This window comes from Motacilla alba, chromosome 22 (assembly GCF_015832195.1).
Source record: "Motacilla alba alba isolate MOTALB_02 chromosome 22, Motacilla_alba_V1.0_pri, whole genome shotgun sequence".
Classification (NCBI taxonomy): Eukaryota; Metazoa; Chordata; class Aves; order Passeriformes; family Motacillidae; genus Motacilla; species Motacilla alba.
Genome location: NC_052037.1, coordinates 4,065,353 through 4,130,779, shown reverse-complemented (window position 1 = coordinate 4,130,779; position 65,427 = coordinate 4,065,353). Strand labels below are relative to the sequence as shown.

General features: G+C 61.8%; 6 protein-coding genes across 13 annotated transcripts in view; 3 read left to right on the top strand and 3 right to left on the bottom strand.

Moving 5' to 3' along the window:
* The first annotated feature begins 372 nt into the window (after positions 1–372).
* LOC119710871 (pyridoxal phosphate binding protein) lies at positions 373–6,459 on the top strand. Its single transcript, XM_038160360.1, has 8 exons — positions 373–512; positions 1,498–1,605; positions 2,762–2,797; positions 3,345–3,420; positions 3,796–3,930; positions 4,041–4,183; positions 4,618–4,716; positions 4,976–6,459. Exons 1-8 carry the CDS (start codon positions 417–419, stop codon positions 5,111–5,113), a joined length of 831 nt encoding a protein of 276 aa, XP_038016288.1. The 5' UTR covers positions 373–416; the 3' UTR covers positions 5,114–6,459.
* A 4,631-nt stretch (positions 6,460–11,090) lies between these two features.
* LOC119710897 (adhesion G protein-coupled receptor A2-like) lies at positions 11,091–28,448 on the top strand. Of its 2 annotated transcripts, XM_038160420.1 has the most exons (19): positions 11,124–11,344; positions 18,096–18,167; positions 20,909–20,980; positions 21,087–21,158; positions 21,283–21,354; positions 21,896–22,059; positions 22,130–22,343; positions 22,607–22,771; positions 23,292–23,493; positions 23,579–23,728; positions 23,859–24,020; positions 24,136–24,351; positions 24,423–24,624; positions 24,830–25,038; positions 25,173–25,300; positions 25,679–25,802; positions 25,899–26,044; positions 26,181–26,270; positions 26,520–28,448. In XM_038160420.1, exons 1-19 carry the CDS (start codon positions 11,124–11,126, stop codon positions 27,709–27,711), a joined length of 3,873 nt encoding a protein of 1,290 aa, XP_038016348.1. In that variant the 3' UTR covers positions 27,712–28,448. The 2 variants fall into 2 exon arrangements, with proteins under 2 accessions (XP_038016349.1, XP_038016348.1); XM_038160421.1 differs by lacking the exons at positions 25,173–25,300; positions 25,679–25,802 and having other exon boundaries at positions 11,091–11,344.
* Positions 28,449–29,864: 1,416 nt separating this feature from the next.
* Positions 29,865–50,510, bottom strand: LOC119710798 (rab11 family-interacting protein 1-like). 5 transcript variants are annotated; one of them, XM_038160210.1, is made up of 7 exons: positions 50,069–50,510; positions 46,301–46,743; positions 45,330–46,122; positions 42,153–44,414; positions 41,005–41,110; positions 38,781–40,103; positions 29,865–30,022 (listed from the first exon to the last, which is right to left on the bottom strand). In XM_038160210.1, the coding sequence occupies exons 1-6, from the start codon at positions 50,395–50,397 to the stop codon at positions 39,885–39,887; spliced, it is 4,152 nt and encodes a 1,383-aa protein (XP_038016138.1). In that variant the 5' UTR covers positions 50,398–50,510; the 3' UTR covers positions 29,865–30,022; positions 38,781–39,884. The 5 variants fall into 5 exon arrangements, with proteins under 5 accessions (XP_038016138.1, XP_038016139.1, XP_038016137.1 ...); XM_038160211.1 differs by having other exon boundaries at positions 39,180–40,103; XM_038160209.1 differs by lacking the exon at positions 29,865–30,022 and adding an exon at positions 37,915–38,580.
* On the bottom strand, positions 30,037–35,728 carry LOC119710802 (transcription factor IIIB 50 kDa subunit-like). The gene is made up of 4 exons (XM_038160217.1): positions 35,561–35,728; positions 34,980–35,039; positions 33,165–33,486; positions 30,037–31,414 (listed from the first exon to the last, which is right to left on the bottom strand). The coding sequence occupies exons 1-4, from the start codon at positions 35,712–35,714 to the stop codon at positions 30,232–30,234; spliced, it is 1,719 nt and encodes a 572-aa protein (XP_038016145.1). The 5' UTR covers positions 35,715–35,728; the 3' UTR covers positions 30,037–30,231.
* Positions 50,511–51,638: 1,128 nt separating the features above from the next.
* LOC119710803 (beta-4C adrenergic receptor-like) lies at positions 51,639–55,365 on the bottom strand. Of its 2 annotated transcripts, XM_038160218.1 has the most exons (3): positions 53,798–55,365; positions 52,595–52,780; positions 51,639–52,410 (listed from the first exon to the last, which is right to left on the bottom strand). In XM_038160218.1, the coding sequence occupies exons 1-2, from the start codon at positions 55,348–55,350 to the stop codon at positions 52,741–52,743; spliced, it is 1,593 nt and encodes a 530-aa protein (XP_038016146.1). In that variant the 5' UTR covers positions 55,351–55,365; the 3' UTR covers positions 51,639–52,410; positions 52,595–52,740. The 2 variants fall into 2 exon arrangements, with proteins under 2 accessions (XP_038016146.1, XP_038016147.1); XM_038160219.1 differs by lacking the exon at positions 51,639–52,410 and having other exon boundaries at positions 52,644–52,780; positions 53,794–55,365.
* An 8,691-nt stretch (positions 55,366–64,056) lies between these two features.
* Positions 64,057–65,427, top strand: part of LOC119710806 (eukaryotic translation initiation factor 4E-binding protein 1-like) — a 5,220-nt gene continuing 3,849 nt past the window's right edge. The window contains exon 1 of one of the 2 annotated variants that reach the window (XM_038160221.1): positions 64,057–64,334. In XM_038160221.1, the coding sequence (XP_038016149.1) occupies positions 64,187–64,334 (148 nt within the window). In that variant the 5' untranslated portion in view covers positions 64,057–64,186. The remainder of the gene's footprint in view (positions 64,335–65,427) is intronic. The other variant, XM_038160222.1, reaches the window with a different exon arrangement.

Below are 65,427 nucleotides of genomic sequence, written 5' to 3'. Positions count from 1 at the left end.
CGCTGCCCACACCGGCTGTTCCTGCAGGACAAGGAATTGTCACTTGTCCCCGTCCCCGCCTTGCTCTGCCTTTTCCCGCAGTCACCGAAAGTCACCCGTTGGCAGGCGGCTCCTGCACGGATAACAGCATCGTTTCTGAGGGTGCCCGGGACAGGAACTGTCGGGGGGGCTGGCGGCAGCGCTCGCTGCCGTTACTGAGGGCACGGAATGATTTGGATTTGTCACCGAAACCCAGCGGAGGGGACGAGCGGGGAGCCGCGGCCCGGCGCCGCCATGGCGCCCGCGACCTTCCCAACATGGCGGTCCTCGCCCCGCCCCGCCGCTCCCATTGGCTGGCGGCGCCGCTCGGAGCGATCCGATTGGCGGAGAGCGGGGGCGGGGCAGGTGTGTGGCGGAAGTGGCGGCGGCGGGCGGGGATGTGGAGAGCGGGCATGGCCGCCGGGGACGGGCTGGGCCCGGCGCTCCGCGCCGTCACCGAGCAGGTGCAGCAAGCGGCGGCGCGGCGGCCGCAGGTGAGCCCCGGTGGAACGGGGGGCAACCCGGCGGGACCCGCGGGGCGGGGGCGCTGCCGCGACAACAGGCCTCCGTCACCATAGGGACGGGCCCGCGCCGTGGGGACGGGTCACTGGCGAGCGTGGGGACGGGCCTGCAGTGCCACCGGGACTGGTCCCACCGTGGGCACAGGAGGTCACCGTGGGCACAGGCCCGCCGTGCCACCGGGATGGCTCCCACCGTGGGTACAGGCCGCTGGTCACCGTGGGCACAGACCCGCAGTGCCAGCAGGACGGGTCCCACTATGGGCACAGACCCGCAGTGCCACCGGGACAGGTCCCACTATGGGCACAGGTCACTGGTGACCGTGGGGACAGACCCACAGTGCCAGCGGTATGGGTCCCACTGTGGGCACAGACCCGCAGTGCCACTGGGACAGGTCCCACTATGGGCACAGACCCACAGTGCCAGCAGGACGGGTCCCACTATGGGCACAGGTCACTGGTGACCGTGGGCACAGACCCGCAGTGCCACCGGGATGGCTTCCACCACAGGGCCAGGTCACTGGAAACCATGGGCACAGACCCGCAGTGCCACCAGGACAGGTCCCACTATGGGCACAGGTCACTGGTGACCGTGGGGACAGACCCACAGTGCCAGCAGGACGGGTCCCACTATGGGCACAGGTCACTGGTGACCGTAGGGACAGAGCCGCAGTGTCACCAGCACAGGTCCCACCGTGGGCACAGGTCACTGGTGACCGTGGGGACAGAGCTGCAGTGTCACCAGCACAGGTCCCACCGTGGGCACGGGCGGTCCCCGCGGGCACAGACCCGCCGTGCCCCAGGGCCAGCACGCCAGGGTGGTGCGTGCAAACCCCCAGGCGGACCCGCTGCGGTGACAGCGCTGCCTCCTGCTCGGGCTGGCCCTGCCCGGTTCCCCTCGGTTCCCCCGGCTGCCCGGGGCTGGGCTGGGCTCCCCTGCTCACCCCCCGTGCTCCCGCAGGGGCTCCCGGCCGTGCAGCCACGCCTCGTGGCCGTCAGCAAGACCAAGCCAGCAGAGATGGTGATGGAGGCCTACAGCCACGGGCAGCGCAGCTTTGGGGAGAACTACGTGAGCCGGGGGGCTGGGGAGGGTCAGGGGGCTGGGACAGGGTCAGCAGGGGTGGGACAGGGTCGGGGCTGGGGAGGGTCAGGGGGCTGGGACAGGGTCAGTGGGGCTGGGGAGGGTCAGTGAGCTGGGGAGGGTCAGCGGGACTGGGACGGGGTCAGCGGGGCTAGGACAGGGTCGGGGCTGGGGACAGGGTCAGGGCTGGGGAGGGTCAGGGGGCTGGGGAGGGTCAGCGGGGCTGGGACAGGGTCAGCAGGGGTGGGACAGGGTCAGGGGGGCTGGGGAGGGTCAGGGGGCTGGGACAGGGTCAGTAGGGGTGGGACAGGGTCGGGGCTGGGGAGGGTCAGCGGGGCTGGGGAGGGTCAGCGGGGCTGGGGAGGGTCAGCAGGGCTGGGACAGGGTCAGTGGGGCTGGGGAGGGTCAGCAGGACTGGGGAGGGTCAGGGGGCTGGGGAGGGTCAGCAGAGGTGGGACAGGGTCAGCAGGGGTGGGACAGGGTCAGGGGGCTGGGACAGGGTCAGGGGGCTGGGGAGGGTCAGCAGGGCTGGGACAGGGTCAAGGGGCTGGGACAGGGTCAGCGGGGCTGGGACAGGGTCAGGGGGCTGGGGAGGGTCAGCAGGGCTGGGACAGGGTCAGCAGGGGTGGGACAGGGTCAGGGGTCTGGGGAGGGTCAGGGGGCTGGGACAGGGTCAGGGGGCTGGACAGGGTCAGCGGGGCTGGGGAGGGTCAGCGGGGCTGGGACAGGGTCAGGGGGCTGGGGAGGGTCAGGGGGCTGGGACAGGGCCCCTGCAGAAGGCACAGAATCCCAGAATCATTCCAAGCCCTCCAAGGGCAGAGTCCAAGCTGTGCCCGATCCCCATCTTGTCACCCAGCCCAGAGCACTGAGTGCCACCTCCTGAGTCCCTCCTTGGACACCTCCAGGGATGGGGACTGCAGCACCTCCCGGGACAGCCCTTTCCAATGTTCAAGAGCCCTTTCTGTGAAGAAATTCCTCCTGAAGGCTTGGGCCAGCCCAGTTTGGGAGGCTCTGTGGGCGACACATCATTCCCTGGCCTCCTGGTTTTGAGGCTCAGGTTGGCCCCAAGAACACACATCCCAAGGACACCAATCCTGTGCCTGCTGTGGGTTTAACAGAATTTAATTCTCCTTCATTCTCCCAGGTTCAGGAGCTGCTGGAAAAGGCATCAGACTCCAGGGTAAGCACACAGTTCCCTTCATGCTTCCTTACCATGTATAGCTGTGTCCTGGGAGCTGCTCAGTCAGAGTCCTGGGCTTTGTTAGGGATTTGGTTGGATCCTTATCTGTGCAGATAAATGGTGGGTTATTCTTGGCTCTCTGCCCTGTTCCCCCTCCTCCTGCCTTGCTGGCTCCAGAGGAGTCTGGGAATACATCTGCCTTAGTCATGATTTGTCTGCACAGTGCTCTGCCTTTTGTGCTCTCTTTAGGAGAGGCACAGTCCTTGTTGAAAAAAAAACCATGGTAGCACTCAGTTTGGGGGAAATATCATTTTATGACTGTTGCACAAGAGCTTTGCCTTTGCTGTTCCCATGGACAGCATTCCCTGGAGCCACAAACCCAGCCCTCTCCAGGCTCAACCTCAGCACAGCCACAGGCTGAGTCCTCAGGGTCAGCAAACAAAGAAATTGGGTGTCTGGTATTTGCTTGTGGGCAAACGAAGACTGGAGGGCTGCGTGGGGGAAGAGGGAATTGTTGTTCCAACCTGAGCGTTCCCTCTGCTTTCAGATTCTCTCATCCTGTCCAGACATCAAGTGGCATTTCATCGGCCACCTGCAGAAGAACAATGTCAACAAGCTGATTGGTAAGTCCTGCTTGGTTTGGTGTGGGCAGTGCTCTTCCAGTGCTCAGATGTGTCAGGGAGGGTCAGGATTTCAGAGAAAGGTTCTTCCCCCAGAGGGTGCTGGCACTGCCCAGGGTCCCCAGGGGATGGGCACAGCCCCAAGGCTGCCAGAGCTCCAGGAGGGTTTGGACAATGCCCCCAGGGATGCCCAGGGTGGGGTTGTTGGGGTGTCTGGGCAGGAGCAGTAGTTGGACTCAGCCATCCCTGGGGATCCCTTCCAGCTCAGGATGTTTCCTGGTTCCCTGAAACAATCCCCATGAACTCCCAAATGCCTGTTGGAGGTACAAACAATCCTGTTTGCCAGCAGAGTTCCCTCAGCCCGTGTTCTCTCCCCAGCCGTCCCAAACCTGTTCATGCTGGAGACAGTGGATTCTGTGAAACTGGCAGACAGAGTCAACAGCTCGTGGCAGAAAAAAGGATCAGCCCAGAAGCTGAAGGTCATGGTGCAAGTTAACACCAGCGGGGAGGACAGTGAGTGGCTCTTTGTGACAAGGGCATGGCTGGGCACGGAGCTGGGACAGGCTGGGCTGGTGTGTGCTCTGAAAGCAGAGCTGGGCACTGATCTCCCTGTGCCCTTGCAGGCAAGCACGGCCTTGCCCCCGGGGACACCACGGCTGCTGTGGAGCACGTCATCAACAAGTGCCCCAGCCTGGAATTCGTGGGGCTGATGACCATCGGCAGCATCGGGCATGACCTCAGTAAGGGGCCAAATCCTGACTTCCAGGTAAGGCTGTCTCAGAGCAAATGTCACTGTGGGCTGGTTTCCTGGCGCCGTTTGTCTGTCCCAGTCAGACCAGGGCGAGCGAGGCTGTCAGGAGGTAGGAGCACCTTGTGCAGAGCCCTCAGTAGCAGTGGCAGTGCAGGTGGGAGCCTTCTTTCTCCAGGGCGTTGCTCCCACCCATCCTCGGAAGCTGCAGCCAGGATTTTGGCAGGGCAGCATTGCTGTGCTGGAGCTCCAGGTGAGGTTTGAGCCTCCTGCGTGTTGTCAGTAAACCTGGGGAACCTCCAGACACCATCGCAGTGCTTCCATGGGAAGTGTGGGAATTGCAGGTCCTGCGTGGAGGAGACGCCAGGGACAGGCAGGAAGCAGGATCAGTGGGAGGGAGCTGGCGTGGCTGTCCAGGTGTGTGACCTCTCCTGTCCCCTGGTGCCCTGCAGGTGCTGCTGTCCCTGCGGCAGGAGGTGTGCGAGAAGCTGAACCTGCCCCTGGACAAGGTGGAGCTGAGCATGGGCATGTCCACGGACTTCCAGCACGCAGTAAGTGTGTTCCCGCCCCTTCCCTGGGGGAACAAACGAGCCTGCACCCCAAACTCCAGCCCAGGTGCCAACCAGACAGGCCTCTGAGGCTTCCCCTTGGGGGAAGATCCCAGTGCAGCTCTCCTGGTCCTGGGGGAGATTCCTGGGATCAAATCAGCCCCTGGGTGTAGCTGTGGGTGCTGAGTCCCCGGGGAGCCATCCCGTGGGCCGTGGGGTGGTGGCAGTCCTGCCCTGAGCTGCTCCTCTCCGTCTCTTCCAGATTGAGGTTGGATCCACCAACGTCAGGATCGGGAGCACTATTTTTGGAGAGCGGGATTATTCCAACAAAGCCATGGGGGGCAAGGCCCCTGCTGGGGGTGGAGGCCAAACAGAGGCTGTGACAGTGCAGGGCCACTAAAGGGAGGACAGGTGGCCTCAGCAGAAGAGAGACCTCGCCGTGGGAGACCTCACTATGCATTTTACCTCCCTCCGTGTGGGCACCCATCCTGATGGTGAGAGGCAATTCCTCAGAGCAGAGGCCAGACTGCCTGGTGATCATTGTGATTATAGAGTACCCCTAGAAACTGGAGATCTGCATAACCATCAGGCAAATTGAGGGTTGGAAGTGGCTGTGGTGTCTTGTTTCCTCAGGGTCATCAAGGACAGAGACTTTGGGGTAACTGGGCTGCACACACAGGTGTTTGTCAGGCTGGAGTTGCTGCTGAGCAAGGTGGGGGTCACTGCAGCAGTGCTGGTGGTTGTTTTTGCTGAGGACTAAATGCTTCATTCAACACGTTATGATCTTGCCAGAAACCTGTAAATGTTTCCCCAAATACAAGTTTTGCCCGCGGGGTGGTTCCACAGGAGCCGGGCTGGGGCTGTGCCGTGGCACAGGAGAGGCCATGGCCGTGGGAAAGGGCTGAGTGACAGGCACAGGGGACTCTGAGGAGCTCAGCTGCCACTGTGAGTTCGTGGTGTGAGGCTTTGGCTGCACATCACAAGTGTGGGAGTGTCTTTCAGCTCAATTTTGTCCTTTTCAGGCTGACGCTAACTTTTCCCATGGCTGCCCAAATGTGGAATGCTTTCCCCCCTTCCCTTCCTTTCCCCTCCTCTGTTGCTGGGAATTATTTTCATCCTGCCTAGTTTTGCTGCTGTTTTTTGGTCAGAATGGGGGTTTTCTGCCAGGCCTCTGCTCTGCCACCAGCTCGCTGCTGCTTTCCAAGGTGAGCCCCTCATGGTTTGGTGCCCGTGCCATCCCCTTTACACCTGTGTGAGGATAACAGTGCTTGGCTCAGGGCAGCAGGGAGCTTTCCTTGGGGAAATGCTTCAGAAAAGGAAGTTTTATTGTTCCTGGGAAAAAAAAAAAAATCATTTGGCCACTGAGAGAGCTTCTAGGCTGTGTCTTAACATCCTCTGCTGCTTTTGGAAGAGGGAGATGGGACTGTCACTGCAGTAACTTTCCTTCAGGTGTGAGCAGAAGCTCCTGCCATGTCCTGTCCCCATGTCACAGCTGATTTTTGGGCTTCTGTGTCTGCTGAGAGGAGGAGAGCTCGGCTGCCAGCAGGAACATCCTCCCCAGGCTTTGCTCTGTGTGCGTGTGGTTCAACCTCGCTGTTGGTTTCACTCTCCAAAAGCTGAATGTAAATGAAAAGAGAACTCCGCCACCCACCTGTCGTAGCTCCGTGGTTTAGAGTCTAGTAATAAACAGTGCTCGGTTCAATGCCATCTGTGCCAGCTCAAAAGCTATTAAAGATGTTATTTTTATGTCCCGGCGTGGTGAATAAATGCCCTGAGCTGCCCTTGGAGCTGTTTCCCCAGCCGGGGCCGCTGCTGGGGCTGGGGCGGGGGGAGGAGGGCGGTTGAAAGGGCTGAGACGGGGCTGGCAAAGAAAGCCGAGCGGGTTTTGGTCAGGAAGGTCCGGGAGCCGCTGTCACCAGCTGTCCCCGCAGGAGCCCCTGGGTGGCGCTGCCAGCCCGGCCACGGGGCCCGGGCCCCAAAGTCGCCCTGTGCCCACCTTGCCCAGGTGCAGAGCCCCTGCGGGGGCCGTCAGGAGGCTTGGGGGGCTCCCTGCGCGGGGCTGGGGCAGAGCAGAAGGAGATTTGGGCTGAATTTGATGTAGTGTTGCACTGGGGGAAGTGTTGCATGTTGGGATAATCACATTTCATTCTGGCTTCAGCAGTTCTTACAGATATATTTCTATATATATAGCATTGAAACAAAATGCTTTTTGAAATGGAAAAAAAAAAAACCCTATGCCATTTAATTCCTGAAAGGTCACACTCAAATGCTTTGGCCTTATCGAAATGATTTTCTCCTTTGATTTTTCTTTCCAAATGCAATTTCATCAAAATCAGCACATTTCCTCAAATGCTTCACCTTTGGTGAATGGCATCTCCTGACAGGGAAGTGTTTTGGGGAGAAATTTCTGCCCAGCCCTGGCCGGGCACGACCCCCTGGCTGCTGTGGCTGCCAGGGCAGGGGATGGTGCCACATTTGTCACACCAGCGCAGGGTTGGGAGGGCCTGTGGATGCTTCCAGTGTGAAAAATGCAGGGAGATTCGCTCGGGCCACCTCTCTCTGGGCTGCTCCACGTGGCCATCGGGGAGAGAGCCCGAGCTGGGCTGTGGCAAAGCTCTGGAGAGGAGTGGGGATCTGCGACAGCTTCTGCTCCTTCCTCTGCAGCTGCTTCTCCCACCCGCGGAGCCTCCAGCTGACTTTTCTCACCGTGCGCGGAAGGTTTGCCCCGCTTCCCACGGGTGTGAGCCTCCCCGAGGCCGGAGCGGAGGGCGCTGCCCGCGGGCACCTCCCGAGGCACCCGGGAGCCCGAGGCGGGAGGATGCGGGCAGGCGACACCGGTGGCACCGACGGGGACACGTGTCGGGGGGCGCGGGGCGCAGACCACCCACTCCCTCGGCAGAGGTCACCCGGCAGATGGGAGCTGCCGGTCAGTGGAGTGCAGCCAGCGGGCCGAGGATGAAAGAGCCCTGAAAAAGTCCTGGAAGAGTCCCCGGCCTCCGAATGAACCGCGCCGAGCCTCGGCCCCCGCCCCCGGCCGGGTTTGCGTCCAGCCGAGCCCCGGCCGGGTTTTTGTCCCCCCGAGCCCCGGCCGGGTTTGCATCCAGCCGAGCCCCGGCCGGGTTTGAGTCCACCCGAGCCCCGGCTGCGTTTGAGTCCAGCCGAGCCCCGGCCGGGTTTGCGTCCAGCCGAGCCCCGGCCGGGTTTGAGTCCAGCCGAGCCCCGGCTGCGTTTGAGTCCAGCCGAGCCCCGGCTGCGTTTGAGTCCAGCCGAGCCCCGGCCGGGTTTGCGTCCAGCCGAGCCCCGGCCGGGTTTGAGTCCAGCCGAGCCCCGGCCGGGTTTGAGTCCAGCCGAGCCCCGGCCGGGTTTGAGTCCAGCCGAGCCCCGGCTGCGTTTGAGTCCAGCCGAACCCTGGCCGGGTTTGCATCCAGCCGAGCCCCGGCCGGGTTTGCATCCAGCCGAGCCCCGGCCGGGTTTGCATCCAGCCGAGCCCCGGCCGGGTTTGCATCCAGCCGAGCCCCGGCCGGGTTTTTGTCCCCCCGAGCCCCGGCCGGGTTTGCATCCAGCCGAGCCCCGGCCGGGTTTGCATCCAGCCGAGCCCCGGCCGGGTTTTTGTCCCCCCGAGCCCCGGCCGGGTTTGCGTCCAGCCGAGCCCCGGCAGCGGCAGCTCGGGCTCCCCGCGCCCTGCACGGCCCTGCCAGTGCCACTCCTCGCCCTCGTGGCTCCCAGTGGCCGGTGGTGCTGGCGCCGTCCCCTCCGGGGCGAAGGCACGGCCGCAGCATTCCCTGAGGTCACCCTTGTTCCCGCGTGTCCCTTGGGTGGAGGCTGGAGCAGGCTGACCCCCCCAGAGCCTCAGCACTTCACGTGCTCCGTGGAGGAAAACTTCCTGGGGGCTCGGAGCACCCCCATGGGCAGACTCGGCTGATTCTGGGAAGAACAATCCCGTTGGTGCTGCTGGACAGGGCGATTTGCTGCTGCTCCTGGGAAATGAGTCAGCCGCACCCTCGGGGAAGCAGCAGGGCCCGAAGAGCAGAGATGGGGAGCTGGGGGTCAGCTCACCTGCCCAGGTGGGAGCTGGGACACCCAGAGCAGCTCGGATCCCCCTGCAGCCCTTCAAAGCGGGAAGCGTGTTTATTTCTGGGATATCGCCTTTCCGGCAGGAAGGACAGCCACTGCCAAGGTTTTTATTGGATCCCAGTGAAAGGAACTGAGAGAATCTCGTGCTTGTTGTCTTTCCTGCAGTTAAGGGGGTTTTTTACCTTCCAGAGGGAGGGAGGGAGGGAGGGACACGGGGATTTGGCATCCGGCACCGTGGCGATGGAGTTTCAAACGGGCTGCCTTGTCTCCTGGGCCAGAGGCATCAGGAGGGGTCGGGGCTGGAAAAGCAGGGACAGGGGCTTGGAAGCAGTTGAAAGAACCTGAACTCTCAGGCTCAAAGCATGTGGAAAGTGTTGCTTGAGCTCCTCTCCTCCGGCGGGGCTGGGGCAGGGTATTCCACACGTCGCAGTTTGGACAAGGTCCTCACTGTTCTTGGAGGGAGCGTAGAGGCTGAAATCCAGCACTTTGATTGCTTCAGAGGGGCACGGACACAATTCCAGCGCTGGTTCTGGAGCTCCTGGAGAGGCAGATTTCTTCATTTCGGGTTCATGCAGTGAAAGGAGGTGGCTGAGGAGCCCGGTACCCTGAGGGGTTTTGGGGTGTCCCGTGTGGTGCTGTGCTGGGTGTGACGTGAGTGCCTGAGACAAGGAGTCTCCTCTCCCTTGTGAGAATGCCCGGAGAGCAGCAGGCTCCAGCTGGAGGCTCATGCCCCCCACGAGAGAGAGGGAAGCCCACTCCTGCTCTGTGCACTGCTGGAAGGGGGGGCCCCGCTCACCGTGGGGGTTTTGGGAGGGCTCCCCGCTGGGCTGATGCTTGCAGGGTCTCTGAGCGGATGCTGGACACAAGCAGCTTCCTGTTGCTCTTCCAGCTTCAGCTGCAGGATTTGGGACAGAAATAAAGAACGTTTGGAGTTGGAAGGGACCCACAAGGATCATCTTGGTGCTGCACAGGATGACCCCAGAACATTCCCACCCTGCCCCTGAGACCCTTCTCCAGAGGCTCCTTGAGCCTGTGCCAGGACTCACTCCGGGGACAGCGTCATTCCCCAGGCAGGGAAAATTCTGCTCAGTGGAAAAAACGGGAAGGAAAAAAAAAAAAAAAAAAGACAAGACGGAAATACGTGGGACACCTCATTGTCTCTCTCACCAGCAGGATGATGCTGGCCCCAGGGCTCTGGGGTCCCACAGCTGATCCCCGCTGCCAAGGTGGGAGGTCTGTGGGAGGTGGGACTGGCCACGGAAGAGCCCTTGGGGCCACAGTCCTTGTCCCTGCCTGGGTGCCCGGGCCGGGAGCTCTGCGGGCACCGGGCTCTTGTGCTCCCGACCGAGAGCACGGGTGGAGCAGCCTGGGCTGTGAGCTGCGCAGCTCTCTGCTCGCCGGCCACGCCGGGTCGTATTTATTTGGAGAGAGGAGTAAATTTCGTTTTCCCTCCAGGAACTGTTGGTCCTGGAGACAAACCGCATTCCCAGCGTCGTCTCGTCGTCCTTCCATGACCCTTTTCCTCCGCTCCCTGGCACGGGGTCCTGCAGACTTCACTGGCGGCTTTTGATCCCCTTTGATTCGGCGCTGCAGCGAGCCGTGGCCTCGGAGAAGCCGAGCCCCGGGCGGCCGAGAGGGCTGGAGTCAGGCGAGGGGACGTGGGAGGGGGAAGCGGGAAGGAAAATATTGAACTTAGTGAGAAAAGCGGTGAAGCAAACAGGGGAGCCGAGGGGGACGAGCGGTAACGGCAGAGCGGAGGCTGGGAGGGGACAGGGCAGCGTGACCACGGGGTGAACTGCGAGAGCTGCGGGAGCTCCTCCGGGCGCGGGGTGCCGCAGGCCGTGGGACGCCACAGAACTCCCAAAAAACTCCCAAAAACATCTGCCGGGCCCACGCGTGCGTCACCACCCTCGACACGGCGCCCTGTGCCTGTCACAGCCGGGATGTCGCAGCCAGGGACCGCAGGGTGGCCACAGGGCCCGCGTGGGCTCTGACCCACGCAGGGCTCAGCTCGGCCCCGGGCTGGGAGCAGCCGGAGCCCTCCGGGGCTGCCGTGGCACCTGGGCACCGTCGCTCTCGGTGCTGCGGCTCCTGCCCGCGGGGGTCCCGCTCTGCTCCGTGCGGGTCTCCCCCGCTCCTCCACGCCGGTGCCGTCGAGGGGGCCGAGCCGCTGCCCTCGGCGGGGCCGGGGCGGGCCGGGGCGGGCCGGGGGAGGCGCCAGGGCCGGCGGCGGAGCGCGGCGAGCGGGGGAGGCGGCGCCGCCGGAGCCGCCCCGGGGAGCGGGGCGGCGGCGGGCGCGGAGCCGGAGCCCGTAGCCGTGGCCCGGGGCCGGGGCCATGCGGCGGGCGGCGGCGTTGGTGCTGCTGGCGGCGGCGCTGAGCGGCCCCGGGGCCGGGGCGCGGAGCTGCCCCGCGCTCAGCCTGGGCTGCAAGTGCGCGGCCGAGCGGGCCAAGGCGGGCGGCGGCCCCGGCGCGCCCCGGAGGAGGGTGGTCTGCAGCGGCGGGGGGCTCCCCGCGCCTCCCGAGCCGCGCCTGCTGCCCGAGGGCACCGTCACGCTGTGAGTACCGCGAGCGGCAGCGATCGGGCGTCCCCCCCTGCTCCGGGCATCTTCCCCGGGCATCTCCCTCCGGGCCGGCCGCGCTGCCCCGGGGCACCCCGAGCGGGACGGGAGCCCACGCGTGGGGGGCGCTGAGCCCTCTCCGTGCGGGAGCTGCGGGCCGGGGAGCCCCCGCATCGCCCCGTGCCGGGCGGATGCTCCGGGGACCGGGGACCGGGGACCGGGGACGGGCGTGCAGCCCCGCGGGGTCCGGAGCGCAGTGAAGTTACTCTTTCCTCTCAGAGAGCGACTCCGCACCCGCGGAATGTGGCGGGGTGCTGCGCAGCGTGGTTTAAATCGCGTCAAAGGGGTGTCGCGGCTCTGGGCTGTCCCCACGGCGCGGCGGCAGAGCGGGGCTGCTGTGGACGTGAGCTGGAAATGCAGGAAACTCCTGCAGAGGCTCCTTCTCCCGCTCCCTCCGCAGCGTTCCTGCGTGCTGGCGAACATGTTTTTTGTTTGAAAGTGACTGCTGTCCCTGGAAATATTTACTGAGAGGCCATCGGGAGCGCAGAATGAGTTTGGGGTTTGTGCAGAGGTTCGAACGCCGCTGCTTGCTCCCTAAAGGCTCCTCTTCCTCGCCGTGCCGGGGGTTGGGGTTCGGCTGGAGCTGGCAGCCGTGTGCTGCTCGCTGCAGGGTTTATTTATAACTCCAGAGGAGATGTTTGAATTAAAATCTGGATTGGAGGCTGGGCTGGCAGCTCTGCAGCTGGGGGGAGCGTGGCTTTTCCCCAGAGCGTGGTCGTCAGCGTGGCTGTGCTGCCCGCCCGGGGTCAGGCTCCCACCCTGCCCTCCTGCCTGGGGTGGGTGGGAGCTGCAGAGGCTGGGTCTGGGGGCTGCCTCATCCTGTCTGCTCTCACCACCCGAACCCGTGGGCCGTGTTGCCGCTGCTCTGGTTTCTCGGGTGCTGCTTGCTGCTTTGGGGTGATGGTGGCAGTGAAAGTGACCCCACGGGCACCACTGTCCCCACTGGAGCGTGGCCATGAAGGCAGCAGTGCTACAGACGGTGCCACGAGCAGGGCCTGAGTGCAACAGCCACTCTAAAAGCATAGATTGTCCCAGAACAGCAGCGCTGATGGGTGTCTGGGGCTTCCCTTGGTGGGGGACAGTGGGGGCCTCAGGCAGGTGACAGCTGGGCTCTCCATCACCCTCGTGAGCTCTGCTCTTCGTGTCTTTGCTCTTAGGGCCCTTCCTCGTGTGTCAGCCCCTCGCAAACACCCATGGGGACGTTCAGTCCTTTGTCAGTTTGCATTTGGGGAAAGCATCCCATCCCACAGCCCAGGCCTGCTCCGGTGCCTGCCCAGCTGCTCCCAGCGGGGCAGGGGGTGGTGCTGCCTGTGCTGAGGGCTCCCTTGGAGGGGCTGGGATGACCGTGCAGAAGCATTAGGGCATTACACGATCCCACTAAAACGTGACATGAAACCTACAGGCGTAGGCAGAAACCTACAAATATGCGGTGACCCTGGCTCTGCTCTCGTGCAGTAAACATGATTTATTCCAAACCCTTTCCAGATGGAACAATCAAAACCAGAGGCTCCGACTTTGGGAGCGTCTCCTGGAGCCACTGGGGTGCGGGCAGGGAGTGGAGGGGCCCAGGCATGCGGCAAGGGCTGCACGTGCCTTGGAGACATCCTGCTGGGGACAGCCAAATCTTGAATTCTGCGGATGAGCAGGGTGTGAGCAGGGCTCCTACGCATGCTCCAGGGTGCCAGGTCCCCTCTGTCCCCAGGGTGCCAGGTCCCCTCTGTCCCCAGCATGCCAGGTCCCCTCTGTCCCCAGGGTGCTCAGCCCTGCTGTTGTCCCTGCTGCAGGAAATGTGTTTGGGGCAGTGACACTTCAAAGCAGAGACGTGTTCCAGCGCTCATCCGGCCCAGCCTGGAATCGGGATGCTCAGCACGGGGGAGGCTCTTCCCAGCAGCGGCCAGGCGGGAGGGACGCTGGCCCGGCCCAGGTCCAGCTGTCCAGGCTGGGGACAGGCGGGTGGCCAGAGAGGCTCCGGTGGCTGCAGGAGGTCTGTCACCCTGTGGGTCCCTGCTCCCGCCTCCCATTTGGCTTTTCCCACACTCTGGCTTTATTTCTCTTCCATGATCAGCCTGCGCCGCAGCTGCTGCGCGTTTACCCCCCGCGCCTGAGAAACGCGCCCTGGCCGGGCAGGGCAGGGTGGGGCACAAGGACAAGGGGATGCTTGCGGCCCCAGGGACCTGCCCTGCAGCCGCTGCTGGCCTCGGCACGGCCCCGGTGTCCCAGGGGACGTGCTGGTGTCCGGCGGGCAGTGCCTGCTGAGCAGAGCTGCGGCTCCTCTCCTCTCTGACCCCGCAGGGGTCTCCAGGGAAGGCTGTGGGTCTGGGGAGGGCGTGATGCTCACGCATCCCCTCCAGCCCCAGCAGAGGTTTCTCAGTGTGTGCTCTCCAACGCCCACCCCAGTTTATAGCCAGGTTATTCCTGTGCCCATCTCCCCTGCAGGGAGGGAGGGAGGAAGGAGGGGTGCCAGCCTCGGCGCTTTGGGCTGTCACCCCGCTCTGGCTCGTGGCCTCAGAGGGGTCACCTGGCGGTGTTGGCAGGGCTGGCCCCGGCCCCACATCCTGCTCCAGCCAGGACCGGGGGATTTGGCACCTCTCGGGCCATCCCTCCAGCGTGGCGGTGAGGTGCTGGGGTGCTGCAGACAGGGATTAACGAGGCTTTAATCCCCCCCAGCTGACCCCGTGCTAATCGCCCCATGGAAAAAGCGCCACATCCCTAACGAGAGCCGCAGAGGCTGGGCCAGCCCCGCTGTCACACGGGCGGGAGCCCAAACCTCTTCCAGATGTGGAATCCCAGCACAGGCCTCATTTATGTGCACAGCTTGATTGCACTGAAATTACAGATTGTCTGCAGGGAATAGAGGGCTTTGACTTATGACCAATTTCCAGTTCTACTTGAACTCCCTGCTCCAAGGCTGCTCTATCCTGGGCCCTGCAGATGGTTTCTTTCTCAAGCCTTCTTCAGCTTTTTATTTGTTGTTTATTGGGCCGCGGCTCCATCGGGTTTGGGTTTTCCAGGGGCTGCAGGTCTCGGTGCTGCCCGGAGCATCCCGGCCCATGCTGGCTCGGGAGGCTTCGCCCTCTCTCCGGGGCTTATTTTTCCTGTGCTAACAAAAGCCGAGGCTTGGAACAATAATTTTCACCATCCGAAATAGCCCGGCGTGACGTGAGGCTGGAGGAAACGTCTGGGCACGGCACAGGGAGGGGAAGAGCCCCCGAGCACCCAAACAAAGCAGGGAGGGGGAGACCCCCCCAGGGCTGGGGGTCTCCAGCCCCACTGCTTTGGAAGGTGTGGGGTTCCCTCTGGGGGCTGTGGGGTTCCCTCTGCGATGCCAGGTTCCCTCTGGGGGCTGTGGGGTTCCTGCTGGAATGTGGGCTCCCCCTGGCATGTTGAGGGCCCCTCTGGGATGCTGCAGAGTCCCCCTGGGATTCCGTGGGGTCCCTCCAGCTTGTCGCGTGCCCCCCGTGCGATCCTGCCTTTCTCCCAGAGCCTTTCTCATCACCAGAGCCTCCAGCTCCTCTCAGCCGCCCCGGGGCCCCTCTTTTCCCTCGCCGAAACCCCTGCGCAGAGCAGCGAGCCGCGCTCGGGGCGCAGCCTGCGCCGTATCTGCTGCCGGCATCTGCTTTGAATTACCGCACTCGGAGAGCGGAGCCGGGCCGGGTCCCCGCCCCCAGCGCGGCCCCCCAGGATCGCCGCTGCCTTCCCTGCCCGGCCTGGGGAGCCACCGTCTCCCCGCGTCCTTTTTTGGTCGGGTCCAGAGGAAGTTTATTGTTTCAGCAGCCCGGTTTCTGGAGCTGTTATTTATCCAAGTGGATTCCAGCACGCTTGAAAAAACAATCTTGTTTTTTTCACTTTTGGCTCCTCTTTTTGAGATGAAAAAAAAAAAAAAAAAAAAGAGGAGGGGAAGAAGAAGGGATCTGTATCTCTCTGCCGGCAGCCTCGAGGGCTCCAAGCCCCCACAGCCCTGGCGCGGGGGGGTTGGAGCACGGATGCTGCACCCCTTGCAGGATCCCCGGGATGGGAGGATGCTCCCTGGGGCTCCCCCCGCCGTCCCCAGCACGCATCCCCCATCGTTTCCGTTTGACTCCGTGCTCCGGTCCTTAATCCCCGCATTGTGCAGAGGGACTTTTCCAGCCGCCGCTCAATTAGCCGATCATTGTCCCCGTGGCGGGGCTGTCCCCGCCAGGAGCCCCCCGCCCGCCCCGGAGGGTCCCCGGGCACCGGGCAGGGTGCGGGAGGGCTCCGGAGCGCACGGAAACGCTCGGGCACCGAGGCTCGGGGGTGAGAGGGATCCCCAGCCCTCCCTCCAGGACTGGCTGGGGGCTGCTCCTGCTGAGCTGAGGGGTCCCAGCCCGAGCTGGGAGATGAGCGACAGCTCCAAAGGCCACGGCTCTGTTCGCACGGCCTGCCCAGCCTGTGGATGGGTGGGATGGGAGGGCGCCGGGTCCCCTCTGCACCCCCAGCCCTCGGTTGGCGTGGAACCACTGCCAGCCCTGCCTGGATCTCACAGCAGCTCGGCCTCGGTGAGCCCTGCTTGGAGCCCTGCAGCCCCTTCCCCCCAGCGGGTCCCTCCTCCCAGGGGCAGCTCTCAGGGTTTGAAATGCAGTGGGGCGCTCTGGGTCTGTCCCCACAGCTGGGGGGACACTGCTGGCCCGTGACCCCCGTGGGCTGGGTCAGGGTGGCCTCATGGGCCCAGCCACCCCGTTGTATTTTGGGGGTTCTCAGTTAATGTCCTGTAAGGGGACAGTGCCAAGGACCCACACACAGCTCTGCTGCCTGTGGCCATGTGGGAATGGAAAGTGCTGTGGAGCCTGATGAGAACTTCCTGGGGGAAAAAAACCTAAGAAATCCCTAAAAAACCCAAACAGAAAACAATTTGGAACATAATCTCCATGAAACTAGAGAAAACAAAACAAACCCGCGTTGGAGGATGTGGGTTGTAACTGGGGAGTGCGACCCAGATGGCTTCTGTGGGACGGGGAAGAAAAGAGCCAGGATTCTTCCCCAGGAAATCTTTTACTGGAGGGAAAGTTTTGGGCGAACTGTCACTGCCAGCACAGCCTTTTGTGCCGAGCCCTCCTTTTAGCCAAGGATCTCTGCTCCTGGAGAAAGGACAGACCTGGGCGGCACCTGCAGCTCTGGGTGCCCTGAGCCGTGCAGGGGTCCTGGACATTTTCTGGAGGGGCTCCGGGGGTGGCTTTGCCCCCGGCCGGGGTGGCCCCGGGTGGGGCTGCAGATGCCAGGGGCAGCCGATCCTGCTGGAAATCTTTAAGGCGGGAGCTGTGGTGTCATGGCAGAGGCGCGGATGGTCCCGGGGGTCTGAGCGAGCCTCCCCGGGGCTTGACCGGGGGGTGCGGCTCTGGGGCTCCGGGGCACGGCAGCGGCGGCACCCCCGGCACAGCCCGTGCCCTCGGTTGTGAAATCTCCTGCCGCTGGAATGAAAACCTCTCGGAGCCCTCGGGGTACAGCTCGGCCTTGAGCAACAGCCCCCAGCGATGCCGTGGCGGGGAACTGGGGCGCGCCGGGGCTGTCGGGGCCGTGCCGGCAGCGATGGAAACATCCCTGCAAGCTGTCCCCTGCCCGGGGAAGCGTCCTGCGCTGAGCTGGGACGAGCCGAGGCCCGGCGAAGAGTGGTCCCGGCGGGGAGGAGAGGCCAGGCACGGCCCTGGCCGGGCAGCTCCGGCCGCCGGCGTGTGGAAGCAATTTGCGGCTGCCGGGGCCGCCGGACGTTTCCGCTCCCCGCCGGCCGGGTCCGGGGCCCCGCGGACGCGCCGGTGCCCGGTGGCGGCTCCTCATTAGCACAGGATGCGGGGACTGCGCTGCCGGAGCCCGGCCCTTCCCTCCGGCCAGCCCGCGGGGGGCTGCGGCTCCCGGGCCCGCTCCTGCCCCGAGCCGAGCGCGGCGGCGGCTCCGCGGGCAGCGCGTCCGGAGGGGCCGGGCGGGAGGCAGCACACAGCACACAGCGGCCATTCAGCCGGGCCCGCCCGTGTGTAAACAGCCCCGGCCCGGCCCTCAATGAGCCCTTTCTGCAGCGGCTCCCCCGGCCAGGCCTCCAGGATGCCCTCCCGGCCCGGCTGCCGCCTGCCCCCGCTCCGTCTCTGGGTCGCTTTGCCGGCGCTGGCGTCGCCGGTGCCCGCACGGGAGTTCCGGGGAGGCAGCGCTGCTCCCCGAGGGCCGGGTCTGGCTCTGCTAATTGGACTAACGAACTTTAATGAGCTCCTGGCTGAATCGCCGGGTGCTGATGCCCTCCGTCCACTCCCGTCACCCCGCAAGGGGCCCTTTGGTCGGCAAAGCTGTTTATTTTGGGGTAAAATCTCACTGCTGGGAGACTCCTGGGATAGCCACAATGACCAGCAGGAGCTGGGGGGGCCGCTGCAGGTCCGTGGGGGTCACCTCCTGCCCGAGTGACTCCTCGCAGCGAGGTGATGCCCCGAGGGGCAGCGCGGGGATCCCACGGCAGTCGGTGGCGTGAGGAGCACGCAGAGCATCCCAGCGCGGCTCCTGCAGCCCCGCGTGGCCGCCGCGTTCCCTGTCCCCACCTGTCCCTGAAGGGGCCACCACCGCAGTGGCACGGCCGGGGCCGCGGGGGTCTCCTGTCCTCGCTCCTGCCAGCTCCTGGGCCGCCAGGGCGCTGCCGGGGGGCTGTGGCAGGTGAAGTAACGGGGCTGCTCCTCTCCCTCTGCTCTTCCCACAGGCTGCTGGGCAACAACAAGATCACGGTGCTGGAGAACGGCTCCTTCTTCGGGCTGCGGGCTCTGGAGAAGCTGTGAGTGGGGCTCGGGCGGGAGGGTGGGGGCAGTGGAGTGCGGGCTGGGCTTCCCCGCTGGGTGCTAGCACCATCGCTCGCCTTCTGCCCCTGATGTGCTGCGGCAGGAGCAGCTCTGCAGAGCAGGATTTGCCCCTGGCACCCCCGGGCATGGTGGGGACCCCGGGAGCTGCAGAGGGGCGGGAGGCGCCGGGGGGGCCCCTCGGTGAGGGCCGGTATGAAAAGGGACATTGTCCCCCCGAACAAAGTCAACTTTCTTATCTCTCCATGAAAGGCATCTCTATGGAGGGAGCTGCGAGAAGGGGAGATTTATGGCCCCCATATGGGTTTGATCTGTAGGTATGCAGGCGCGGGGACCGGCACTGAGGGTGTTTTGTTCCCTCACCCTGAGAGGGTCTCTCACACTCCTGCGCTCTGGGGGCTCCCGCGAAAACCCCCACGGGACTGGTTTTGGGGTGAGCGAAAGGCACTCGCCTTGGGGACTCCATCCCGCATAGCAGAGCCCTCCCCAGCTGGGCTCAGGGTGTGGGGTCACCTCCTGCTCCGGGCACTGCACCCTCGTGAGCAGGAGGGACCGTGGGACACGGGAAGGAGCAGCCAGGGGGGACACCTGGGGAGGAGCAGGGCTCTGCAGCCCCCGTGAGCCCGGGGTCCCCCTAAAGGTCTCCATATCCTGGGCGAGCAGCTGCCCCAGGTCACCCCCTGCTCCCCTCGGGGTCAGAGGGGGCCTGGGGCGGGCGGGCAGCGCTCCCCCAGCCCCGCCGCGCCTGATTGCCCTCGACAGGAGCCGTAATTGTTCTCACCGGGTCGCTTCGGGGCCGTGGCGCAGCCGTGCCCCACGGAGAGCCCGTGCTGGCACGGTGGGGACACCGTGGGGGCTGCGGGGACACCGTGGGGGCTGCGGGGCCCCTCGCCTCCCAGCCTGCGGCTGGCAAGGCCCCCGCCCGCCCTGGCACCCACCGTGGGTGCTTTGGGGTCCCAGCAGAGCGGGGAGAACCCATTCCCTGGATGTCAGGGGTGCCCCCAGAGCCCACCTCCCCCCGGCTTGGCATCTGCAGTGATTTGTGGCGGCGTAATGAGATTAATGAGTCTGAGCGGGGACGGTATGCGGCAGCGGCTCATTAGCAGAGCCCCGCTTGGGAACGGCCCTAGGGGGATGCGAGGGGGCTCGGTGGGTGACAGCGGGGACAAGGATGGGCTCCGTCCATCCGTCCGTCTGTCTGTGCTGGGCTGCGGTGCGTGCACAGGGAGTTGTGGGCTCACCCCAGCGTGGTCCAGGCAGTGACTCAGGGCGGTTCAGGTCCTTGGGGCCGGGGCTTGCTGCAGCGGGAGTCTCTGTGCCCTCGTGGTGATTGGGGTCCCCAAGCACGTGTGGCGCTGGGTGTCCCCGTTCCACTGCTGGCTCTCGTGCCCCTGCCTGGGGGAGGAGGGGGCGCAGGAAATGCAAAGGCGAGCGCGCAGAGCAGGGCAAAGAGGAGCCTTATCGGAAACCAGCAGCAGCAGCCCCGGCCCGCGGGAGGAAGTGCCTGAGTGAGGAAGGCCACCGCTGGCCGAGCGCCAGCCCGGCTGCAAACCCCCGGGGCCCAGCAAGGTCCCCGGCGGGTCCCATCCCCGGCTGGTGGTCCTGCAGCACCCAGACCCCCCAGACGTGAGCCAGGGGCCGCAGGTTTGTCACTGGAGATGTGTTTTGGCTGGCAGGGCGTGCTGGGGGTGCTCTGGGGGTGGAACGGGGGCTGGCAGCCCTGGCACGAGCAGGGGGGGTTTGCAGGACGGGGGTTTGTGCCAAGGGGACTCCCGCTGGTGCAGGTGGCGGTGCAGGTGAGCGGAGCTGTTCCTTCAGCACCCGCGCTCGCCTGTGCACACCTGCCCGCACACCTGTCTGCCCTGGCGGCTGCAGGACGGGCGTCTGTCCGTCAGCAGCGCCGGGAGCGGCAGCGTGCCGGGCAGGGCTCTTGCAGCAGCCGAGAAGCTCGGCATGGCCCGGCTGCGCCTCCTCTCGCCGAGGGGCCCCTCTCGTGTCTCCGGCGGGACTCCCCCCTCGCACCCCGGCTCTCACCGCCCCCCATCCCGGTCGGTGGTTTGTGGCCCTCCGGCGGGGCTGCGGCTCACGGGGTGTCCCCAGGGCTGCGGGCAGAGCGGCGGGAGACCCAGCGACGAGCTCCGCGGAGACTGCTATAAATAAACACGGATCCATATGGATCCCATTTCCTCTCCCGGACAGCGCCGGTGCTCAGCAGAAGTTGCCGCGGGTCCCAGGGGCTGGCCCGAGCGGCGATGCCAGCAGCTCTCCCCGGCAGTGTGTGCCAGGGCAGCCCCTGATTAGAAGTGCGCCTGCAATCAAGCTAATTGCTCAAACGAGCTGTCCGGGGTCGTGCTCTTATCCCGCACGCAGCAGATAAGCCGCCGGGACGCGGCTGCTCCGGAAGCAATGCGGGGCCGGTGCCAGCAGGCAGTGCCAGCGTGCGGGGACACCCGACGCTCCGCAGGGCACCCAGGGTGTGCCCAGGGGCTGGCACCTCCCCGGGAGCAGCGGATGCCCCTTCCCTGCATCCCTCGGAGAGATAACGAGAGAGAAACGGGATGGAAAACTGCTCGTGAGGCCCTCGCGGGGGGTGGGCAGCACCTGGGGGGCATGGAGGGGATGGTGGAACGGGTGGGTGTGCTCGTGCCCCCGGTGCTGTGTCTCCCAGAGATGGGGCTCCCCACAGCACACCCCCGGAGCTGGGCCTGTCTCCCCACAGGGACCTGAAGAACAACCTGATCAGCACGGTCCAGCCAGGCGCCTTCCTCGGCCTCCCCGAGCTGAAGCGGCTGTAAGTGCCGGTGCAGCCCCTCGGACCCCCCGGGGCTGGCCCTGGGGACAACAGTGGGGACAGTGGGGCGTGCCCAGCCCTGATGGCCCCTCCACTCACCTCGCAGGGACCTCTCCAACAACCGCATCGGCTGCCTGAGTGCCAGCGTCTTCCAGGGCCTCCCCAACCTCCTCCGACTGTGAGTGGCTCCCTGGAGACATCCCGGCCAGCCCTGACCCCTGAGAGCGAGGGGCCTGGGAGGTGTCCCCTCTCCCAGCAGCTCCCTGGCCACCTCCATGCCACCTTTCTCTCCCGTCCCGCAGGAACATGTCGGGAAACATCTTCTCCAGCCTCCCGCCCGGTGTTTTTGATGAGCTCCCCTCCCTGAAAGTCGTGTGAGTTGGTGCCCTGGGATTTCAGCGCCCGGGGGGGTCCCTGCCGAGGGTCTCAGGGCCAGCGGGTGCCCCAGCCCTGAGTGACACCATCTGTTATGTTTGGTGTTTCGGGCCAGGTCTAATAAGCTCTCGAAAACCAACATAATACACCCAAGATAGCTCAGCTTCCCTTGGAGGCCTAGAAATCAGCAGGACGGCTTCTGCTGCAGTGTTGGAAACAAAAATGTTTAATAAAAGGCAAAATAACAAACAGAAAAAACCGAGCCGGGTGCACAGGTCTGTGCCCTTGGTAAAACACCTCACAAAAGCAATTAGCTTCTTTGCTGTCTTCTTTTTCTACTAAATGGCCCAGGCAGGACTTTTTGGCTCGTGTCCAATTAGCTGTTCCTAAGCTCGGGGCGAAGTCCCCAAGGTCCTGTGAGATGGCTTTTCACCTAATCGAGCTAGAGAAACTTCTGGGCTCTTTCCTTTTTGGGGGACAAAGCATAGTTCTGTCCCTCTGTCCCTAAGGGGGCCACATCCCTACGACCATCCCTTGCAGGGACTTCGCCACCGAGTACCTGACGTGCGACTGCAACCTGCGCTGGGTGCTGCGCTGGGCCCGCGAGCGGCCGGCGCAGATCTCGGAGCGCACGGCGTGCGCCTTCCCCCGGCAGCTGCGCGGCGTGGGCCTGCGAGGGGCGCGGGACGGGCAGCTCCGCTGCGGTGAGCCGGGGCCGGGGCGGGGACGGCGGCGGCGGCGGCGGCGGCGCGGGCTCACCTGTGTCCCCCGCAGCGGGAGCCCCGGAGCTGCACACCCACCACCTCATCCCGTCGCTGCGCCAGGTGGTTTTCCAGGGAGACCGGCTGCCCTTCCAGTGCACGGCCACGTACCTGGACAACAGCACCCAGATCCGCTGGTTCCACAACCGCGAGCCCGTGCGGGAGGATGAGCAGACGGGCGTCATCGTGGAGGAGAGTCTCATCCATGACTGCACCTTCATCACCAGGTCGGGGATGGGGCCGGGATGGGATCGGGACTGGGATGGAGATGGAATTGGGATTGAGATGGGGACCGAGATAGGGGTGGTATGGGGACGGGGACGACCGCTCGTGGCCACAGGAGTCACAGGTGTGCGGGTACCGAGTGCCGTGGGTGGGCTGCCGAGCGTGGGCACCTTTGGTGCTTCATGGCCCGTGCCCCCCTGTCCCCACGCTTGGGGGATCGCAGTGAGGGAGCCCCGCCGTGCCAGCCCCTCTCCTGTGCCCGCAGCGAGCTCATCCTCTCCAACATCCACGTCTCCGCCAACGGCGAGTGGGAATGCGCCGTCTCCACCTCCCAGGGCAACGTCAGCAAGAAGGTGGAGATCGTGGTGCTGGAGACCTCCGCGTCCTACTGCCCTGCCGAGCGGGTCACCAACAACCGCGGGGACTTCAGGTGGGGACCGCAGGTGCCGCGGCAGGGGGGACACGCGCGGCCGGTGCCGCACGGAGAGCGAGCGGTGCGTGCGGGGGCCTCCGCTCGCCGCAGGTGACCGCGCGTCTGGCAGCGATTACCGGCGCGGCTTTTGAAGGGCTTCCCGTGCCGGCGGCGCAGCCCGGCTCCAGCGGCAGAGGTGTTGGAATTTCTCTGGCACGAGACGAAAGGCTCCGGGCGCCCGCCGTAACCCCGGCGGGGCCCTTACGGAATATAAATTACCGGCACAGTCAACGTGGCTTAAATTAGCGGTGCCCCCCACTGCCCGCTGCTTCCCCCCGCGCTGCCGGAGCCGAGCGGGACACGGGGCTGGAGAGGGTGGGGGATTTTGGGGGAGCACCCCGCCAGCCTCCCCAGAGCCCCGGGCGGCAGCGGCTTGCAGAGGGGGCTGCGGTGCTGGGGTGGAGCTGCGCAGGGGCCGCACGGGGGGAGCAGGCTCGGGGCGCGGCTGCCCGGGGTCACGGTGCGCGGGTGCCCGCAGGTGGCCTCGCACCCTGGCGGGGATCACGGCCTACCAGCCCTGCCTGCAGCACCCGTTCGCCGCGGGGCCGGCGGGCGCGGGGCCGGCGGGCGAGAAGCAGGCGTGGCGGCGCTGCGACCGCACCGGGCGCTGGGAGGACGGCGACTACTCGCACTGCCTCTACACCAACGACATCACCCGCGTGCTCTACACCTTCGTGCTGGTGAGCGGGGGGCCCGGGGGCTCGGCTGGGCCGGAGGTGGTCCAACTGGTGACCGTGGCCCCGCCGTGGCCGTGCCACCCTGCAGATGCCCATCAACGCCTCCAACGCCCTGACCCTGGCTCACCAGCTCCGTGTCTACACGGCCGAGGCAGCCAACTTCTCAGACATGGTTGATGTCCTCTACGTGGCCCAGATGATAGAGAAGTTTATCGGCTACGTGGACCAGATCAAGCAGGTAACGAGCGCCGCGGATGTCCTCTGCTTGCCCCAGGGCAGCCTGGTGTTTTTGGGGCAGAAAAGCATGAATTGGGGTGTTTCCTCGGGGGATGGCGGTAGCTCTTTGCAGAGCTGCTTGCTGTCCCCAGCTGACAGACGTGATCGTGGAGATGGCCAGCAACATCATGCTGGTGGACGACCACATCCTGTGGATGTCCCAGAAGGAGGAGAAGGCCTGCACCAGCATCGTGCGCTCCCTGGAGAGGATCGCGGCCCACACGCTGGGCAGCAACTCCCAGCACATGGCAGTGGTGAGGGGGCTGGACTCGAGGACGAGGGCTGGGTGGGCTGCTGGGTGGGGTCTCTGGCCATGCCAGAGGGTCTGCGCTCATGCCAGGGCTGACGGTCCCTCCGTGGTGCTGGCAGAACTCTCGCAACATCGCCTTCGAGGCGTACGTGGTGAAGCCCGAGAGCTACGTGGGGCTGAGCTGTGTGGCGTTCCAGCGGTGGGACGGGACCCCGAGCCCCCCGGGACGGGCCCCCCTGGCCGAGCGGGGGGCCGAGCCCACGCCCGACCAGCAGCTCAGGCTCCGCTGCACCACGGGGCGCCCCAACATCTCCCTGAGCAGCTTCCACATCAAGGTACGGGAATGCCGGGGGTCGGGGGGCTCACCGGGGGTCGGCCCCCGCTCACCAGCGACCTGCACCCGCAGAACAGCATCGCCCTGGCCTCCATCCAGCTGCCGCCCAGCCTGTTCGCCAGCCCCGCCCCAGCCCCGCCGGGGGCCGACTGCAAGCTCCAGCTCCTGGTCTTCCGCAACGGGAAACTCTTCTGCAGCACCGGGAACTCCTCCCGCCTGGCCGACGACGGCAAACGCCGCAGCGTGGCCACCCCAGTCATCTACGCCGGGACCTGTAAGGGCGGCATGGTGGGGTGCTTGGGGCGCCCCGTGGGGCTCCCTGGGCCATTGTGCTGGTGCTGCCGCAGCGCAGAGCCGTCCCCGGGTCCTCATGGGGAGGTGGCAATGTGCCTGTGGGATGTCCCCTGTGCCCAGCCCCTCTTGGGGTGCAGGTGGAGGGGTATCATTTGTCCTGCTGACCTGGTTTTCTGTGGCTGCAGATGGCTGTGGAGTGGGGAACCTGTCTGAGCCGGTGGCTGTGTCCCTGCGACACCCCGGGGAGGGCACGGACCCCGTGGCTGCGTACTGGAACTTCGAGGTGCTGGGGGGCATGGGGGGCTGGAGCGCTGAGGGGTGCCAGCTGGGCGCCCGCGAGCCCAACGTCACCTCCCTGCACTGCCGGCACCTCAGCAACGTGGCCGTGCTCATGGTAGGTGTGGGGCGAGCAGCAGCGTGGGAGTGCTGCCAGGGCGGGGAGCCTGGGGGCAGCAGGAGGGCGCTGGGGGGGCTCAGGGGCACAGGGCTGCTGCTGTGGGGTCTGACGGGCTGTGCTGTGCTGTGCAGGAGCTCAGTGGGTTCCCCAGCGAGGCGCAAGGCGCTGTGGAGGTGCTGCACCCGGCCATGTACACCTGCACGGCCGTGCTGCTGCTCTGCCTCTTCACCACCATCATCACCTACATCGTCCACCACGGGTGAGGCAGTGTCCAGCGCCTGTGCTGCTGCTCGGGGGGCTGGGCTGGGCTGGGGGTCTCTGTGGGCAGTGGGAGCAGCCCCCCAGGTGCCAACAGCCAGGAGAAGGTGTATGGGCACGGCCATCCGGTGACATGGCCCTTCAGGACAGGGGTTCTCAGGACAGTGAGGATGCACATTCTCAGGGAATGTGCTGCCCAGCGAGTGGCCCTGGGTCCTGCTCCTTTGCCTGTGTGCCAGCACGTACCTGCACGTCTGCTCCAGCCACGCTCCGTGGCCGGGGACGGGCTGGTGGTGCCTCCCCCCAGCTGCAGGATTTGTGGCTCTCTCAGGGCCAGGAGCTCACAGGTGCCCGCTGTGCTCTTGTCTTGCTCTTGCAGCACCATCCTCATCCCGCGCAAGGGCTGGCACATGCTGCTTAACCTGTGCTTCCACATCGCCATGACAGCCGCCGTCTTCGCGGGAGGCATCACCCTCACCGGCTACCGGGCCGTGTGCCAGGCCGTGGGTACCGGGCAGCGCCCAGCCCCGCGGGATGCTGCGGGACGGGCCCCGGGGGGGCTGCAGCGTCCCCTCCCCAACCGCGGCCTCCTCCCGCAGGTCGGCATCATCTTGCACTACTCGTCCCTCTCCACGCTGCTCTGGATGGCGGTGAAAGCCCGAGTGCTCTACAAGGAGCTGACCTGGAAGGCGCCGCAGCAGCCGGACAGGGACGCGTCGCAGGCAGCCCCCAGACCCATGCTGCGGTACGGACCCCCTTCCCCCTGCCCCGGCCCCGCGGGGGCACCTCCAGGGGTGGGGCAGGACTTGCTCCTCTGGACGGGCCCATGCCGTGCTCTCCCGCGGGCTCCAGGCGTACGGTGACACTTCCCCTCCCCGCAGGTTCTACCTGATCGCCGGTGGGATCCCCCTCATCATCTGTGGGATCACGGCAGCTGTCAACATCCAAAACTACCACGACAACAACCCCTAGTAAGTGTCCCTGCTCGACCCTTCCTCCCTCCCACATGGGTGGCCTCCCTCTGCTGGGGCAGGGGCTGGTGGCACTGGGAATCTGGAGAAGTCTGGGATAAGGTCAGTCAGTTTTTCCCTGAGAGCTATCTATATACTGGGAAAAAATCGTCCAGGCAGCCAGCACAGCTCCACAGAGCCCTGCCATGAGGGCAGGGGGGCCGAGCAGCTCTAGGCCATGCCCCTCAGAGCCCCTCTCCTCCCTCACAGCTGCTGGCTGGTGTGGCGGCCCAGCCTGGGCGCTTTCTACGTCCCCGTGGCTTTCATCCTGCTCGTCACCTGGATTTATTTCCTCTGCGCCGGGCTCAGCCTCCAGTGCCGACCCTCGCACCACAAAGACATCCCGGAGCCGCTGGAGCCCCCGCCGCGGCTGGGGACCGCCGGTGACCTCCTGACAGACTCTGGGTCCATCTCGGTGACGCTGAACTCGGGGCTGCCCTGCCCCGAGGGGGACGGCGTGTACTCTCTGCGGGTGCAGTTCTGGGCGCTGGTGGCCACCCACGCCCTGTACGTGGCCCTGTGGACGTTCGGCGCCATGGCCATGTCCCAGCGCTGGTACCTGAGCATCGTCTTCAGCTGCCTCTACGGCGTCACCGCCGTGGCGCTGGGGCTCTTCATCTTCGTCCATCACTGCCTGCGGCGCCGGGACGTGCTCAGCTCCTGGTTCTCCTGCTGCCCGTCGTACCGGAACGCGCTGCCCATGCAGGCCTACGTGCACCCCGGGCTGGGGCCGGAGGACGGCTCGCAGGTCTTCATCGGCTGCGAGCCAGAGGCCGCTCGCTCCGGCGCCTCCTCCTCCTCCTCGCCCAGCAGCGCCGGCTCTGCCGGGGGCCGCTGCAAGCTCACCAACCTGCAGGTAGCCCAGAGCCAGGCGGAATCGCGCCCGGCGCCCTGCCCGGAGCCGGACGCTGCCGACGGCAAGCCCGTCAGGCACACCGGCAACCTCCACGGCCGCAGGAGCCACCGGGGCAGAACTAAGCCGTGCCGGGACGGGAAGCACCACCGCTTGAAAATGCTGCGGGGCCCCTCGGAGCACCCGTCCAGCGAGAGCGGCAGCCTCCACAACAGCCACTCCGAGGGCTACCCCAGCGGCAGGACCAGCCCGGCCAGCGCCCGGCCGCGGGGGCCGCAGGACGGGGACGCGCTCCCCAGCCCCTCGGAGGGCAGCGACGGCGGGCGGCGGGTGCCCGACTTCGCCGAGGCTCGCCGGAGGAGCGGCAGCCGGGACAACCTGCGGCCGGGCGGCAGCGCCGAGAGGGAGGCGAAGCGCCGCTCCTACCCCCTCAACGTGGGCAGCCACAACGGCGGCCTCAAGGGCAGCAAGTACGACATCAACCTGGCCGGCGGCGACGGCGCGGCCGGCATGAAGACCGGCCTCTGGAAGAGCGAAACCACCGTGTGAAGGTGGGGAAGGACCGACGGCCGCAGCGTTTTCCCGGAGCTGCCGGGGCACGGCGGGGGCAGTCACCGGGTGCACTAGCGGGGATGGGCGGCACAGCCGGGGGCTCCGGTCCCCCCGGGCACAGCACGATCCCGGGCCCACCCATCGCATCGAGGAGGCTCCGAGCTTCCCGCAGCGGTGCCGGGATTGCAGCCGCGCTTTGCTCACACTCCCGCATGTCACTTGAGATCGATCCTAAATGCTATTTTATATTCTACAGAGGAAATGTCTATTTTTCAAAGCTATATTATTGAATGTATATATGTATAGACAGAGCCGTAGGTGACGCGAGGGCCCCGCTCCCCGGGCTGGGGTCGCCGTGCCACGACTGCAATATTCCCGCCGAGGGACCGCTCCAAGTGCCCGTCACGTCCAGGCAGCGCAGCCCCGGGCCGAGCACACTGCTTCTGGAGAGCAGCTGCCCCCTCTGGAACGTTCCCCGCTGTGCCAGCCCTGGGGGCTGCGCCGTGCCAAAGCCATATTGCAAAGCCAAGCACAAGGTAAGAGGAGCCTCAGCTGCAAGGTGAGGCGATTGTCTGCACTGCTTTAATGCCAGACACTAAAATAAGGGCCAGAAAAGGCTCCAGACGCTAAAACTACAGCCAGAAAATGCTCCCAGGCCCTCCAAGGCTCGAGCCATGCAGTGGGGTGGGCTGGCAGACCTGTGCTGCTGCCAGGACTGACCCTCTGTGCCAAAGCACCAAAGCACCAAGATGTGGGAGAGGCCCAGAGCAGCTCTGTGTCCTTAATCCAGGCTTCAAGTTCAGAAAATACTTAGGTTTGCTCTTAAGAAGGCAGAGACCGTTCTGGGGAGCAGGGACCATTCCTGGGAATGCAAGAGAATGATGCCAAGGAATTAGGGACCTTCCTCGGATGGTCAAAGGGCTGGAACCTGGATAAGCACTTATTGTTCCCATTGGAAAACAAATTTCCCCTTTTTTTCCTAGCACACAGGTAAAACAGCCAGGCTGCAGAGAGGCTGCAGCAAAGCAGAGGAGGAAGGTGGGAGCCTGGTGCCTCCCCTGCCCTTTCCAGCCTCCCCTGCCTCAGTTTCCCCCGCCTGCAAATAAGTTTAATAACGTAGCTACCTCCGAGGGGTCGTGGGGCTGGCAGGGCCACGAGCCAGGGGAGGAAAAAGCACTTAGTGGGGATTGGTCTCACTTGGGAACCACTCACCCCACGGGGCTGGGGCACCCCTGGGCTTAACCTGCCACTCCCTGCCTGCCTCGGCTTCTCTGCCCAGCTAAATGTTTAAATATGTCACTGTCCCTGGTATTTAACACAGTTTAAACCCTTCCTGCAGCCTCCCCAGCCTGGCTGATGCCCCGTGGTTCTATTGCTTGCTGCATTGTGACAGTATTAGAGAAAAAGCTTTGTATTCTTAATTACACTTTGTCTGTTTACAAGCGAATGACATATCAACAGAGCTTCCTGCAATATCCGGGGGGAGGGGAGGGAAATATGCCAAAGAAATGACTTTAAAGGGGTCTTTTTGCATTTTTATATGAATAGAATGTTTCTAGCAGATATGTTTTGTTTAATATATTAAAGATATGCCAATCTGCCAAGAGCCACTGTGATTTCTCTCAGACTTCATGTTCAAATGCAGCCTGGCCTGCAGTTTTTTGACCCTCACAAAGTCATTCTGCTGAAGAATGAGAAGCCCAAGGTGAGGCTGTCCTGGAAAACGTGGCACGCAGGAGCTTTGGGCTCTCCAGCACACCCAGCTCCCTCAGCCACACAAGGCTTTCCTCCCTCTGCGAGCAGCGAGGAGCAGAGCAGGCAGGAGCCCCTGTGGGCAGTGACAGCAAAAAGCACTGCAAGGCTGATCACCTTGGAAGGGCCTTCAGGGTGAGCCCAGCTCGGAACAACCTCCAGAGCAGAAATTTAACACACTGAGAGAAGAATTTCTGATTTAAAATGTACCTTAGGAAGGGCCTTCCAGGTGAGCCCAGCTCCGAACCCCAAAGGATTTCTGTTTCCTCAATCAGTGTAAAAATGGGCACAGAGCTCCCACAGGGCACAAGGGCTGAGAGCAGAGCACGGGGCAGCCTCTGCCTGCTCTGAACAAACTCCAGAGCAGAAATTTAAGACACTGAGAGAACAATTTCTGATTTAAAATGTACCTTAGGAAGGGCCTTCAGGGTGAGCCCCAGCTCCAACCCCCAAAGGATTTCTGTGTCCTCAATCAGTGTAAAAATGGGCACAGAGCTCCCACAGGGCACAAGGGGTGAGAGCAGAGCCAGGGCAGCCTCTGCCTGCTCAGAACAACCTCCAGAGCAGAAATTTAAGACACTGAGGGCTTTTATTTACTTAAAACAGAAATGCAACATGACCTGAAGCAGTCACTCCATAAAAAGCCCCATTTTGGTCCAGCACATTAAGGAGGACGCAGCCTCCTTCCCTGCAGCACAATCACTCTGTCCCTGGTGGGCTTCACACTTCTGGTCCCAGAACTGTCCCTCTGGGCAACAGCCACCCTCAGGACCAGGCCTTGGCCCTCCTGAAGGCGCGGATCTCCTCGGGGCTCCGCAGGTACTGCTCGATCTCGCTGTCTGAGATGGGCTCGTCGCCCGTCACGGCCGCGGCCGGAGCGCTCGGAGCCGCCGGCCGCAGCCTCTTCCTGGGGTGGATGAGGCAGGGGGGCAGCAGGGGCCTCAGGGTGGCCCCCCGCTGCTGCTGCCCTGCCGAGGGACAGCCCTGCTGCTGTGCCACCGCAGGAGGGCTGGGGGGGCCCTGGCCTGGGCAGCCCTGGCCTGGGGAGTCCTTATCCAGGGAGTCCGGGTCCACAGAGCCCTGGCCTGGGCAGACCTGGCCTGGGGAGTCCTTATCCAGGGAGTCCGGGTCCACAGAGCCCTGGGCTAGGCAGACCTGGCTCACGGAGCCCTGGCCTGGGGAATCCCGGCCTGGGGAGTCCTTATCCAGGGAGCCTGGGTCCACAGAGCCCTGGCCTGGGCAGACCTGGCTCACGGAGCCCTGGGCTAGGGAATCCTGGCCTGGAGAGTCCTCATCCACGGAACCCTGGCTCATAGAGCCCTGACCTGGGGAATCCTGGCCTGGAGAGTCCTTATCCAGGGAGCCTGGGTCCAGAGAGCTCTGGCCCGGGCACCCATGGCTCACAGAGTCCTGGCTCACAGAGTCCTGGCAGCCCTGGCTCACAGAGCCCTGGCTCACAGAGTCCTGGCAGCCCTGGCTCACAGAGCCCTGGCTCACAGAGCCCTGCCCTGGGGCCGTGTCCTGCTGCTCCTGCCCGTCCTGCTGGCTGAAGGCGCGTTTCAGCAGGAACAGCCGGTGCTGCAGCAGGTCCCCGATGTGCTTCACCACCGTCTTCTTGTCCAGGCGGAAGCCGCGCAGCCAGGAGAGCTGGGAGGCCATTCCCAGCAGGATCTCCAGCAGCTCCCTGAGCCTGAGCTGGGCCGGGGGGGGCAGCTCCACCCCTGCCAGGCGGCAGAACCGCGCCAAGGGGCACGAGAGGCGCGGGCCGGGCCGCAGCGACTGCCAGGCCAGGAAGGCCGCGGCCGTGACCACGGGCACGGGGTGCCGGCCGGTCACCAGCCACGTCTCGCTGGCCAGCTCCACAATGGCCATGGTCCGGGCCAGCAGCTTCTCCTTGTCCTCCAGGAAGGGCGCGGGGACGCTGGCCGTGGGCTGGACCAGCCGGAAGCTGCGGGGGCAAAGAGGCACGGTCAGGGGGAGCCTCGGGGACAAACACTCCTGTCACCGTCATGTCTGCTGGAAAAATCACCAGGATTTTCTCCTGGGAAGCTGAGAAGCCTCAGAGAAAAAGGAAAACAATATGATCGCATTTGCTTCTCCTGTGTTTTGCTGCTGTGGAATGTGGTAGGTGATTGTTTCATGGGTTTCATGTGAATTGTTTTTATTTATTGACCAATCAGGGCCAGGCTGTGTCGGACTCTGAGGAAAGAGTCACGAGTTTTCATCATTATCTTTCAGCCTTCTGTCTGTATCCTTTCTGTATCCTTTAGTATAGTTTAGTGTAGCATTGTTAATTATAATACAGATCATTAAATAATAAATCAGCCTCCTGAGAACACAGAGTCAGATTCAGCATTCCTCACTTAGTCTGGGAACCCTGCAAATACAAGACACACCCTGCTCCTGCCATGGCTGCTGCTCACGGGCACCAGGAGGAGTTTCTTTATGGAAAGGGTTCCCAGGCACTGGAATTGCTGCCAGGGAGGGGGTGGTGTCCCCATCTCTGGAGGTGGCACTCAGTGCTCTGGGCTGGCTGACAAGGGCGGCATCGGGCACGGGTTGGACTCGATGGCCTCAGAGATCTTTTCCAACCTCAGAGATCTGGGATCCCGTGATCCAGGGCGCCTCCCTGAGCACCTCTCTGCCCTTTCCAAACTGAGGAGAAAGGAGCAGGATGAGAATCACAAGGGAGGGACAAAAGCCAGCCCAGCCCGAGCACACACACACCTGTGTCACGGCCCAGGTGTGACAAGGGAGGGACAAAAGCCAGCCCAGCCCGAGCACACACACCTGTGTCACAGCCCAGGTGTGACAAGGGAGGGACAAAAGCCAGCCCAGCCCGAGCACACACACCTGTGTCACAGCCCAGGTGTGACAAGGGACAAAAGCCAGCCCAGCCCGAGCACACACACCTGTGTCACAGCCCAGGTGTGACAAGGGACAAAAGCCAGCCCAGCCCGAGCACACACACCTGTGTCACAGCCCAGGTGTGACAAGGGAGGGACAAAAGCCAGCCCAGCCTGAGCACACACACCTGTGTCACAGCCCAGGTGTGACGAGGGACAAAAGCCAGCCCAGCCTGAGCACACACACCTGTGTCACAGCCCAGGTGTGACAAGGGAGGGACAAAAGCCAGCCCAGCCCAAGCACACACACCTGTGTCACAGCCCAGGTGTGACAAGGGACAAAAGCCAGCCCAGCCCGAGCACACACACCTGTGTCACAGCCCAGGTGTGACAAGGGACAAAAGCCAGCCCAGCCCGAGCACACACACCTGTGTCACAGCCCAGGTGTGACAAGGGAGGGACAAAAGCCAGCCCAGCCCGAGCACACACACCTGTGTCACAGCCCAGGTGTGACAAGGGAGGGACAAAAGCCAGCCCAGCCCAAAGACACACACCTGTGTCACAGCCCAGGTGTGACAAGGGAGGGACAAAAGCCAGCCCAGCCCAAAGACACACACCTGTGTCACAGCCCAGGTGTGACAAGGGAGGGACAAAAGCCAGCCCAGCCCGAGCACACACACCTGTGTCACAGGCCAGGTGTGACAAGGGAGGGACAAAAGCCAGCCCAGCCTGAGCACACACACCTGTGTCACAGCCCAGGCGTGACAAGGGAGGGACAAAAGCCAGCCCAGCCCCTCCACCCAGCCAGGACAACCAAGGGCTGCCAAGGGCTGGCTGCCAGGGCCCCATCACCTGCTCAGGTGCGTTGTCACCAGGTCTGCCAGGCTCAGGGCGGGCACGGAGAGCCCCAGCTCCCTCTGCAGGCTCAGGTAGACGCTGGCAAAGAGCTCCTGCTTGGCGTAGAGCAGGGAGCACACGGTGCCCATGGTCAGCGGCCAGCGGCGCTGCCGGCACGTCACCAGCACGCAGCAGCCCCCCAGCAGCTCCTTCTTCTCCAGGCTGACCAGGTGGAAGGCAGGCAGCTGCAGGGCCCTCTGGAAGTAGGACACAGCCGTTTCCTCGAACGCTGCCGGCAGCTGCAGCACCTTGCAGAGGTCCTGGACGCGCCGGATCCCTGCGGGGAGACAGGAATTGCTGCTCAGAACCATTTGCAGCAGGCTGGACTGCTGCTAGCACCCGCACACAGAGAGCCTCCCTTTCTCTCTGCAGGGGCCTGGGGGCTGACCCTGGTCTGGGGCAGTACAAAGATGAGGGAGTCAGTCAGTTGTTGGGGCCTCCGCACCAAGAGGAGCATCAAAAAGGTGCAGTGTTGTATTTTCTGGGAGCCCCAACAAAGGGAGGAATGATGCGTCTTGTCAGAACCCAGGACATCCCTCTGGCTGCCCTGGATGGCTCCAGACCCTGGCAGGGGGCTCAGAGACCTTGGCACGGAGTCAGAGACACCTGTGCCTTTGATTTTAACCCCTGGAAACAATGACCAGCTCTGTGTGAGGATTTACAAGCCACAAGGGTTTGAGTAGAGTGATAGTGAATTTGTCACAGGGTGAAAAAGTAGAATTTTGGGGTTTTAGAATGGGGGTTCAAGAGGCAAGATGGAGGAATCTGGGCCTGTCCTGTCCTTCTTCTTCTCCTTCTTGTCCTCCATCTTCTGCTGTGATGGTGGCACTTTTGGATTGGTTTAGAGTGGAGACAGACTGTCCAACACAGGTGACAGGTATTGGAAAATCATTGTAAAGAAAGCACACGTAGTTGTTAGTATAAAAAACTAACACGGCCCCAAGGGCGGTCAGTGTGCCACGGGCTGAGCTGCCAGCCAGAGCTCAGCAGGCCAGAGACAGAATGGATTGGGTAAGAGAGAATAAACAACCTTGAGGAGCAGAGCCGAGGAATCTCGACTTCTTCTTCAGTCTCAGGGCTGCAAAAAAGACTCTTTAATACCTCAGGAGCCATTTCAGCAACACGAAAACCAAAAGCATCTGACTCTGTGCTCTGAGAAGGCTGATTTATTATTTTATGATCTATATTATATTAAAGAATGGAGCAGTCTGAATTGCTGCTGGCACAGTCCAGGGCAAGGAAGCAAAAAGGACCTTTGCATAATATCCACAGATGTTCCATCCAGCTGCACAGTGAGATGTTCGGGTCCCAGCACCCACACACAGAGGATCTGGCTTTGCCTCTGCAGGGGCTGACCCCGGTCTGGGGCAGTACAAAGATGAGGGCTGATCAGGGAATAGGGGGGAGTGCCTCAGGGACACAGGAACAGACACAGGAACGGGGGAAGGAGCCAATGGGGTCTAACAGCTTTTTGAGGGGAGCTTCTTGTGCCTGCCTAGACCAGGGAATGCCCCTCCAGGGTCTCCACAATTCCCGTTTTTGATGTTATTAAGAAAGCTTCTCTGAAGGATCAACTGAATCAACACAAAACGACAAAACCAGGCAGCACTCACCCAGCCCGGCACGGCACCAAAGCCCCTCCCAGTCCCTCGGGGCAGGCAGGCACCAAGGGCCCTGCCCCGGCTCAGCTCCAGGGGTTTTTGGCACTTTTTCAGCACCAGAAGCAGGGGACACAAACGGGAGGATGGCGTGTGCAGGGGCTGCTCTTACCTCGCTGCAGGCAGCGGCTCAGCTGCTCCTTCTGGCCAGTGCTCTGGGAATAGGCGACCTCTGCAAAACAGGGCGGGATCGCTCAGTCCTGCAGGGAATCCGGAGATCTGGGGCCAGCAGACGCCCACAGACCCGGGCTGCAGCGATCAGAACTGCCTGAGGTTGGAGCGGCACAGGGAAAAGCGAGCTCTCGGATCTGAGCTCCAGACAGAGCCAGGCAACGGCCTCGGGGCTGCTCCGCTGCACTCAACGCTTTGCTAAGAGATTTCAATGAGGTTTTCATCATCTCTTTTAACAGGAAGAGATCCCCCGGGTTAAATTTAAAGCTCATCAGCGGCTCCAAGCCAAACCCCGGCCGGGAAGCGCTGCGGGTGCGCCCGGGGCTGGAAAACCCCGCTGGTGTTTGGGGACAGGGAGGGAGGGGGAGCCGGTCTGACCCGGCAGTGCCCGCACGGGCACAGAGACACAGCTCGGAGCGCTTCGCTCCTCGGGCCGGCTCGGAGAGGCCCAAACGAGCTGCGGGCCGTGGGTCCTGCGCCCCACACCCCCGAGCGCGGACGCTCCCGGTTCCACTACCGCACCCCGCAGATGCTCCTCGTCGGTGTAGGTGGTGGTGAGGAGTCCCTCGGCCAGAACGCAGCCGCAGGCGGCACAGACCAGCTGCTGCTGCGCGTAGTGCGCGTCCTCCACCAGCGACGCCGAGCCGCACTCGGGGCACCGGCCCCGCGCCGCCATGGCCGCCGCCGCCGCGCCGGGGGAGCGCTGGGGCGGGTGCACCGCCACCAGCCAATAGCGGCGCCGCCCGCCCCGAGCCCACCAATAGCGGCGCCGCCCGCGGTCCGTCCCGACTCCCGCCCGGCCGCGGCGCCGCCCCCGCACGCTGCGTCCGCCCCCCCGCCAGTTCCGCCGGGGATGGCGGCGGCGGCCCCGGGAGCGCGGGGGCAGCGGGACCCAGGCGACAACGCGGCCGCCTCGGCGGGGAACCGCAAAGCACCCCGGCCCGAGCCCCCGAGGCCCTGATGGGCTCCTGCTCCTCCCATCCCATGCCATCCCCGCTGCAGGGTGAGGCGGCGCTGCCGTGAGGGCCCCGCGCGGTCTCTGGCGCTGCTTTACCGAAAGCGCCGGGCTGCAGATGGAGCTGCTGAACGAGCCCGTCCGCCAGCGTTCCCCAGCCCCTGAGGTGTTCAGCGGGGATGGAACCAGCCCGGAATGGCCGGAGGATTGTGGAAACCCAGGGCACCGGGAATATTTCTCTGTCTGCTCTGGGGTGCCCTGACCCCCAGGGGAGCACTGACTTTCACCCTCACTCATGGAGAAAGTTTCCCGGACTTCAAGACTGACCAGAATCCACTAAAGTGTGAAATAGATTATAGAGAGCAGTGTGGGTGTGTCACTTAGGTGGGAAATTGAGCTTTTGGGATTTTTAGCGTGTTGTGGATGGAGGGCACAGGGTGACATCCTGGGTTTCTTCTTCATGCTGCTTCTCCTTCTTCTTCATGGGTGTGGGTGGCATTTTGTAATTGGGCAGAAAAGTCTGCACTGGGGCTCTTTGGGATCAGTTACTGGGTTAAAAGGGAAAATAATCCAGGTGTCAGCTCTTGATTGGGTAGTTTAGCTTTAAAAGACCTTGTACCAAGAGATTGTTGGCCATTTTGTGCCTTCTAATGAAAAGCTGCTGAACTCACAGTAGTGAGGCTGTTTCACTGATAAGAAATAATAAACACTTGAGTCTGAACATGAGCTACTGTCTCAAGTGCCTTCAATCCAGAGAAACCCACAACGAAACCCCCACAGAGGATGAGCAGAGAGGCACAAGGAGGGGACGAGGCCCTTCTGAAACTGCTCCTTCAGAACAAAGACACAGGGGTCAGAACACCGCCTTTAAGGTGGCTTTATTTTAGTGTTCCATAAAACCAAAAGGTGTTTAAAAACAAACAGTACCCGGGCTAAGAGCAGAGAGCACAAACGGGGAACACACATTAGATCCTTCAGTAATAAACAACAGGTTTGATTCTTAAGGCCCTTGAGGATGTAAAACGCCAGTCCCCTCACACCACAGGAAGCCTTTAACCAGTGTTGACAATAAAAATGAGGTACGAGGGCTGGGAGAGGCTTTTGGGGCTGAGGGGGTCGAGGACTGGGACCCCCCTGTGCCCCTCCAGGAGAGGCTCCACGGCTGCAGCCCCCCAGGGCCAGCAGAGCCCCAGGCTGTTCACCCAGCACACGCTGGAACTGGCACAGAAAGGCTGCCAGGGGAGGCTGTCCCAAGTGTTAAGGCTTCATCTCTGCTAAAAGCAAAATATTATTTCTTTTCTGAATATTGTTTATTGCTTTGGTTCTGTGCAGGTCGCTCTTCCCAGCGGAGAGAAAGTCTAAAATCCAAGTTTATCAGCGAGGTACAGGATCCTCTGTGCAGAGATCCACGGAGGCACGAGGAGGAAACAAATCAATCCTTCATCTTCCTCACTCGAGAAGGCACAGGAGGCAGCAGCAGCAGCTGCAGCAAGGCCAAGCAGCACCACTGAGAATGAAACCACCACCAAGGCTGCCTTCACTCAGAGCAGAGGGGACAGCAGAGAGAACACCCTCACTGCTCAAATAACACTAAAATGAGATCAAAGGACCTGAAGCCTTGCAAGACTCTCAGCTCCTAAGGCTTGTTTGAGGTCAGGCTGCCCACGAGGGACAGCTCTGCCAGTAAAGACTTTGGTAGCAGGAATAAACAGGAATAAAAGTGTCATTAACAGCATTTCCTTGATTTTTCTAATAAATGTTTACATCTCTGTGCAAACTGCTCCTTGCTACAAAATACAGCATTCGAGATCTCCAGTGGTTTCTGACATTGTAAGCTCCAGACTTTGGTAGCAGGAATAAAAATGTCATTAACAGCATTTCTTTGATTTCTCCAATAAATGTCTACATCTCTGTGCAAGTCTATCGAACTGCTCCTTGCTACAGAACACAGCATTCGAGATCTCCAGTGCTTTGTGACATTGTGAGCAGACTGCTCACAGGGGGAGAGTCCCTCCAGCTGCTCCAGTCCCCCAATAAAGTGCTTCCCTGTAGAAAACTGGAGTTAGAAACTCACCCCTGGGCCAGGAGTGACCCAAAACCCCAACACTTTCCAAAGGTAGGAGTGTTTATTCCCATAGGATTAAGGCTGGAAAGCTTTCAGCTTTGGTCCTCATGAAGCTTTGGTCCTTTGCAGGGCTCTGTGGGTTTTCCAGCTTCCCTCTAAGCCTTCCATGGACTCTCCCTACCCTGGTAAATCCCAGGGGTGCCAAAAGGCACCTGCTGGGTTTGATCTGCGCGCTCGGCACACAAAGCCCCGGTCAGGTTGCAGTGGGGGAAGCTGTGCTGGCTGCTCCCCAGCCAGGAGCTGCTCCTGCAGCCTGAGGGGATGGGGAGAACACCCCGGAGACCCCCCAGGAGCTCTGGGCTCTCCAGCACACCCAGCTCCCTCAGCCACACAAGGCTTTCCTCCCTCTGCGAGCAGCGAGGAGCAGAGCAGGCAGGAGCCCCTGTGGGCAGTGACAGCAAAAAGCACTGCAAGGCTGATCACCTTGGAAGGGCCTTCAGGGTGAGCCCAGCTCAGAACAACCTCCAGAGCAGAAATTTAACACACTGAGAGAAGAATTTCTGATTTAAAATGTACCTTAGGAAGGGCCTTCAAGGTGAGCCCCAGCTCCAACCCTCAAAGGATTTCTGTGTCCTCAATCAGTGTAAAAATGGGCACAGAGCTCCCACAGGGCACAAGGGGTGAGAGCAGAGCCAGGGCAGCCTCTGCCTGCTCAGAACAACCTCCAGAGCAGAAATTTAACACACTGAGAGAAGAATTTCTGATTTAAAATGTACCTTAGGAAGGGCCTTCAGGGTGAGCCCAGCTCCGACCCCCAAAGGATTTCTGTGTCCTCACTGTAGTGTAAAAGGGAAAAGGTCACAGAGCTCCCACAGGGCACAAGGCGTGAGAGCAGGGCAGCCTCTGCCTGCTCTGAACAAACTCCAGAGCAGAAATTTAACATACTAAGAGAAGAATTTCTGATTTAAAATGTACCTTAGGAAGGGCCTTCAAGGTGAGCCCCAGCTCCAACCCTCAAAGGATTTCTGTGTCCTCAATCAGTGTAAAAATGGGCACAGAGCTCCCACAGGGCACAAGGGGTGAGAGCAGAGCCAGGGCAGCCTCTGCCTGCTCTGAACAACCTCTAGAGCAGAAAGTTAAGACACTGAGAGAACAATTTCTGATTTAAAATGTACCTTTGGCCTAAATTCATTGACGCCATTCCTATGGTAGAAACATACCGTGAACTCAGTGACTCCTACTCCGAAAAACCTGAAAACTTTCCCTTGAAGGACTCTTGGGAATGTCCACTTGATGAGATGAACTGAGATTTGATCAGCTTACTGTCAACTTTCAGGGCATTAATTCCTTTTAAATTCCAGCCCAGGTCTGAAGCTGGGCCATCTTTGGACCTCTCCAGTGTAGTTCATTATTATTTTAAAACAATCAAATCCTCAAGCTCTACTGTACAAGGATTTATATTGCACTACAACTTCAGATGTGGAAAGAAAAGTAATTGATCTCTAAAAGCTGCTACAAAACAAAACCATTTCAAAAACTTCTTCCTAAAGGATCATCAGTGCCTTGCTGGGAAGCAAAACACATCAAAAACCCTCCTCCTTCCCATCGCAACCAGCCTTGGGATTAATGCCTGACCTTCCCAAACAATGGGAAGAAACCAAAAAATAAATAACGTGACTTCATTACAACACCTGATGGAACTATTAATCAATCTGAGGGTTGCTCAAGGCAGGAACAGGAAAAGGTCACTTTCTGTGAGCAGCACAAGCAGCACCAGCAGCTCCTCACCCTCCCCTGGGGAACTCAGTCCTTGCCCACCAGACCCTTCACATCTTCCCAGCTTTTTTGTTGCCAGACATGGAAACTCGGAGGATGTTTGGGGTTTCCTCCATGACTCTGACGAGCAGGTTGTCGATGTAGTCCTCGAGCTCCCGCACCTGGAGGTCCTTCCTGGTGATGGTGTCCTTCTGTTTCAGCACCAGCTGGATCAGCTCATCGTGTGTCAGCTGAGCGTAGGCATAGGCAGGGTCTGAGGGATCATATTTCTTGGGAGGGAGGGAGGGAAGGGAAGGAAGGCAGGGTCAGAGCAGGCACAGCACATTCCAAACCAGACACACAACTCACAGAGCAGCAGGGTGACAGCTGCTGCCAAACAAACCTGGGAAAGCTTAAACCAGCTGCTGAAACGCACACTGGGAAAGCCGAGTTCAGGTTAGACAGCAAGAAACAGCCACCCTGCCTTTTATTCCTTTGAAAAATCTGGTTTTAACCCTCAAGCAGCATGAGAGGTACTGGGCAGCTTCTGCTGACTCCTCCAGCTCCCAGAACACTGCCCAGGCAGGGAGGGTGAGCCATCTACATCAGCCATCTACATCTACTACAGGCTCCTGTGGGCCATCACACACAGTTTAGGTGGATCAGAACACTGCAACACCCACTGCAAGTTTTGAACCCCTTGAAACAGCAGCATGTCAGTCTGAGTCACTCAAGTCCCATCCTCTCCCCTCTCACCAGGAGGAGGCACTGCTGTTATTGCAGTTCTAACTTCCCTACTTTCCCCAAAAAACCCCGACAGACCATAAAGGGACCGTGATTTTCCCTGCTAAGCCAGGGATGCTCCCCCTTTTGGATCAGCCTGCCAGGGAAGCTGTGCCTCAAGCCTGGAGGTCTCTTTTGAGACCAGGATTATGCTGAAAGCTCCTCTCAATCCACTGCTGACCCAACTGCACAACTGTGCTCCACGGAAGTGGCTGTGCCTGAGAATCTCCTCCACAAAACACGAGCCCCAGCTCTATTTATAAGTCAGTCTGTAAAAAAATAAGCATTTAAGGACTGCTCCCACTCCTGGGGGCTGACCAAAAGGACATTCACATCCCAGCTATCTGGAATACACAAACTCTTCAAGTAAATCAAAGCTTGATTTGAAAGTGCCGCATCCCTCCATACCTTCACACTCATTTCCAGCAGCTTTTCATTCATGGTGCTGATGACATTCAGGTTCTTGCTCTGAGGTTTGTTTGCCATGGCATTCATTGGCTTCACAGGATGGAGTCTGCAACAGGGAAAAAAAAAGGGTCCTGTTGTTCAGGCAGAGGAGGTGACAGCAGCATGACACAGATCTTTAGACTGAGAACAAATACAGCAAGAAATTGAGAGTCCTCCCTGCTCTATCTCCTGAAAGAAAAGAGATTCAGTTTCAGGAAGACAAAGTATTTCTAAGCCACAGGGGTTTTGTAAGTATTTTCCAGTTCTCTGTCTTTACTGACTTAATGTATTGGAGATAAAGCAGCAGCAGGAAGGGAAATACATCCTGTGTGTGTCATGGAAGAAAAGCCAGGTCAGGCTACACGAGGAGACAGAACACAGGGCAGCTACTCTGATCCCTCAGAAACTGGTATTTCAGCCTGCCTCTCCCAATCAGAACATATTTGTGATCTTACAACATACCAAACACTTCTGCTGTCCTGAGACAAGTGTCAGGCCTTGTCCAAGCTGACACCGCCAGCTGTGAGGAAGTGCTGTCATTATTTGCCTCCACAGGACTTACAACACCAATTTTAATACAGGAACAAAATTTTCCTTCTATTCCAGCAGACACTGGCCCAGAGATGTCCTAGAGCCCAGGCAGAGCTCTGCAGGCGAAGTCTCAAGGGCTGACAGGTCAGTGGCACCACTCCCACAGAGCAGGAGCTGCAGCAGTGCTGGTGATCCCTGAGGAGCCCACTCAGGCAGGAAATGAAGCACCCCATTTATCAGGTGACCCTCCTTGCTGTCTGACAAACAGCTCAGCCCCAAGGCCCTTTTGCCAGCGGGATGGAATGATTCCATTCCCCCTCCACATTCCCTAAGCTCCCCTAAGAGCTGTGAGGAGCAGCTGCTCCCCTGGGCACCCTAAGGAGCTGCACAGACCCTCCTGGAGCCAGCAGCAACCCCACACCATGTGACAGCAGCCAAGCCCTGACAAACCCAGCCCCCAGAGAAGTCAGGGCTCTCCTGGCCTGATGCAGCAGCCTCAGGGACAGATCTGCACCCAGAGGGCAAAGCAAAGCTCACACCTGCACCGAGGTACCTGCTGTGACCCCCACATGTCTCACCTGTGCTTGGGAGACACGGTTTCAGCACCCCGTGGGGTTTGGTTAGGGAACGTTTCAGAGGGTGGAACCCGTGCCTGCAGAAGTTTCTTCTTGCCCGAATTTCCCGCTTTATCTGCGAAGCCCTCGGCTCTTGGCTTTTTCGGAGACTCTGCTCTACGACTCGGGGTGTCAGAGAGAAGGGAATGAGAGGAAGAGTGGGGCTGGCGAGGACTTGATAGGGAGGAAGAGAAAGCAGAAGGCTCAGAGAAGTCACACTCTGCACGCTCCGCAGCACCTGCGCCCCTTTCCAGCTCTGGTTTCTCAAAATGACTGTCACACTCCCTGGAATGAGGTATCACACCTAAGCCTGAGCCAGCTGCCTGGACACACACCCTGGGAGCACCCACTGCAGCAGGCAGCACAGCCAAACTCCCTGGCTCACGAGCACCAGGAATGGCTCCTGCTCCTCCTCCCGGAGCAGCCGGGATCACCGGGGCTGCAGCAGAGCTATCAGAGAGCTCTCTCTGTTCTCCAGGCAAAGGTGTCAAACCTCGGGGCTGCTCTCCATTCTCTAGAACACCTCTGTCACCTGCAGTGGCCCCGCAGCTGTCCTGGCAGTCCCCCAGCAGCTCGTCATCGGAGCCTCCCTCCGGGATCACGGGCAGACCGGGCAGCGCCGAGCCCCGGTCCCCGGGAACAGGAACAGCACACCTGACACTTGTGAGACTGACAGACAAATCAGCACCACCTTCCTTTTCTCCAGGCCTGCCACTGCTCCTGCCTCTGGGTGTCACTGCAGGGGTGACAGTCTCCAAGGAGCCCCCTTGAGGGAGGCACCCACGAGCAGCTGAGGCCTCAGGGAACGGGAGCCCCGGGGTGGATTTTGCACCATCCCCTGAAGCAGGAGCATCACCCCTCAGCTCAGCCTGGGGACTCGCTGGGGACTTCCTCAGCAGTACAGCCAGTCGTGGGGCTGGCTTTGGGGGCACGAGGACCTCACTGCCAGCCCTCCCTGGATCCCCTTCCCCAGGGGACACCGTGCAGGCTCTCGGTGTTGGCTGCACTTGAGAAAGTGGCTCGTTTCCAGCAGGTGGAGGTGCCTGGGGCTCTAACATGGGCACACATTCTGCCCACTGCTTTCCAGCACAGCTCTCCTGCTCCTCCCTGAGCTCGCTCTTGGGGGATTGTGCCCGCTCAGCCTCTGGCACGAGGCTGTCACTGCACTTGGAGAGAGACACAGAACCTTTGTCACCCCTCGTGCAGGGCTCAGTGCTCACACCACTGACCTCCACAGCTGTTCCATCAGTGCTCCAGGTGGGATGTGTGCTGTCCCCAGAGAGCTCTGTCGATGGGTCACCCCCTGCTCCCAGCTCACCCCCAAACCCTGCTCGCTCTCCTGCTGAACTCATCTGTAACCTCCCACTGGAATCCGGGGGCTGCTCTCCACCTTCCTGCCCACCCAAACCCGCATCACCTGAGGGAACACCCTGCCACTCCCCAAGGACAAAGGACACAGATTTCCCACAGCCTGGCTTGCTGCTTTCCAAAGAACCCTCAGGCTGAAGCCGGGCAGAATCCCAGTGTGGCTCTGGAGCCAGCCCAGGGGGGCCAGCAGGGGGGTCAGACAAGGCGCCCAGAGGGTCTGGCACAGCTGTGACATCACTGGTTAAAGCCACATCTGCAGAGCCCCCTGAAGCACCAGGAGCAGGGCGTCCTGCAGAGGAACAATCCTCCCCACCAGGAAGGCAGGAAGGGGAAGAACCATCCTGGGAAGCTGGCACTGCCTGTCCCCCACGCTTGGACACGAAGGGATTGTTGTCCTTGAAAGGACAGTCAGAGGGGACAGAAGGTGTGCATGGGCCAGAGAGACCCTGGGAAGCCTCAGAGCCCTCAGGACCCTGCCCCCAGCCAGCAGCAAAAGGATTATTGCCCCTGGCAGAGAGCTGCCCAGGAAGAGGCACTTTGGGAACAGAGGCTGCAGGATGATGGGATGAAGGGAAATGGGCCATGCTGTCGGGATGCAGGGCTCTGGATGCCCTGTCCCACTCAGGAGTAAAAGGGTTCTTGTCATTCCAGAGCTCTGCAGCAAAAGCAGGAGAAGTGAGAGAGGCAGGAGAACTAGTGGTGTTTTCAGAGTCTGGCACTTGGACTGTCTGGCCCAGTTCAGAAATAAAAGGATTATTGGCACTGCTGATACGGTGCACAGAGAGAAAAGCAGGGAGGGGGTCAGGTGCAAGAGTAGGAAGCGTGGCTTTGGGTTCCTCCTCTGGAGACAGGCCCAGTCTGCAAAAAGGGACAAAAAACTCGCATGTCACTTGCAGATGCAACACGAGGCAGGAACAGACAAGCTTTAACACCAGCCTCCATCAGCTCTGCCACTGGAGATGAGCTATACCTTACAGAGACCTCAGAGAGATGTCCCCTTGTCTGTGAGACTTTACATCCTGAACTGCACTTTTACCAAGCACTGGGCTTGTGTCAGCACTCTCCTGCTGCAGAGCCTGGCTTTGCTGCTTTAAGCACCATCTCTTTGCACCCCAAGCAGGTTTATTAGTATGTAAAACACTGCACAGGCAGGAAACTCAGACTTGCAATGAGGAGTTAGGGACACACACAAAACACAGCCTTATTAGTAGGGCACACCTACATATATATATATATAAAATAAGCCCCATACACAATTTATATATCTGTATGAAGGATAAAGGAGCAGAATTTCCGAAAAAGCCTTGTGTAAAAACCACACAAAATCCCTCTGTGCTGCTGTGAACGATGCCAAAAGCAGAAGGGCTCCAAGGCTACCCTTTGGAAGACCACAGCCAAGTAGGGAAGAGGAAAGCAGAGACGTTAGAACGGGCATTTCAGACCCTGGGGAGGCTGCAGCCACACAGCTCAGACAGAGTTAGTTTGTGCAAGAGATCCAGCAAGAAAATTCACCCCTTCAGCACCTGCACAGGTGCCTCCTGCGCTAGAGAACCCCTATTTCAGCGTCACTTACAAGGAGCACCCCTACATCCATCTTTTACTCGCACTGAGGAAGAACCTGGGAGTTGTTCTTTGCTACGGAAGCGCCCAACGCCAGCGTAAAACCCGCGGGTACCCGCAGAGCAGCACCTGAGCTCAGGTGTGGCAGACACAGCTCGCTGCCACCTGCCACCAGCACTGCCCACCGGACTGCTGCCAGCAGCTGGCACCCACCTGGGTTTCACAGCTTTGGTCTTGGCTGGAGCAGCTTTCTCAGGTTTCCGTTCCTCCTCGCAAGGGCTGAGCAGCTGCTTGGTTGTGGCGGCCTCCTCCGCGTGGTGAGCGTCTCCTGACGGGCTCCCTCTCCCCACATCTGCTGGGGCTTCAGGGCATTTGGCCTCCTCTTCACTCTTCTCTTCCAGAATTGTGTTTTCCTCACTCTGCAGGGTCCTGTCGGGAATAATCTCAGCATCGCTGGGCTTCGCTGTTTCCTTCTTCCCAGTGACCAGGGAGAGCAAGGCAGACTTTTTGTGGTCTGGTTTTTTGGTCTCTCTAACAGGCTCAACGCTTGGTGGAACGCTGGTGTCCAGGTGCTCCTCACTGCTGAGCAGTTTGTATGACGGTAAAGTCATGGATTTGAAGGTCTCCAAGGATGTGGACCCAGAGAATGCCTGCCCAGGAGAGGTTCTCCCCATCTCTTCAGGTGATTTCGTGGACCTGGAGGACAGGTTCTCCTCTGAAGCAAAGAGCTGCTTCCTCCTGAGGTTGTGAGGAGAGGGGGAGGAGGTTGGAGTCTTGTCCTTCGTCGTGGTCTCTTCCATATAAACGTGACTGCCATTGATGCACAGACTAGACTTGGACACGGGATCGCTTTTGGATTTAAGGCCACTGAACAAAGAGAGCCCATCCTTTTTGGTGTGGTTAGTGGTTCCCTGGGTTAGCTGCCTACTGTCCAAAAAGGCTGGTTTACGAGATTTAAACAGAGGAGAAGGAGCTGGCTTCTGTTCCGGCACACTTTCAAAGGATCCTGGAAGAAAAAAAAAACAGGGAGAAATTGAAGATGCAAGAATAACCTTTTCTCTGACACTACTGACAGCCTCAGTGCCAGCAGGGGCTTCCTGTGGATTTGTTCAGAAAGGAGAATTTAACCAGTGCTGTGAAAGTGTAAAGAACCCTTTGGGGGAAGGTTTTGTGCCAACACTCACGTTCTGAGGCAGGAGAGGTCTCGGACTCCTCCTCATCCCACTGCGCCTGGAAGTCGCTGGGCCGCAGGCGAACCCTCTGGGTGAGGGGCTGCTGAGTGGGCAGCACTGACATGGACTGGGACAGGGATGTCTTCTGCAGGCCAGGCTTGGAGAACAGCGCTTTGAACTTGGATTTCTTCTTCTCCTTCTCCACTGCCTCATCCTCGCTGTCAGCAGGGGAGTGGGACGTGCTGGGGACGATGGCCGACGCCGTGTCTGAGAGGCCACTGCTCCTCTTGCCCTTGAGCTTGTCTTTGAGCTTCCCGAAGGGAGAGCGGGGCTTGTCCTTCATGGACAGATCAAACATGCTGGCTGTCATGTTGCTCCTCATGAACTGGATATCCACCTCGATCTCCCCTCTCTCTTTCTCCTTTTTCCCTGGTTTGGAGCGAAGCTTGTACCACCTGCAGCAACAAGGAGATTTCTTTAACCGCCAGTAATTGAGAACACAGAAGGTGCTTGTGGCTGAAAAATCAAATCAGCCCAGAGTGTAGGAAAAGAAAGCCTTTAATCTTATAGTGACGTCTCCCTCACAGCCCCAGGTGCCAAAGAAAACACTCCTTATCGTAAACAAAGTTATTATTAAGATTTGGTTTAAAACCAGATCAGGAAGGGTTAAAAAAAAAAGGAGAAAAAACAGAGGCACAACATGGAATTCCTGTATTTCAGCTCAGCCACTTTCCTCTGCCCTTTCATCTCTCCTCCTGACACTGGCAGGGGCCACAGCTTTGAAGTGGAGCGAGAGCAGCAGCCTCAGAGCTGCACACGAGTCCCACGCCCTCATACCTTTCATTCCAGCTCCTTAATGCCTCCTAAGCCAAGGAACCCCTAATCAACACCAGAGAGCCAACCCCAGCCTCCCAGACCTCGGGGATTTCCACTCCCCTCTCCAGGCTCGTGACTGGCACGCACCAGGAAGGGCATTGCTCAGGCAGAGCCTTCTCCCTCCCCTAACACAGCTCCCCAGCGTCGAGCTCCGCGTGGGCAGCGCCCAGGGCATCCCAAACCACAATCCCACCACCCCCACGCCCTCAACCACCCCTCGGTGACAGTCAAACCACATCTGAGCCAGCACGGAGAATGATCAGCACTGCACACCAGTATGGTTTTGTTTGTTGATGGAACCGCAGTGTTCCTGACCCCACAGAACCCATAGGAAAGGCTCCCTGGAAACTGCTTGGATTCTTCCTCCTCACCAGCTGGAACGGGGAAATAAAGGCAACAAACAGAGCATGCAAATGTGCCCCGCCATCAAATTTGCACTTCAGCCTCCAAAGGTATACTGGAAACAACAAAAGAGAACAGGAAGAGGTGATTTGCTCCAGAGAAAATTCAAAACTAATGGGGATAACTGAAGGAGATGGATTCGGGAATCTGCTACAGACAATGTGGAAGAAATTCTTCCCTCTGAGGGTGGTGAGGCTCTGGTCCTGGAGAAACTGTGTCTGTCCTGTCCCTCAAAGTGTTCAAGGCCAGGTTTGGAGCAATGGTCCAGCGGAAGCTGTCCCTACCCAGGGCAGGGGGTGGAACAAGATGGGCTTTAAGGTCCATTCTGGGATTCTGTGACTAAACAAACACTTGACTGACAGTCAGGCGCTCTGGCCTGGGCTTAGAAGACACCCAGGACAGGGTTTTTATCAGGAGACCGAGGCTTTGCCCAGTCCCTGGAGCTGCAGCAGCCCAGGAATCACAACCCCTTTGCCTTTAACACGAGCCAGCCCTGGGCACTTTTGTTCCAAAGCCGTGATTTCCAGGAGCATCCTGTGCTCGCAGGGCTTCGGTGCCACAATTGATCCCGTGTGTCCCGGGAGCCACGGGCCAACACCGTGCTCAGCAAAGGCAGCTCAGGCCTGGCTGAAAGCAGCACCCTGGGGGCAGCTGGAAGGAAATCACAGACTGACAACCCCCAAACCACAAAAAAATCTCATTAGTGGCATTTATGGTGTTAGCGAGCACCTGTCAATCAACATCTATCTATTTTCCAAATAAAACTACTCCTTTACGGCTACACATCACCGTGGCAGCAAGAACAAAACAGGCTTCAAACAGGAAACTGAGGGCTGGAAACAACTGAAAACATGAGAAATTTCCCCAGGAATACCAAAGCTGTGTTTTCTTTTTTTTTTTTTCTCCCCCTCAATTTTCCTCTGCCCAGACACAAAGGAACGCGCCCAGGAGCCCGAGGCACCGAGCTCTGCTGACCAAGGGGCTCCGCAGTGTAAACACAGCCGAGTCTGACACAGCCTTAATGAACCCGCGGCCTAATTAAGCCTTGACAAGCGGGACGGCTCCGGCGGTGCTCAGGTGAGGCAGGGGAGGAAGGTGACTCACCAGCACATTACAAGGCTGCTGACTCCCAGTAAAACCCTGCCGGGCACCACCCCTGGGTTTCACCGTGCCCCGTGTTTGTGTTCAAAGCAGCCAGTGTGACACACACAGCAGGAGCAGCCCCGGCTGGGAGCCTGTGGAAGGTGGAATTATCCACCCTGACACGCTTCAAGTGTTTGTTAGCAAAAATAAAAACCGGCTGTCGGAGCGCTCGGTGCCTGCTGGAAGGAGCAGCACTCTGAGGACATCAGGTTTCGGGGGTCAGGCTGGCTGTTTTCTCTGCAAGGGCAGCAACTCACACAGAAATGTTTGAAAATCAAACCCGAGGTCCAGGCAGGACTGGCTGGAAAAGTTGTCTCTGGACCCCCAGCCTCTGCCAAGGGAAGGCGTTCCCCAGCTGTGCGGGCTCATAGGGGTCACCTGCTCCAAGGGGTCACCCTGCGGGCACTTTTGGGGCTTCAGGGGTCCCTGTGGGGAACAAGAGTCCCCCACCAGAACCCCCCACTGCCCTGGGGCACAGGGTGACCCCCAGGCTGTGGAACACACGGACTGCCACGGGGGCACAGGGGACTCCCCCATGCCTGAGGAGCACAGAGGTTTCCATGAGGAACAGGAGGAGCTGGGCCTCTTCCAGAGGCACCCCCACCATCCTCCCCAGCCCCCGTCGGGCACAGAAACCCCCTCATCCCTCTCTGTGACCCCCGTGGGCCTGAGAGACCCCCCCAAACCTCCTCCTAATCCTCCACAGGACCCGGAGGGGCCTCTCCATCCTCCTCCCCAGCCCCCGTGGGGCACAGAAATCCCCTCGTTGCTCTCCCAGACCTCCGCGAGGAGCACAGATCCCCTCCAAACCTCCCCGTGACCCTCGTGGGCCCGAGAGACCCCCCCAAACCTCCTCTGCAGGACCCGGAGGGGCCTCTCCATCCTCCTCCCCAGCCCCCGTGCGGCACAGAAATCCCCTCATCCCTCTCCATGACCTCTGTGGGCCCGAAAGACCCCCCCAAACCTCCTCCTAATCCTCCACAGGACCCGGAGGGGCCGCTCCATCCTCCTCCCCAGCCCCCGTGGGGCACAGAAATCCCCTCATCCCTCTCCGTGACCCCCGTGGGCCCGAGACCCCCATCAAAACCTCCTCCCCATCCTCCTGCCCCCCAAACCTCCTCCTAATCCTCCACAGGACCCGGAGGGGCCTCTCCATCCTCCTCCCCAGCCCCCGTGGGGCACAGAAACCCCCTCATCTCTCTCCGTGACCCCCGTGGGCCTGAGAGACCCCCCCAAAACCTCCTCCGCAGGACCCGGAGGGGCCTCTCCATCCTCCTCGCCAGCTCCCCAGGACACAGCAGCCCTCGCCCCCCCTCTCCCCGAGGCTCGCCATCGCTGCCCGGAGCCCCCCGGTCGCACCTGGTGTGCTGCCGGCCGCCGCCGTCCCTCAGCGCGGCCAGCTCCACCTCGGCGCGGCCCAGGAACTTGTCGGCGCCGGCCAGGGCGCGGTGCAGCACCGTGAGGCGCAGCGCGGCGGGCCGCGCCGGCAGCTCGAACGTGGCCTCCTCCCGCCACAGCGGCTCCCCCCGGCACCGCTCGGCCACCGACGTGCGGAACTTGTCGCGGCCCAGCGCCATCACCGCGTACGCGTCGCTGCCGCCCGCCGCCGCCTTGGCGCGCAGCCCCCGCGCCCGCAGCACCGTCACCCGCACGTGGGTGGGCGCCCAGCCCGGGGCCGCGCCCGCCATGGCTGCAGCGAGCGGCGGGGACGGGGACGGGCCGCGAATGCACCGGGACGGGCCGGGAGCGGCGGCGGCGGCGGCCGGGGAGCCCCGCCCCGCCCCTCTCGCGAGAGCGCGGGAAGGGCGGGGCCCGAGGGGGCGGGGCCTGGGTGCGCAGGTGAGTGCAGGTGAGTACAGGTGAGTACAGGTGAGTACATGTGTGCACAGGTGAGTACAGGTGTGTACAGGTGAGTGTGTACAGGTGTGCACGGGTGAGTACAGGTGAGTGTGTACAGGTGTGCACAGGTGTCTATGCATGGATGTGTACAGCTGAGTACAGGTGTGTACAGGTGAGTACAGGTGTGTACATGTGGGCACAGGTGTGTACAGGTGTGCACAGGTGTGCACAGGTGTCTATGCATGGGTGTGTACAAGTGAGTACAGGTGTGTGCAAGTGTGTACAGGTGTGTACAGGTGAGTACAGGTGAGTGTGTACAGGTGAGTACAGGTGTGTGCAGGTGAGTACAGGTGTGTACAGGTGAGTGTGTACAGGTGTGTACAGGTGTCTATGCATGGGTGTGTACAGGTGAGCGTGTACAGGTGTGCACAGGTGTCTATGCATGGGTGTGTACAAGTGAGTACAGGTGTGCACAGGTATGTACAGGTGACTACAGGTGAGTACAGGTGAGTGTGTACAGGTGAGTATGTACAGGTGTCTGTGCATGGGTGTGTACAGGTGTGTACAGGTGTGTACAGGTGAGTGTGTACAGGTGTGCACAGGTGTCTATGCATGGGTGTGTACAGGTGTCTGTGCATGGGTGTGTACAGGTGTGTACAGGTGTGTACAGGTGAGTGTGTACAGGTGTGTACAGGTGTCTATGCATGGGTGTGTACAGGTGAGCGTGTACAGGTGTGCACAGGTGTCTATGCATGGATGTGTACAAGTGAGTACAGGTGTGTGCAGGTGTGTACAGGTGAGTGTGTACAGGTGTGCACAGGTGCCTGCAGGGACACGCTGCAGCATCCCGGCTCGGGTTCCTGTGCCGGAGCTGCATTTCCCTGGCACCGGGAGGTGGCACTGGGCGGCTCGGGCAGCTCTGCCCTCCCGGCCTGCGGGAGCACGGGCAGGGCTCGGGGCAGCGCCCCGGCTCACCCAGCCCGGCTGTTCCCCGCTGGCCACGGCCCCGGGAGGGGGATGGACCCCCCGACCCTCAGGGAGCAGCGCACGGAGCAGCACCCGCTGCTCGGGACAGGTGTGGAGGCACCGCAGACATCCAGAGGTTTATTTCACACGGCGGGGGGACACAAACCGGGACAGAAACTGTGCAGTCGCTGAACGTGCTGACACCAGCTTGTGCCCGAGGTGCTGCGGGGCAGCGCAGCGTGGGCAGGGCACGTCTGCACTCGTGGGAGATGAGAATCCACCTCCGTCCCCCAGGGGCACGGACACCGTCCCAAACGAGAGGGGGAAGCTGCCGAGAGACCCGGCCCGATCCCGGTCCCGGTCCCTGCGTTTGGAAGGGCTCCGTGCTCGGAGCTGCCCTCGCTCCCCTGAGCTTTTCCTTTGCTGAAGGCATCGCCGCAGCTCCTGGATTGCGCTCAGCCCCGGAATGCAGCAGCTGGGGCAGGGGTGGAAGTCCTGGGAAGGGCTTGAGCCTGCAGGAGGCTCCTCTCTCCTCCTCAGCAGACTGTCCGAAACTGGCCAAGCCTGGGACAACAGGGTCCTTTGTCCTTCAAGAAAGCAGAGCTGGCAGTCTCCACATCCCACTGCCAGCCGTGCCAGGAACACCCCAGATGGGAGTTTGTCCCCTGTCCACACATCCCTGAGGTTGTGCTGCGCCTTGGTGAGCAGCTCCAGAGCTTTTCCCCAGCTCCAGGTCTCCAGCAGCGACGGCACGCAGGAGCTGGTGCTGTCCCAAACCACCAGCGCTCCCAAGGGAGATCCTCCTCCTCCTCCTCCTCCTCCTCTCCGGGTGGGTGCAGGCACCACAGGCTCCTGCCAGCACCGTCACCCCCGGCGCTGCTTCTGCAACCCCGGCCCTGCAAGGAGAGGGTGGGAGGTGACACAGTGCCACCCAGCAGGCTCGGCTGGGGACAGGGACCCGCAGCCACCCCCCGCAGCGGGCACAGAGGGGATCCGGGAGCGCGGTGCGCAGCCCCAGCGAGCCAGGCGGGCAGCACAAGGAGGGTTAAAGCGGCTGTGGCCGGGCTGATCCGGACTCACGTGCCCGAACCCGGGCAGCAGCCTGGGGCTGGCCACGGGCTCCGGTCCCCGGGGAGGGTGGCGGCCAAGGCGGGCAGAGGAGAGGCCGGAGCGACGATGACCCGGCCGGGGGAAGCGCTCTCCTCCCGGCTCTCGGCTGCTCTCAGTCAGTCGGACGGACCCGCGGGCGTCTCTCCCTCAGCAAATCTGAAATGGGGGAGCGCAGGGGTGAGAGCCCAGACCCTCCCACCACGCAGCACCCCGTGTCCCCAGCATGGGTCAATCCTGCCCAGGGAACACCTCCGGCACCTCTACTGCACATCTCTGCTGCCCGCGCAGCCTGGCAGGAAACCTCTCCAGCCCTCAGGCATCAGGAGAGAAACGCGGTTAAAATCCACAGTGAGCAGAAGAACTCCAATTTTGCCATACTAATAAAAACAAACAAAAAAAAAAACTCAGCGTGGAAAAACCCCACCCTGCAATTGGAGGTGCAGATCCGTGTCAGGGTGCCGGCAGGGCAGAACCACAGCATGGGTGTCCCTGTCATCTCTGCCAGCCCCTGCCACCCCTGCCAGCCCCTGCCACCCCTGCCAGCCCCCGCCAGCCCCTGCCAGCCCCCACTAGCCCTGCCAGCCCCTGCCAGCCCCCTGCTCTGCGCGGGCTGCCGGCTCAGGAAGCGCATTTCCCGTCATGGGACGGAGCTGGATAAAATTAATTCCCTTCCCAGGTTTACACCGCTGGAGGGCAAAGCAACCTGCAGAGCCCAGAGCGGCGACGGCAGCCGCAGTGCCTCGCTGCGGAGGGGGTCCCCGCGTTTTCCTTCTTTAGCAGCAAAAAGTGGGATAGGGAGGAGAAGGGGGAAATGCCGGGCTTGGGGACACTTTCCTGCTCTGCTGGTTTGCTTCCCTGTTCACCGCCCGTGTTTCCTTTACCCAGGATCAGCAGACCAGGTTCTGGCAGGCTGGAGTGGGACTGGTTGGGATCCCAATTTTGCAGCCCAGTGGAGGGGCCAGAGTTTTAGAGGAACATCAGGGAGCAGGGCCATGGTGGCCAGTCCCACATCCCAGAGCCTCTCCCATGTACCCCGGGGGTCTGCCTGCTCCCCCAGCTCTGCACTGCGCTGTCAGAGCACAATCCCAGCACCGAGAGCCCCCCCAATTCACACCCCAAGGGCTGCACCGGACCCCCCGAGCCCCTCCTGAGCAAATGCCTGCAGGTACCTACTCGTGCAGCTGGGAACACAGCGAGGTCTGCGCGCCCTGCAGCCGGGACTCGCCCGGGGGCCGCTGCCGGTGGCCACCGCCCTGCGGCAGAGTCGTCTCCTCTGTTCTGCTGCCGCTGCCCCGAGCCTCGCCGTCCTCGCCGGGGCGCCCGGGGGCCGCCTTGCTGTCCCCTGCGGGACCCCCCCGAGGGCTGAAGGCGCAGGGGCAGCGCTGCAGGTCCTGTGAGACGGCGTGGAGCCGGCGGTCGGCGCGGCGCGGGCAGCACAGCAGCTTGCGGAAGGCGCTCCTGAAGTCGGGGCTGCGGCAGTAGATGATGGGGTTGAAGGCCGAGTTGATGTAGCCCAGCCAGTTGAGGAAGAGAAAGAGCTGGTCGGGCACCAGCGAGCGGCAGAAGACCTTGATGATGTTGGCCACGAAGAAGGGCAGCCAGCAGAGAGTGAAGACGCCCATGATGATGCCCAGGGTTTTGAGCGCCTTGTGCTCCTTGATGGCCAGCAGACGGGAGGGCCGCCTGCGCCGGCTGCTCCTGCCCGTGGGGCTGGGCGGCTCCTGCAGGAACCTCACCTTGTCCTTGCCGATGAGCTGCACGTGCCGCGAGGCCACGGCGAAGACTCGCACGTAGACGAAGATCATGACGAGCAGGGGCACATAGAAGGAGATGGTGGAGGAGACGATGGCGTAGGTCACGTTGGTGACAAAGTCGCAGCAGCGCGGGTCCTCGTAGCAGCGCGCCGCCCGCTCGTCCGCCCCGTCCCGCCACCAGTGGTTCATGATGGGCAGGAAGGAGATGAAGGCAGAGATGGCCCACACCAGGCACACCACGGCCCGGGCCCGGCTTTTGGTCACCAGCGCCTCGTACTGCAGCGGGGAGGTGATGGCCAGGTAGCGATCCACGGCGATGGCGCACAGCGTCTCGATGCTGGCCGTGACGCACAGCACGTCCAGCGAGGTCCACAGCTCGCACACCGTGGTGCCGTAGGGCCAGTGACCGCTCAGCAGGATGGTGGCCCCCGGCGGCACCACCAGCAAGCCCATGATGAGGTCGGCGCACGCCAGCGAGGTGATGAAGACGTTGGTCATGGTCTGCAGCCGCGGCGTCTTGGCGATGGCCACAATCACCAGCAAGTTCCCGGCCACGGTGACCAGGACGGTGAGGCTGATGGCGGTCCCCAGCACCCACTGCCGGCCCAGGCTGCCGGCCCCGCTGCAGTTGCCGGAGCCCCCCCAGGCGCTGCCGTTGCCCGCGGGGAGGGGGCTCATCTCGGCCCGGCTGCGGGCACCGGCCCCGCGCCCCGCCGTGCGCTCCCCGCCGCGCTCCCGGCGCAGCCCTCGGGCCGGACCGGCGGGGCCGGGTCCCCTCCGCGCCGGAGGAGGAGCCTTTAAAGGCACGGGGCGGCCCCGGGCTGCTCGCTCCGGAGAGCGAGGGAAGGGGAACGGGCGGCGGCACCTCCTCCCCCCGGACGCGCTGCCCCGGCCCGCCCCGCTCCCCCCGGCATCCCCGCCGGACGCCTCAGCCCCTCGCCGTGCTCTCCCGCCCTTCTCCGTGCTCTCCATCCTCTCTCCCTGTGCCCTCCAGCCGCTCTCTGATTCCCCAGTCCCACAGGTCTGTCCCTGTTCTGCACCCTGCCGTGCACACATCCCCTCCCTGAGCGCCACCGTGAGCCCTCACGGTGCCCCCCTCGTGCCCCTCTCCGTGCACCCCTCGCTGTGCTCAGACCCTCCCTGGGCAGGACAGACTGTCCCTGGCGGGGACAGTGACACCCCTGTCATCCCCCGCCCCGACATCAGCACAGGGTTGGCAAGGTGACAGCCCGCTTCCACCCAGGTGCCACCCAGGGCCACAGCCACCATTCACTTCCATAGCTGTTGCCTGAGCCTCCTTCCCAGTGGATGGGAGACCTTTCTTGCTCCCCTTCCTGGATTCGGGTGGGTGCTGGTGTTTGGAGACCCCCACCCACTCTTCCTGCCCCACTCACTTGGCCCTGGAGAGCCACCAAAACCCAGGGAGGCTCCACAGCCCCATCACAGCTCCCAGAGCCCCTGGGCAGACTCCAGAGTGGATCATCTTTCCCTATCAGTTATTTACACAAATACTGGAACTTCTAAGACAGACGGGCTCCAAATGCAGCAGTTTGAAGTTTCAGCCAAATGGGGGAATGTTGACAAAGACGGAAAAAATATGTGTAAAAATGATCTGGCTGGCATTTCTTCCCATTCATGAGCTGCGAAAGCAGAGTCCTGGTTTTACGAGCTTCATCTGAACAAGGCTGTTTTGGATTTTCAGAGCCCTCGGCCAAGGTCTTGATCTGATCTCGCTCAGCTCCCAGCCCTGGTGTTTGCTGCTGGCTGGGAGCGAGCTGGGAATTGCTGTTCACAGGGCAGTTTGTGCTGGCCCCGGAGCAGCCCCTGGCACACACACAGCGGGCAGGGAGGCTGGCGTGTGTCCGGCGTGGCTGCACAGGGCACACTCACATCTTTGGGTCTGACAGCAAAGCAGGAACACCCGTGGGAATGTCCCTGGTGCTCCTGCTCCTCCCTGGGTGATGAGGGCTTTGGGAGTCACCAAAGGGCAGCCACGGGGCAAGATGCCCAGCTCTGCCACCCCTCTGGAGTGACCAGGCACTGCTGGCTTCCCCCCCTTCCCTACGCTTTCCATCCTCACCTCTGCTTCCCACCCTCGCCTCCTTTTCCATCCTCCACTTCCCAGCCTGCCCCAGCTGCCCCGCGGAGCTGGGCTCTGTGCTGGCCCCCAGATACCCGCTGGGCTGCCAGACCCATCCCTAGGGATTTTACAGCCTGTTTTCCTGCAGACAGTCCCTATGGCATTTCTGGCCTTCCTCACCCTGCCGTGCCCAGCCACGGACAGACACGCTGCCCACAGCAGGACAGACAGCCAGGCGCTCCCGAGGGGCCGAGCAGGCATCCAGCCCCTCTGAGCTCAGAGCAGGGCCATTCCCCGGCAGGAGGGCTCAATGCCCTGCCCCGCTGCCAGGGATCGGGCGGGGCTGGGGAGGGGAAGGGAGAGTCCCAGGCTTTCCTCAGCGCCGGGGAAGTAACGCGGCTCCGCGTCTTTGTCCCACTTTTACAGCTGGAAAAGCTGCAGCACAGAGGTGCTGGGTCTCACCCAGCCCTCCCCATCCCTGCTGCCCCAGAGCTCTGATCCAAGCCCCCACAGGGATGGAGGCTGTCCAGCCCGGGGCTGTCACCAGGGGAAGCATCCTCTTCCCTTTCCCATCCCTGCCACCGGCCAGGACCTCTGGCCTGGCTCTACCTGCATGGCCACTGGCAGTGGGGGAGGCAGAGCCAGCCTGGCAAAAGGCCACAGGAAGCCAACGGGTCAAGGGTTGTTTAGAAAACTCTGGGAAAATATGTTTATGCCATGGATCAGAGCAGCTCCTTCGGCTGTTGCTGCAGGATAAACAATGGGTATTTAAAAATACATTTTACACACAGAGAATCGGAATTGATTAGGGGAGATCCCTGCTTGGGGAGAGCTGGGATGCAGGGAGCAGACATCTCCTTGCTGGGTAGCACATGGCGTTCCTGGTGCCCACAGATGTGTTTGGAGAGAGGAAACAGATGCCTGAGCTGATCCCAGACACATCTGAGGGCACACGGCCTCTGCTTGGTCCCAGAGAGTGAGGGGTGAGAGCTCAAGTAGCAGCTACGGATAAAACAGAAGCTTTTTATAGCTGAGAACTCGCTCCCTCCCTGGCATGTGGCTGCATACTGGTACAGGACACGAGATAAACCCATCACACGGTGGAGTCACAGCGCTGCCGCCGCTCGCGGCCACGCCAACTGTGGGGACACCAGTGTGCCCCTCTCCCCTCTGCTTCAGCTTCCTCAGCCTCCCATCACAGCGCAGGCTCCACAACCAGCCCCAGCGCAGCAGGTGGTGTCACCAAAGTACCTCCCTCGAGGGGCTTCACCCGCCCATCCCCAGGGAGGACACCTGGGGACAGCACGGGACACGGGTGAGGGCCACGGGATGCTCTTCCCTGTGCCTGAGGAGATGCCAAGGAGAACCGCTTTACCCAAATTCCCTCCCCAGGGTGGGAGCTCTGGGCTCACTGGGGTGGGCACAGGGCCAGGCTGGGCTTTGGGAATGGGTCTGCCCCAGCTGTGTCCCCACAGAAGTGACAGAGTCCCCTGGATTTTCAGAATGCTTTCCATATCAGATCCACAAATCTTGCTTTGAAGTTGTTTGGGATTCTCTGTCACCACATTTCCTTGTCAGCACATAAACAGGCTGTGATGAAGCTTTAACCCCTGGGTACTGCCTGTCCCAGGAAGGCTGCAGGAAGCTCCGCATAAACTCAGGCCCCCACATAAACCCTGCTCCCCTGGCAAAGGCGGGCACGGCTCTGGGAGCTGCGGCACCGCCAGCCAGGGCTCGTGCAGGAAGGGAAAAGCCCCGTGTCAGAAAAATCAAAAATGGTAAAAATGTGCTGCTTCACAGGCACGCTCAGCATCCCGAGGCAGTGTCCCATAATGAGTGTGTACCCCACAGACAGTGTGAACCCCACAATCAGTGTGTACCCCACAGACAGTGTGTACCCACAGACAGTGTGTACCCCACAGACAGTGTGTACCCCACAGTGTGTACCCCACAGGCAGTGTGTACCCCACAGTGTGTACCCCATAGACAGTGTACCCACAGACAGTGTGTACCCTACAGTGTGTACCCCACAGACAGTGTGTACCCCACAGTGTGTACCCCACAGACAGTGTGTACCCCACAGTGTGTACCCCACAGACAGTGTGTACCCACAGACAGTGTGTACCCCACAGACAGTGTGTACCCCACAGTGTGTACCCCACAGACAGTGTGTACCCCACAGTGTGTACCCACAGACAGTGTGTACCCCACAGTGTGTACCCCACAGGCAGTGTGTACCCACAGACAGTGTGTACCCCACAGACAGTGTGTACCCCACAGTGTGTACCCACAGACAGTGTGTACCCCACAGGCAGTGTGTACCCCACAGTGTGTACCCACAGACAGTGTGTACCCCACAGGCAGTGTGTACCCCACAGACAGTGTGTACCCCATAGACAGTGTGTACCCCACAGTGTGTACCCACAGACAGTGTGCACCCCACAGAGAGAGTGTACCCCACAGTGTGTACCCCACAGGCAGTGTGTACCCACAGACAGTGCACCCCATAGACAGTGTGTACCCACAGACAGTGTGTACCCCACAGTGTGTACCCCACAATCAGTGTGTACCCCACAATCAGTGTGTACCCACAGACAGTGTGTACCCCATAGACATTGTGTACCCACAGTGTGCACCCCACAGTGTGCACCCACAGACAGTGTGTACCCCACAGTGTGAACCCACAGACAGAGTGTACCCCATAGACAGTGTGTACCCCACAGTGTGTACCCACAGGCAGTGTGTACCCCACAGGCAGTGTGTACTCCACAGTGTGTACCCACAGACAGTGTGTACCCACAGACAGTGTGTACCCCACAGACAGTGTGCACCCCACAGTGTGTACCCCACAGGCAGTGTGTACCCACAGTTTGTACCCCACAGACAGTGTGTACCCCACAGTGTGCACCCCACAGACAGTGTGTATCCCACAATCAGTGTGTACCCCATAGACAGTGTGTACCCCATAGACATTGTGTACCCCACAGTGTGTACCCACAGGCAGTGTGCACCCCACAGGCAGTGTATATCCCACATTTACAGGGCTCAGGCAGGGTCTGTGCTGTATATCTGGGGTGCCTCACACCCTGCTGCACATCCAGGAGCTCTCCTGAGCCGGCTGCTGCCCCAGCACAGCTCCCCCATCACCCACTGGGACACTCTCTGTGCCAGTCCAGCTCTGCCACCCCAGCTCTGCCACCCTGAGCCCGGCATCCCAGGGGCTCCGAGCTCCCACGTCTCCAACACGCACATCCTGTTTTCCCGGCGAAGCTCCTGGGAGCTCCTGCCTCGATGGTGATGAAAGAGGCACCCGGAGGTCGGAGCCGGCCCAGCCGGGGCTGAGGTCACTCCGTGCCTGTTTGTCAGCCCGTTCCCAGCCTGGTTTGCCCCACACAGCTCGAAGGAAGGAGCCGTGGCAGGGCTGGCAGGATCCCTCTCCTCGCCGGGGGCACCCCGGGGTGAGCAGGTGGGGGATGAGGGGGGGTGTGAGAAACAACTGCTCACTTTGAAAATTTAAAAAGGTTTATTAAACCTTGACAAAAATACAACAAAGGACTCCATAAGGAAAAAGTTGCAGCGCTGGGAACTGCCCCTCGTGCATACCGCGTGGCTGATTCATCTTCAAGAGGGATGCTCAGTCTTTTATACCCCTGGGGTTGCATCAGCCAGCCCTGGCCTCTCCCAAAATCTGTCAGTCAGCTCTGCTTTGCCATTTCTCGGTGGAGACTGCTTTGTAACTTGGTTGGAGGGCAGGTGTCGCCGTGCCTCACCCCCTGAGCACCAAGCTTTTCCATTCCCACCTGCCCCACGCAAGGGACACACGTGCACTCCTTCTTTTACCTGTCCTTGACAACCCCGGCTGTCTGATGGTCACAATACAGGGGGAAAGGGAACTATGGGGAGAACAGAGGACATCTAAACTACAATAACATAACTATACATCACTAAAGCTTTTCTTAATGTTCACACAATAGTTATCTTTTAATTGCGAGAGCCAATCATCTCATTATCCATCTATAACAGTGGGAAACCTGGGATGGAGAATGCAGCTCGGGGCATCGCTTCAGAGGGCAGCAGAGGGAGGCACGGCTCTGCCCCGGGGCCATCCTGCCCGGAGCAGGCAGCCTGAGAGCAGGGACAGCCCGGCAGCTCTTCCCGAGGCCACAGCAGCATGGGGAGAATGAGGGAAAGGGGCACCGAGATCCTGAAACGCAGCCAGTGCCAAAGGCTGCACTAAGGCAACAGCGGGTCCTGCTCCTGCCCCCCAGATCCCTGAGCAATTATGGCTTCAAATTATAAATAAATCATAGTAAAGCTGTTTTTTTCCCCTGTGTTGCTGAGAGGAAAGCCTGCGACAGCAGCAGGGCAGTGCCTGCAGCAGTTATTGCCAATTTCTGACATTTTTATCAAACCTTGCAGGTTCCATTTCTGACAGGTCCCATCTTCCTCCAGCTGCCGGAGAAAGGAGAGTCCTCACGCTGCCATCAGGACCACAAAGGCTTTACAGATGTTTTCAGGACCACAAAGGCTTTACAGATGTTTTCACAGCTCCTTTCCCGTTGTTTCTGTGGTTTTGCTTCAGCTTTGCTAAAGCAAACTGGGGTGGGGGAAGGAGGGAGAAGTTTGCAATAGCATGGGTCTGGATTTCACAAAAACTGTGGGAAGTATGGAGAAAAAACAACAACAGAAATGACCCCTGAGAGAGCTGGGCTTTCAGGCAGGGCTTCCCGAGGGGGAGAGGAGCATCCATGTGGCATTCCCGGCTCTGCCCCGGAGCAGGGTGGGAGGGAGAGGGTCCAGCCCCGCGTGGGGGGAGCTGGCAGGGATGAGGGAGCGAGTGGAGCCGCCTGCCAGCCCAGCCACACCGCGGGACACCGGCCAAGCTGCCACGTGCCCAGCAGCACCCATCCCTGCTCCCCAGCCCCCGTGTCCCCTCCTGGGGTGACACCAGGCTGAGCTTGCTTCCAGCCCGATGTCTGCAGGGAGGAAAAGCAGCAACAACGAGGAGGAGAAGGAGGAAGAGGAGGAAGAGTCAAACACTCCTCCCCTGGCTCTGGCCATGGGTACCACGGTGAATCCCGTGCCACAGAGGCTGTGTCCAGACCCAAAGAGCCCATCCCAGGGCTGCGTTTTGGGGTGCTGAGCACCCCCAGCGATGCCGGGGGCGTCCCAGTCAGGGTTTCCTGCCGAGGGCTGGGGCCAGCGGAGATGCCCTTCCCAAAGGCAGGATGGGCTTGTTTATGGGGCAACCTTTATCTGCTCGAGCAGCCCTCGGGCGGGCAGCAGGGATGTGGTTCCGTCCGGGTCCGTCCTTATCGCCAGCCGCGATCGGAGGGGAATGTAAACACCGAGGGATGGGGTGGAAATGCCGCGGCACTGGGACATCCTCACTGCCATGGGGTCCGTCATCCTCCCGCCCTTCCCGGGGCTGCAGTGCGGTCCCCAGGCCTCCAGGGGAGGGCTGGGGGGCGGAGGGGGCTGGGGATGAGCCTTCCCGCGCGGGAGACACCCAGACAGAAGGTGATGGATGGGGCGAGATGAAAGCTGCCGGCGCACCAGGCGGGAGTTTATCCTTCCCTCGGGCTGTTCGCTTCCCGTCTCAGCGAACCTTCCTGAAATCACAGCCCGGTGCAGGTGGGGCCGGCCATGGCAGGGCCGGTGATGGCCCCTGCTGCCCTCACACCGGGGACAGGGGCATTTCATGACTTACAAAACCCATTTTCTCCCCCAGGACCTGCCAGCGGAGTGAGCGCTTCCCCAAAGCCAGCCCTGCTCAGCTCCCGGGGAGCCAAAGCAGGTCAGGATCAGAGGCAGAGCTGGACACCTCAGAGAGCACTTCTGCTCCCGATTTAGAAGGCAATAATGCGATAACTCCGTATCACATGAGGATGACAAAGGGCTTTCCAGCCCGGGGAGCTGCTCGTGGAATGGGCAGATAAAATGCCCTGGCGAGGAACACTCTGTAACCGGAGGGGGCTGCTGGGGTGGGTGGGAGAGCACCCAACGCCTCTTCCCTGCCTGCAGGCACCTCCCGGGCAGCCGGAGCCCATGTCAGGGGCAGGAGGATCCCTGTCCCTGTCCCCGTCCCTGTCCCTGTCCCCGTCCCTGTCCCTGTCCCCTGTATGCTGCCGGGAGCACCGGGAGGGTGACACCGCGGTAGGGCTGGTCCTGCTCTGCCCCAGCCAGGATGTGCCCCCAACCCTGACCTTCCCCAGTCCCTGACCCCACCGCGGTCCGTTCTCCAGCAGGAGGAGGAGGAGGAGGAGGAGGAAATGGCGGCGGCCGCCTCTCTGGGTTGGGGGTCACTGCTGATGTCATTCCATGCAGGAAATGTTGTTTTCCTGCCCCAGTGCCCACTAATCGATCCAGCAGCTGGCACGGGGCGAGGGCTGCCTGCCTGGCACCACAGCCTGCCTGGGCCCCGGGGGGTTCTTGGGGTCACCGCAGCCTGCCTGGGGTCCCACAGGACCCGGGGGGACAGTGTCCATCCCCAGCCTGGCAGGACACCGCTGCCCTGGACACCGAATTGCTGCCCCCAGAAAACGCTCGGCGGTCCCCGGAGACCCGCAGGAGCCCAGGGCGGGACCGCGGCCCCGCGGGGCGAGGCTGGCCCCGGGCTGGGCTCCGGAGCCGTGCGCGGCTGCCGAGCTCCATCTGTCGGAGCCGGGGCGATGCTTTGGGCCCCGGGTCCCAGCACCCTCCCCGAGCACGGAGCAGCCCCAAAGCGGGGGGACAGTCCCTGCCGCCGCCACGGTGACCCCGCGGGGCCGGGCACAGGCAGCACCGCACCGGGGGCCGGTGAGCGCCAGCAGAGCCCCGCGGCCGCGGCTGGGCGAGCGGGGAGCGATGAAGGGCTTCTTCTAGAGGGTACCCGTGAGCAGGGTGAGCAACCCCCCCCGGAGGGGCTTCACGCCAGGTTTCACCCCTGGGTTTCCCAGCCTCCCCCTGCCCAGCCCACCCTGCGCCCCTCAGCTGCTCTTTAGATCTTTTATTTAATAAAGTGTCGAGACAAGCCCCGTTTCCCACCGGAGCACCCCCGGGGACACGGCGTGGGGGGCGCCGAACCCGTGTGTGGCCCCCCCGGCTCCTCCCGCGTTTGTTGCCGGCCCCTCGGGGGGGAGGCAGAGCCATTTGGGATGGGGACAGCCGGGCAGACATCTGTCCCCGCGGCGTTCCCACGGCACCGCCCGGACCTCCCAGCGCGGGCACGGAGGGGCAGCGCCGCCAACACCCCCGGGGCTCCGCGGGGTCCCCGCCACGCCAAGGGCCCGCGACACCGGGAGGCGCGACCCCAAAAGCGGGGGGTACGGGCCGGGGATGCCTCGGGGGGGGGAAAAGGGAAGAAAAAGGGAGAAAAAAAGGAGAAAAAGGGAGGGGAAAAAAAGGGGAAAAGAGAAGAAAATGGGATAAAAAGGGAGAAAAAGGGGAGAAAAAGGGGAGAAAAAGGGGACCGGTCGGGGGTCCCGCCCAGACCCCGCCCATTTAGCGCTAAGCCCCACCCCTGTCCGAGCTAAACCCCGCCCCCAGCACGTGCTCGCTGCTATTAGCATAACTCCGCCTCCGTTAGGCCACACCCACTCCTGTGTTAGCCCCGCCTACCCTCCCGTTCCCGGCCCCGTGCCGTTCCCGTGGCGGAAGGGGCGCGGCTCGGGCCGGAAGCGGCGGGCGGGCGGCGGCGGCGGCAGCGCTGGTGCTGCTCCCGGTCCCGGTCCCGGTCCCGGTCCCGCCATGTCGGGCCGCTGCTGCCATGGGCAGACGCCCAGCCGCGACATCCCGGGCCCCGGCAAGTGCCTCGCCCTGCCCGACGGGGCCCCGCTGCCGCCCGGCGACTACAGCACCACGCCCGGGGGCACCGTGTTCGGGACCACGCCGGGCGGTGAGCGCCGGGCCGGGCTGGGACAGCGGGGAGGGCTCACTGCCGGAGGGAGGGAGGGAGGGCTCGGTCTGAGCAGGGCCTTGCGGTGCCGGGGAGCGCTCCCGTGCTGGCCCGGGACAGGGACCGGCAGCCCCCGGCGCTCACCGGGGCTCGGTGCAGGTTTGGGGGCCGGGGACTGCCCGGGGTCCCCGCTGCGAGCACGGCAGCGCCTCGCAGGGAGCAGCCCCGGCCTCCCGCTGGTTGCTGATTAATTGCAATCCCTAATATTTGCTGTGTTCCCTGCCAAGCCTGGGCCCTTTTCCTTTATTCCCAGTCCCAAAGTGCTCGGGATCCTGGAGGCGCAGTGCTCTGCTGCTGCGAGCCCGCCGCGGGCTCCTTCCCTCTTTGCTGTCCTGGGCAGAGGAGCCTCCTGTGGGACTTGTCCTCGAGTAATGAACCGATTGCGCCAAGGGTTCCTCTGTCACAGGGGCTGTGTGTCCCCATCCCTCCCTGGCAGCTCATTTTTGGCAGTTCGGCTCCCGGAGAAGCGGCTGCAGCTCCAGCTGGCGGGGTGGGGGGTTCAGCGGCCTCTGCTGCCCCCGAGCCGGACCCTGGGGGGATCCTGGGGTGATTTTTTTTTGGTAGGATCTCCCCCCGGTGCCGCCGCAGATCGCTGCCTCCCCGCCCGCATGGCTGCGAGCAGCAGCGATGGTGAAGGCAGAGCAAACCGTGGGAGGGCATGGAGGGGTCGTGGATCCCGCAGGATTGCGGGGCTTAAAACGCGAGGGGAGAAGGGGAAGTGACCCTGCCGGCTCCCCGGGCTGCTGCGTGCACAGGAGCTGGGCTCTGCGGTTGTTTCGGCCGTGCTTTCCCTCCCCTGGAAGCAGCGGATCCAGCAGCACCTGCAGGAGCCTCGCCCAGCCCCGAGCAAGGCGGCGGCGATGGAATAATGGAATAGTGGAATGAGCAATTAGCGGCGCGCACTAATGAGCCCTCCGGGGCTGGCAGCGCTTTGTCCCCGCGGAGTTTCGGGGTGTCTGGAGCAGGAGGAGAAGCTGGGCCGCGTTTGTGGCCGGGCTGTGCCCAGCTGGCAGCGCTCGGGGCTGTCCCGGCC

Coding starts and splice junctions, on each gene's coding strand:
- LOC119710803 (XM_038160218.1), bottom strand. CDS start 55,350: ATGGAGAGCACGGAGAAGGGCGGGAGAGCACGGCGAGGGGCTGAGGCG. Junction 52,781..53,797: donor CTGTGTTCCCAGCTGCACGA/GTAGGTACCTGC, acceptor CCCCCATTTCAG/ATTTGCTGAGGGAGAGACGC.
- LOC119710897 (XM_038160420.1), top strand. CDS start 11,124: ATGCGGCGGGCGGCGGCGTTGGTGCTGCTGGCGGCGGCGCTGAGCGGC. Junction 18,168..20,908: donor CTGCGGGCTCTGGAGAAGCT/GTGAGTGGGGCT, acceptor GTCTCCCCACAG/GGACCTGAAGAACAACCTGA. Junction 21,355..21,895: donor CTCCCCTCCCTGAAAGTCGT/GTGAGTTGGTGC, acceptor CATCCCTTGCAG/GGACTTCGCCACCGAGTACC.
- LOC119710798 (XM_038160210.1), bottom strand. CDS start 50,397: ATGGCGGGCGCGGCCCCGGGCTGGGCGCCCACCCACGTGCGGGTGACG. Junction 46,744..50,068: donor GGCGGCCGGCAGCACACCAG/GTGCGACCGGGG, acceptor TTGTTGCTGCAG/GTGGTACAAGCTTCGCTCCA. Junction 40,104..41,004: donor TGCTGGAAATGAGTGTGAAG/GTATGGAGGGAT, acceptor CTCCCTCCCAAG/AAATATGATCCCTCAGACCC.
- LOC119710802 (XM_038160217.1), bottom strand. CDS start 35,714: ATGGCGGCGCGGGGCCGGTGCCCCGAGTGCGGCTCGGCGTCGCTGGTG. Junction 35,040..35,560: donor CGACGAGGAGCATCTGCGGG/GTGCGGTAGTGG, acceptor CCTGTTTTGCAG/AGGTCGCCTATTCCCAGAGC. Junction 33,487..34,979: donor GAGCCGCTGCCTGCAGCGAG/GTAAGAGCAGCC, acceptor GTCTCCCCGCAG/GGATCCGGCGCGTCCAGGAC.
- LOC119710871 (XM_038160360.1), top strand. CDS start 417: ATGTGGAGAGCGGGCATGGCCGCCGGGGACGGGCTGGGCCCGGCGCTC. Junction 1,606..2,761: donor GCAGCTTTGGGGAGAACTAC/GTGAGCCGGGGG, acceptor TCATTCTCCCAG/GTTCAGGAGCTGCTGGAAAA. Junction 4,717..4,975: donor CCACGGACTTCCAGCACGCA/GTAAGTGTGTTC, acceptor CGTCTCTTCCAG/ATTGAGGTTGGATCCACCAA.